This window comes from Pinus tabuliformis, chromosome 3_1 (assembly GCF_031772625.1).
Source record: "Pinus tabuliformis cultivar Carrire ecotype Pingquan chromosome 3_1, CPIR1, whole genome shotgun sequence".
NCBI classification, from domain to species: domain Eukaryota; kingdom Viridiplantae; phylum Streptophyta; class Pinopsida; order Pinales; family Pinaceae; genus Pinus; species Pinus tabuliformis.
The window spans coordinates 172,476,650-172,548,738 of NC_142301.1; the positions used below are offsets into that span (position 1 = coordinate 172,476,650).

The 72,089-nt window shown below is 37.2% G+C and overlaps 2 protein-coding genes across 2 annotated transcripts; both read left to right on the forward strand.

Moving 5' to 3' along the window:
* The first annotated feature begins 9,208 nt into the window (after positions 1–9,208).
* On the forward strand, positions 9,209–40,090 carry LOC149186352 (endoplasmic reticulum oxidoreductin-1-like). Its single transcript, XM_089410977.1, has 9 exons — positions 9,209–9,670; positions 11,752–11,883; positions 35,253–35,508; positions 35,702–35,812; positions 36,522–36,640; positions 36,925–37,029; positions 37,207–37,409; positions 39,170–39,293; positions 39,416–40,090. Exons 1-9 carry the CDS (start codon positions 9,503–9,505, stop codon positions 39,569–39,571), a joined length of 1,374 nt encoding a protein of 457 aa, XP_089267103.1. The 5' UTR covers positions 9,209–9,502; the 3' UTR covers positions 39,572–40,090.
* Positions 40,091–63,438: 23,348 nt separating this feature from the next.
* Positions 63,439–67,063, forward strand: LOC149186353 (cell division control protein 45 homolog). The gene is made up of 2 exons (XM_089412603.1): positions 63,439–64,565; positions 66,267–67,063. Exons 1-2 carry the CDS (start codon positions 63,439–63,441, stop codon positions 66,970–66,972), a joined length of 1,833 nt encoding a protein of 610 aa, XP_089268729.1. The 3' UTR covers positions 66,973–67,063.
* The last annotated feature ends 5,026 nt before the right edge of the window (positions 67,064–72,089 follow it).

Sequence of the window (72,089 nt, forward strand, 5' to 3'; positions counted from 1 at the left end):
AACCTGACCTTGACCTCTACCAGTCCATCCTCCTCCTTGGCCCTGTCCTCATCCCTGATATCCTCCAGCGCTCCTTCAACGCCATGCTCTGGAGGCCGAGTTTCCTCCTGCATTCGGTAGGTAGGTGTTCTTTCCATCATCAGCTCATAGCTGCGACAATGGCGCTCATCGTGAACCACTGATTTGCAAAAGTCGTAGAACAACTATTGTGGTGTTTGAATGAAATTTTGAAGCAAATGACAATTATCTGTTGCGTGTTTTCCAGCCACCTGACAAATAGCACGACCCCCATGCTCGGTCCTGTTGGAGCTTCTGGTCTCAGGGGAATTGGTCCCCCTCCTGTGATATAGTTCGCAAATACGGGACAATGGTCTTTATCATGCCCCTGGCTCTTACATTTCAGACACCAGACTTCCGCGCGCACCTCTAGCTTAGCCTCCTTATCTTTCTTCAAGCTCTGCAATTCTAAGCATAGGCTTTGTAACTGAGAATGGATTTGTTGTACCCCCAAGGTTGCATCTTGAATAGGCGTCGCATGTTGAAAAATGGAAACAAGAAATGCTAAAATTAGAAGTGCTAAAAAGAGCACTGCTATAAATAGCAGTTTGGTTATCAGTGCAGGATTGAGCAACAGGGAATGAAAAATGGAAGTGCTAAAAATAGTATTCTATTTTTAGCAGTTCAAGATGGATTCCTAATTTTAGTCAGTCCTTGGACTAAAATAGGAAGTAAAATTCGAATTTGAACTTAACAATTGTTTGCAAAATAATTAATTAATTCACCATGAGTTAATTAGTTGTGAAAAATCAAACATGAAGTCTATGTGAGGACATGCAACAATTTCTCTATTAATTGAGGAATTTATCCATCAATTAAAGAGATAAGGATGAGTTCTAATTTGAGTAGTAATGAGTTGGCTCAGTTAACTGAGTCAAGTCCAGTTATAATTGATTTAAACAATTTGTTTAAATTAATGTGAGTTCAGTTAGTTAATGCATGCTTGCATATCACTGCTGTTCTTTAGATAACTGAATATTCTCTCATGAATAACTCATGCATGTTAGTTCAGACAGAGACCCAGTTGAGATCAAAGAAGGGATAGTGTACTATCAGTTGGATGAATATTTTTCCTATAAAGGAAGCTCATCCATGATGAGGATTTATCTCCTTAAGGACTGCGTAGTTGGATTAGAGGTTAGTGAGTGTGTGAAGAGGCCAATTCACACAAGTGGTTGCATTGGACACCAATCAAAATTGCCCAAAGAAATAGGAGGCTTGGAGGACAGACCATAGGTTAGATAGAGGTTTTTGACTGTCTATGAGTAGCAGAGGTATTGCAGAGAGAGCAGGATAGCTTTTGAGCTGATTCTTTTTGTAATACTAGTAATATTTCCACTTGTATGATAATATAGAGATGGGGTTTTAGGCTGGTGGTTTCCCTTGGTTATATCTTATGTGTTATGTGTGATTGATTTCTCCATATCAGTTATATGTGTTCTTATTGATGTTGCTCAAATTGATTAAGCTTCCGCTAAATTGTTTGTAGAAGTAGATCAAGTGTTTTGCTTTAGTATATTGCATTATCAAGTGATCTACAGGTGGGAATTTCTACATGGTATCAGAGCTAGTTGATTTGTAGAAAAATTCTACATGGTATCAAAGCACAGGTGATCAAGGAAGAACAGTATACAAGAAGGGAGAAGTTGAAGTTTGTGATTCCTGAATATAGAAATCGAGTTCTTATCACATCTCTATTTCACCTATGGTGTTCTATGGTTTGAGACTCGAATATGCCCTTGATGGCAGTTCGAATTATATATCCTGGAAGGATCACATGGACGCAGTACTAGAGGATAATAGTCTAAAGGACTTCATTGATCAAGAAGTCCTCAAGCCGATTGGTGCTGCTGAATTGGCTAAATGGAAAAAATGTGTGGCTAGAGCAAGGAGAATCCTTCTGGAGGGAGTTCGAGATCACATAGTCTCGAGTCTCCATGGGAAGGAGACACCGTTTTCAATGTGGAAAACATTGAAAGATCTATATCAGAATAACAGTGATCAGAGGAAGTTGGCACTGAAAGACAAGCTTCGAAAGATCAAGTGTGAAAAGGGCAACACGATCTCTACGTATCTGAACAAGCTCACCACATGCAGGGATGAGCTTGGAAGTGTAGGGATCACAACAGCTGATGATGACATGGTGAGTCTTGCACTCCTCGGTCTTCCTAAGAGCTGGCATAGCTACTAGGACTTGGTTAATGGAAGAGAGAAACTGCCAGATTGGGAACGACTTTGGTCGGATTTGATGCAGGAGGAGATAAGAAGAAGCACCAGAGATGGTTCTTCATCCATGGAGGATGAAGAAAACTGTGCCTTAGCGAGTAAGGCGAAGAAGGGGAAGGAGAAGGTTTCTCATTCTGAATCCAGTTCTTCCCATGGTGGGAAGAAGTTTGACAAATCGAAAGTGCGATGCTTTCATTGTCATGAGGTGGGCCATTTTGCTACAAATTGTCCACTGAGGAAATCCAAGAAGGGATCCGTGGAAGGATCAGAAGGTGAGGCACTGGCCTCATAGTTCGAGTTGGATTTCACACTGTTCGTATGCATGTTTTCATCCATGGTGGGAAGTGGTTGGTTTCTTGACAGTGGAGCTTCTTTCCACATGACTGGCGACAAGAGTTTGTTCAGTACTTTGGAGGAGAAAGATCTCCAGATACTCATAGCGATGGGTAATGATGAAAAGTATAGTGTCTCAGGTGTAGGCATGGTTATTTTTCAGAGGGATCATGGAGCTCACCTTACCTTGACCGATGTCAAGTATGTACCAAGACTGAAGAGAAACTTGGTGTCAATCGCGATGCTAGAAGACAGAGGCTATGATGTAGTCTTCAGTAAGGGAAAGGTTTTCCTTAGACACATCATCACTAGACAGGTGAAGCAGATCGGTTCACGGGTCAAGAACCTGTATGCTCTTGAGGTTCAAGATGCATGCAAAGCCTTAAGTAGCAAGGCAACTGATGGAGACTTGGTGGTTGAGAGGGAGAGTATATTACCTCTCAACATGCAGCGCCAGAAGAAGTCTCAGATGATTGTGGAGGAGCCACGATTGGTGTAGCAGCTTCAGGAGGTTGTGGAGCAGCCACAACAGGGGAAGTTGAGTGGAGATCGAGTAGAGACATCTACTCATGCAGAGACCTCCAGTAGGGGGAAACTTCGAGCCAAGTGGGCAGAGGGATCACATGCAGCCATACCTCCAGGTAGGAGGTGGGGCGATGTGGAGTGATCGTCCCAAGGAGGAGGGGTAGTATCCTTGAGGTACCCAACCTCTTTGATTTGACTTTGCTATAGGAGCCCCGATGAGGAGTAGCAGGACTGATTGATTGGGTAGAGATAGATGCAGATGGAGCAACAGAGAGAACTACAGTGCAAGATTCCCAAGACTGTGTAGAGCTAGCAGGCTGCAACAATGCGAGAGGCACAAGAGTGTTGCACCAGTGAAGGATGTCACAGAGAGGTTTTCAATGGTGCGAGATGTATGGAGGGAGAAACAGAGCAATCCTAAGGTGGGGCAAAAGTGAAGCTATAAACCACTTGCGGTGCTGACCATCTGTGAGCTGCATATTAGCTTCTCGAATCACACACTTCAGCCTTTGATCTAAATCCCAAGGTGTCTCATCAACCCTCATCGTGATCTCCTTAAATCCAACTACTGACTGCAAGTCAAACTTAGGCTTACTAAAATCTTTGTTTAAAGCAGCCTTAGTCTCTGCTAGCGTTGCCACAGGATGATCAAAACAATACTTAATATACCATGTCAGCGCGCAATCCTACAGAGCAGTAACTAACTGCGCCTTCTTTATGTTGTCATCAGTAATCTGTTGCACTGTCCACACAACATTCGCAACAAACCAGAACTGATTTGTGTCTTCACTCCCTATACCTTTGAAAATCGACAATTTCATTGTGTTCGACATGTTGAACGGCGTGGTGGTGTGAGAAAAGGTGTATGTGGTGGAGGTGGAGGTGGAGGTGGAGTGGATGGATGACATGTCAATGGAAAACCTTGTCTTATCAGCTGGACAACACTCCGCAGCGAGGACTGTACCACTCCCTCGCCGTCACTTGAAGGAGGTCTAATCAATGAGCTATATTCAGGACCTGATCTCTCTTGATCTTTGAAGAGTTTTCCACTTCGCATAGCTCCAAACATCAAGGCAATGGCATAACCCATTTTTCACACAAGAGCATCTTAATCTAGGTATTCAAAGATCTTAGATACTTACCTCGTGGTCCCTTGAAGAAGTGCCGCTCTGCTTCGCTGTAGCTAACTAAGGTATCAATAGTGAATTCTGTAACAAATCCTCCTATAATTCGATTAAGCCAATGGTCGACAACCCGCGCGATTTTGTCTTCTGAGGCTTCTAATTGTCGTACCAACTCTAGAGTCCACACTGTTGGACCGTCAAGCTTTCACATCCCTTGGTCGTCTGCCAACTTAGCTAACCATTCGTATAATTCGATCAGGAAGGTGCAGAAGGAAATTTTATGTATTTCCGTATACAAATATTTGTCCAACCAATGTTTCTTTGATAGGCGCGGGTTCCTATTTTCCTGCATCGCAAATTCGTGAATCTTTCTGTCCAACCACTTCTCAATTTCCTTCTTGGTCGATTCTAGTGATGCGAAATCACACATCTCCTTTAAGCAGATCTCGGTCCCAGCGATGGAACCATTTGTTGGCTTAGGGGGTCCTGACCAAGGTTTAGAGTTAATTGTGCCAACCAACAAATCCCTACACTACTGGCCCTTTCAGAAACAACTCGCTTAATGCAGGCTGCAGTCTCACCTGAAGCAATATGGGGGGATGCAAGAACCAAGTTTTTGCATCCAAAGACAAGTGTGATGTCTTTTAGTGCCCTAGATCTACCTTTGCACAGATCTATAAGCCCCTAGGGCCCGGTACTGCAACTCTACTAAAACAACCTTCAAACCTTCGTGAAGATCCATGATCGGTCTTTACGGACCCTTAACGGTTTGTTTATCTACTTACGCGCATCAGAGAACAACTCTATACTAGGGTTCATGTCGATAAGCTTGTGTTATTAATAAACATTAAGTAATTCATCAAGGTCTTCGCATAATTATATAAACATGCTTGTGTACATCATCTAACAGTTATTCAATGGAATCACACATCATTAGATCGATGTTTCATAAACATAGTATTCATCAACAACATAAGTCATAAATAGAAGTAAACAACAATGCACAATATTTCTCCAGAAATAAATTCTTTATTGATTTCCAGTTCAGAATACAGACTCAAAACTTCCATATGCACTTAGCTACAGGGGTCTGCGCACTTAGCTGCGGACTCTATCTAGGCCTCTGCGCACTCAACTGCAGAGCCTTTCTCTTCTATCTAACCCACTTCTCTACGCTATCTTCTATTGACCCCTTCTACATGATCTCTGCCTTAGACTCTCTAAGACACACCTATTGATCTCAATGTCGACTCAACTTTACATAAACAAGGGGTTAAAACCCCTTTTACTCCTAATCATTTACGTGCTCCGCATCCACAAATCGCAGAGAATTTACATCTTTTACACAAATTTACATCGAAACTTGGGGTTTCAACCCCAAAATTGACCTAGGGGACCCCATCCCAACAACTGTCCTTTTTTTTTTGAAGTTTCGCTTGTTTGGGAAAGTGAACAAAACTCGTTTATGGAGTCATACGGAGTTCGTTTCGCGCGAAACAAGTTGCACTAGATTTAGGATGACGAGAACTACGCGGTTGTCCAGGTTCCATACCAATCCGAAAACTTTGGAATTTGAGCTATTTTTTGAGCCCCTTATCACAAGGAGACAAGACCAAGATGTCAGGGGGAGAGGGGAATAAGTGGTTGACCAAGTGAGAGAAGCCACGTGAGGAGGGAAAAGGGTTAGATGGTAGGAAGTAAGACAAAGATGGGGTTTAGAGGAGGCAAAAGCATACAATATATCACAAAGGGGGAGAGCTAGAAGAAGAAGGGAAAATTCAAGGCCAACTAAAGGGATGAATCAAAGCACACATGAGTATATAGGAAATAAGCGAAGAGCACCCAACATAAAAAGGTTGGCTACATGAAATTTAGTGATATGGACAAGCACACAAATGAAAACCATGTCATAGAAGCAATGCAAACCAAAAACAACAAATGTGCCCACCGAGGAGGTCCAATGCCCGAAAGAATTATCCATAGTCCTGCAGTGAGAATCGTCTTTAGAAGTCGTTGCATGAACTACAATTTGAAGAGAAGGAAACAACAATGCCAAACCAGTATGCCAGGAAACCAATTGCTAGGTCCCCTGAGTCTCCAGCTAGGGGGAGTGGACTTGCCAATTATGGAACAACAATTGAGATTTTAGAGCGAATGAACTGGGCTTGGCCAAGGCTCACATAAGTAGGCCCACCAGTGCCCGTGGAATGAATTGCTCAAGTGACTGGAGGAGGTTGTAGAGAGAGAGAGAGAGAGCCGAAAACCACACAATTTAAATGAGAGTAATGACACTAGGAGGAGAGGTGTGAGTGACATTAGGAAGCGAGTAAATTTCACACAATCTAAGATGTGACAGACCTGTCGAGGGAACCATGATTCAATGTTGGTGGTGTAATCCATTATGGGTTCAAGTGGCCAATGAACAGATCAATGAGGTAGCCTCGAGTGAGAAGTCATTAAAACACAATTATGGGGGCGTGCTACCACGTCCCCTAGCCACTTGGCTTGGTGGGGCAGTGGCAACCCCCCTTTTACAATATAGTCACTAGTCACCCCATCCACTAATAATATAACTAAACATTAAATCAATATATAAAATTTTCTTACACATATACTCAATCATATAATATTTATCATAAGTTATAGTACTCATTTTCAACATTATATACAAAATAAAGTGAAAAACTATAGTCTTAATATTTCCATTTTACATACAATTTACCTCTAGCCACTTTATTTGGCATATAATTAAAAGAATTAAAATATGTATAAAAAGAAAACTCACACTTACCTATTTCATTTCACATAAAATATACTAAATTGAAATGTCTAACACATTAATATTAATACTCAACATCTAAGATATATAATTGCGCCGAAAGACGCTCTCGAATGCAATATGGAAGAGATGTTGTAATGTCCTATCTTGTAAAACATTTTGACTTGGTCAAATAAAAATAAAAGTAAAAAATTAATAATTGCTCCCAATATGGAAGAGATGTTATGTAAACATTTGCAGTTGAGAATCCATGGTTTTTTCCATGATATGCTGATCCTATAGTTTTTCCCATGGTATTCTTCTCTTATATAGCCTATTTAAAAGTGTAAAATTCCTTTTTTCCTTGTGATCTCATGCTCAATGTTTCTGCTATGAATTCGTAGCAGGGGAGAGTGTTTACACAATCCACACTAGGATGGGTATTAGAGTCTATTCTACTTCTTCCTGACCATCAACCCTTGCCAGAGTTACGATTGCAGAACCCTGTTCAACTCCTCGATCTTCTATTTTAACAACGAGTGGATCAGTACCAAGGTGGATTGTGCTATCGGCTTCAATGTTCACCTTTTTCTACGATTTTTAACGAGCTCAATATTATAGGGTTTGGTTGAATATGGACGATTGTTTTTTTGGGCAAATTGATTGTTTTAGGAATTTTTGTGGAGTTTGATACTTTCTATCATAATTAAGGTTTTTGTTGTTGAAGATCAAGGTTTTCTTTCTCCAACGCCATGGCAATATGTTGCCCATATGCGTACAACAATATACATATAAAGAAGAAAATGAATGACCCTCAAGGAATTGTATCCAATCACATGACAATCAATTCAACCCTAAGTTTAGAAGGCTTCAACATGGAAGCATTATATTCTTCGATACTAATGCCACGACAATTAAGTATTCAACCTCATCCAAGACCACCTTGTGCTCTTCTCAGTAAAATTTCTTGAATATGAACTCAAATGTAAACAAAATGATGGATTTGTTAAAGTGCATATCACCCGCATAATCTCCAATATAGTCTCTATCGTGAAACTTTGCTCACCCATATGTCTAGCATCTATGCCTATAACAATGAAGAAAAAAAGACGATTCTTGACACAAGATTGCTGATAGGTTGCATAAACCCTAGCCACCAGGATTCATAATGGATCTCAACACTGATCTGTCATATATTTGAAAGGCCAGGATCATAATGGTGGAAAACAACATGTACAAATAATGTAAAAAGTATTTTTAAAATACAATTATATATATATATATATATATATATATATATATATATATATATATATAATCATAAAAAATAATTAATATATAAATAATCATTAAATTTTTTTTTTGACAATTTTTGACATAAGGTTGTTGATAAGTTGCATAAACCCTAGCCATCGCTATTTGTAATGGATCTCAACACTGATCTGTCATATATTTAAAAAGCCAAAATTATAATAGTGGAAAACAACATGTCCAAATAATGTAAAAATCTTTTATATATATATATATATATATATATACTATAAAAAAATAATTAATATATAAATTATCATTAAATTATTCTTTTGTAATTTTTTTATATATACATTGTAATTCTTGTTATATATAGATGTGTGTCTCAATCTAGTGTGAGAATATCTTGTCATGTCCTCTTAGATATGTTGACTTGTTCAAATTAGATAAAAAAGACATTGCAATATTTGACTTGTTCAAATTACATAAAAATAAAATTAAAAGATATTCTTTTTTAATTATAATTATTAATTAATCAATTAAACTAATCTATCTAAATTCATCTTTATTCCGAATCTACCAAATCCAAATCTTGAAAGGTATTAAATCTCTTTTCACTCTAACAAAGTTAATCTCTCTTATACCAAGCTCCAAGAGATATCAAATCTCTTTTCACTAATAGATTTGCATTTCAAGAAATTTGATCATTCTAGGAGATTGGTAGAGAGATTGGAATCTACCAAGCCCCTAGATATATCAAATCTTTTTTCGCCCTAAAAACTTTACATCTCAATAAATTTGATCACTCTGGAACTCACTCTGGAACTCAGTAAATCAACTGTGGTTAAAATTTAGTAAATCAGGGTGGATTCGGTTTATTTTCATTTTAAAAAAAATTGAGGCTGCGCCACAAAGACTCAGCTCAACTGTATCCACCAAAAGTTTCCACTTTGGTGACGGCGCAGGTTCGAATTTTAACCTGACAAATTAGAAGAGAACAATTTATCGCGCCAAACTTCGAAATACTTCACGCTATGACAGCAAATGACGGTGTCCGAAGCAGGTACGCGGTTTCGACACGCAAGCCACCGGTTTCTTCCTTCGGTCGGTTTGCTATCTCCCGGCTCTGTAAGAACTATAAATTCAATCAAGCGGTCTTACAGTTCGATCTAGCAGGGAATCTCAATAAAATTTCACACGAACTGAAAATTAGGGCACTGTGTTGGATATGGCGGGCGAACTAGAGGAGCATAGGCGACGTAGAAGTAGATTTTGGGGATGGAAAACGTGGACATTTATAACCTTGACTGCTATTTTAGCGGTTTCTGTGGCCGCATGTGGACGGCAGCAGCGAATTTCTCTCTTTGGCTTCTCCTCCAAAGAGTGCAAATGCACGGTAAACTATCGATAAACCCTTATTTAGCCCTAATTGGTTTTCCATTTTAAAGTTTCTGCTATGTTTGAAAATAATTTTTTGAGATGTATATTGCCGAGATTGCTTGAACTGAATGGCCCATAAGCTAAGGCTCCATTTTCACGGGGAAGATACCGATCTGTGGGCTTTAGTCAGTAAATCTTGAGACCACTTTTAGCGTTTTATGAATAATAATATTAACAAGGTTCCATCTCGCAGCAAATATTAATGTAAAACACTATTGGTTGGGTATAGCTATGATCTAGATGACCAGGATAACAAGGGAAATACTCCGTATGCTAAATCCAAATGAGGCGCATGGCTCCCAGGTTTAATAATGATGCTGATTATTATTTGCCCGCAACTCTTTCTTTGGCGTCATAGAAATACTGAATACGCCAAATACAGATGAGGCCCACAACTGTCAATTATATGTACGGCGATCATTTGCAATGCAACTCCTCCTTAGAAATCAGAGAAATGGTGAATATGCCAAATATCAAATGAGATGTACAATTCCCCAGTATAATAATGACACTAATTTGCACTACACCCTTTTCTCAGAAGGAGTATTTTCCAACAACCTGAAATTTAATAATATTAAATAATTATGTGTACTCATATATATTTATTTCAGTTTCATTCGTCATTCCTTACGGCGTCGAATTTTAGGCCAAGCAACTTATTTTTCCTAAGTAAAACTTCGTGGGATTCCTCCTTCCCTGGAATATTCCAACCGATATTTGGATGGAGTGTCACTTGACTGCCAGCGACAATGGTGGCTGATAACCTTGAGTGACTCAACTGGATTATAACCTGTGACCCTCGGGAGGAGCTCGCAACCATTGACAACTGCCTTGAGAGGAGGGTTCAACCGATTAAGCTAACCCTTGGTTCTAGTGTTATTTTCCTAACCCCAGCAACTTGGTTAATTATTTCTTAGCCTGAATAAAAAACATGGCTGAGATTTAAACTCTCAAATAAAATATTATAGTGGAAGCAAATTAAAACACCAATCTCATGCACCTTGCACACATAATTTCTGCCCTTCAAAGTCTGTTGTTTCATTAATTAAAATCTACAGCATACAAAGGCTCCATTCCTGACCTGCTGTTTCATTAATTAAAGTCTACCGCATACAAAGGCTCCATTTCTAATCTGCTGTTTCATTAATTAAAGTCTACAGCATATAATGGCTCCATTCCTGGGATAGCAGCCCTTTGAGGAAGAATACCAATATAAAAAGAACCTGAAATTGATCCTGCTGATCAAACCCTTGATCTGTTCTACAATCTGTTGGATGCTTTGGATTGTTCCCTTGTCGCCCTTTGCACTATTTCTTGAACTCTGCACACTTGGATGAAAATATTTCTTCAACCAATTCACTGAGATACCACCATCTTACTGTGTCTTGTGCTCAATGATGTGTCTTCTCCCTTAGCCTAGCCTTCCTTTTATAAGTTTGAGTTATTGAGCAATCCACTACCCTAATCTCTGAAGTGGTTGATGGTTGAGATTATATTTCAATATCACATGAGATCAACAGTTGAGATTCTTCTATTTTACTAATGCAAATAATCTCTGCATTTCATTAAATTAACTTACTTTATTTTATAAAAATCAATTACTTCAATAATTGAAGTAATTGCCAAGGTTAAGAGTCAATTAGGCGACTTCCACATACCTATACACCTAGGCCTCACCAGAAGTATCTGTCCAATGCTACAAACATCCACAGGTAGTTGAGTGACTTTCACATATACGAGCCATCCCTTATATTGTCCACTTTATTTTTTGCGGATAGTATATAAAAATGCTTCCTCTATGTTGAAAGAAACTGTTTTGTTTCTTTGTCAATATTTAATTTTTTGTTGTTGAAAAATTTTGATTCCCTTTGTCCAGTGGTTTAGGTTAGAAGATGTTAATTCAGGGTTTGAATGTAGGAAATACAATTTTATGTTTCTCTTTCATTTTTGTCTCCATATGATTGCTCACTTTTATGCACTTCATTAAAATTTCGTGCTAAATGCAATTTAATGCATTTTTTGCTCCTGTTCTTTCAGAGTCCACACAAACTTACTGGAATTGTGGAAGATTGTTGCTGTGATTACAAGACAGTAGATACTCTCAACGACCAGGTGCTGCATCCTCTTCTGCAGGACCTTGTGACAACCCCTTTCTTTCGGTATTTTAAGGTGAGTAGCGCTGGAGTATATGGTCATAGAGCTGTCTAGTTATAGAACTGTTTATTGTTCAATTTAACCTGGACACAGAAAATGCTGAAATTTAGAGACATCTTGGGGGTTTACCTTGAAGATTAAAAATCTATTCTATATCTATAGATGTACTATATATGCTTTGATACCATGTTAAATTTGTTAACTCAAAACATATAATTATATTACAGAATACTTGATAAGGTAAAATATTGTATGGCGGAGTTTGTTGAGATTGACAAGTGTGACGGAGATAGGATTGAATGGATCCATCAGCAAACCCTATGACCTGCAATAAACTACAGATAGAGTGGTGCTGAATAAATGCTTGAACAAGTGCACTACAGCTATGGTAGAGGTGTGCAATATAGAGATATGCCAAACACAAGTGTAACATCAAGCTTAAGATGGGGGTGCCCATAGGCTAAAGGAATCAACCATTAATGAATCCATCAATGTCATCAGAACCAGACTGGTGATTGAACCTGTTGACTGCAAAAACTGGAACCGGTAAAAAATCAGAAACAAAAACTGGTCAACCAACAAATACATAAAATATATAAATTTTAAAATAAAATATATGTTCATGTACATCCATGTGAATTCAATAATTAGACACAAATATGCAAAGGTTTTTCATGTATATAGCAGGTCAGAGTGTGTATAACCAAAATAGCACCAAGTGCAGTCCACATCACCAAAATACATAAAACAAAAATGATATTTTGGGGGGTTTTGACTTCTGGGGACTGCTGCAGGGGTCAAGGGAGCAGCAACTCCCTTCCAGCCTCCCTGTGTTGAGGATGGATTGAGGTCAGAGCCTTTATTCTTATTTTTTGGTCTCCCTTGTGGCCTCTCTTCACGACGGCAGGGTGTTGAGGGTAGAGCCATATATATATATTTCCTGTAAGTTCTAAGTTCATTTCACACAATTTTCACTGACTCCACATAACATTAGCAAGTCAATCCTCAGTCCACAATAGCTAAATAAATGGCATTTAAAAACATTGGATTTATTATTTTTTGAGCTTTTTAGTGGGGTTTAGTGGCCCTATGCGCTGGTTGTACAATGCCGTATGGAATTAGCTGGTTCAGGGAATTAAGGCTTGGCCCTTTCTGGGTTGAGGGCGTGATTTAGACTAGAAACCTTTTGAACATGTTGGACCAACTGGCTTTTGCAAAACTAGTTTTGTTTTGGTAATATTGGAATTAATATGATGTTACAAATGAATCATGAGGTGTGTATTTATACACAACTTATGAGGTGTGGCGCCTTCCCTCATAAGGGGATTATGAGCCCACATAGATGCCTAGGTTGGTCTTCGCTAGCTAGAATAATTTAAAAGATTTTTGACCAGGTCGAAATGATAAACTTAGTAATACAATAATGATGGAATTTAGCCATAAGTAAATAATAAGTGAATATTACGATCATTTCAACAACCGTGCCTCAATCTAAGCACAGGGTCAAGGACAAAGATGATGAAGTGCAAAAGGAGTGGGCATACCCAATTTGATAGAGAGAAACTGTTGCTGTAATAATAGTGTGTTTTTGACCTGACTAAATACAAATGTCGATGTTGAAAATGTTAGAGAGAAAGGGTTCCTTGATTTGTGCCTTAATCAAAGGAACCACAATGAGTTTCTCCTTGAACATGCACGAGTTCCTATGAGTTAGGAGCTAATTCCTAAAAAGTAGGATGAGTTTCTAAAATTTAGGGCAAAGGCAATTGACTAGTGCTAATTAGTGGAAGGTCGAGTTTATTGTCTTCTAGTGCGAGTAATTTTGGGTAAAGGATGAGTTGATTGAGTCAGATTTCTAAATTATAGGAAGGACGAGTTAACACAAGTAGTTAGCTTTTGTTAACTAGTCAATCAACGGTTCAACTTTCCTCAAATAGAACTTGCTAGTAATAGCCTAATCAAAGAGCATAAGGAGGAACGAAGGCACAATTTGGTCATTGTCTTGTGAGCATGAGTTGGTGAGACAAGGCACTAGAGAGCATAGGTTGATGCTTGTGTGTTGAGGTTTTGTGCGAGTTCATAGAAGGCAGATTTCCCTTGCTCTTGCGCTAGGAATTCAGAGCAAAGATCAAGCAAGGGAAGAGGGCATCATGATCAACATTTCTTCCAAGAGTTTCAAGCTTAGATCAAGCAGGAAAGACAAGTGTGTCTTTTAGATTGAAACAGTTGTATTTGTAAGAGATCAATAAAATTCTCAAACAAGTAGAGGGTTTTCCCATTTGGGTTCCCTAGAAAAAATTGTGTTTTGATTTGTGTGATTGTGTTTATTTCTGTTGTTATTCTGCTGCAAATTAAGTAGAGAAAATCTATGTCCTAATGAAAAGAAACTAGCTTTCAGATTGTTCGTTAGAGCAATTGTAGATTTTCATGGATTTTCTACATGGTATTAGAGTAGTGAACAGAATCTAGACCAACACATGGAGAATGCAGTCCTAAAGTTTTTTTAGGCAGCAGAGTACTGTTTATAAATGACGTTGTGAACAATGTTTCTCATGGGTGAGTATGTAGTGGGTAGATGTACTTATCTGTTGTGAGAAGCCAACCTTGTTGAAGACCTCAAGTACAATGTTCATGGAAGGAGTCATGGGCTGTTAGGAGGCAGATTCAAATGGGATCCCTAGTTTAGCTGATGAAAGGAGCCATATGGTTGATAAGAGGGTAGTTCTAGAAGTCTCCAAGAGCAGTGATGATGGAGCAGCCATATTAGTGCTAGTGGGCAGTTTGTTGAAGACCCTAAGAGTTGACGATCTTGGAGGAGCAGGAGAGCAGTGAGTGGGCAGATTTGTTTGAGATAGGTGCAGCCTTGAGCAACAAGGCAGGGAGAGCTCAAAGTAGAGAAGTGGTGGTCGAGCAAGAGTAGGATAGGGTTCTCAAGATGGAGCCTCAACCATTGTCTCAGTTTGGGTCTCAGTGAGTTGGCAGTTGGGTTGACTAGCAGGATGATGAGGAGCATAGCCCAGGGCGAGTGGAGGCAACCTCTTTGTTAGAGACTTCCATTTTAGAGAAAGTTTGAGCCAAGTGGGCAGAGGATTTGGTTAAGGGAGATCAAAAGAGAGTTGAGTCTCCCAACATCAAGAAGCAGACACACAGGTACACAGGGTACATGGCACTTATGACTAAAGAGGTGGACTTGCAGAGCATGGTGGGAAAGAACAAGTCTTCAAAGCAGGTTTCATAGAAGAAAGAAGGGAAGCCTTCTAGTTCAGAGGGAGCAGTTGCAACAACGAATAACATGGTAATGTTGGAGACAGATCCAGGTTGACGAGGTTCTTCTACAAACACCTTCCTTGCTAAGAGGGAGTGTTGAAAATGTTAGCGAGAAAGGGTTCTTTGATTTGTGCCTTAATCAAAGGAACAACAATGAATTTCTCCTTGAGCACGCACAAGTTCCTATGAGTTAGGAGCTAATTCCTAAAAATTAGGACAAGTTCCTAAAATTTAGGGTGAATACCTAAAAGTTAGGAATGCGAAAAGTAGTTGACTAGTGCTAATTAGTGGAAAGTCTAAGTTCATTATCTTATAGTGCGAGTTATTTTGGGTAAAGGATGATTTGATTGAGTCAAGCTCCTAAATTATAGGAAGGACGAATTAACACACCAAGTGAGCTTTTGTTAACTAGTCAATCAACAATTTGACTTTCCTTAAATAGAACTTGCCAATCATAGCCTAATCACAGTGCTTATAAGGAGGAACGAATGCACAATCTGATCATTGTCTTGTGAGCACAAATTGGCGAGACAAGGCAGTAGAGAGCACAGGTTGGTGCTTGTGTGTTCAGGCTTGTGCGAGTTGGTAGAAGGTATATATCCCTTGCTCTTGTGCTAGGAATTCGAAGCAAAGATCAAGCAAGGGAAGAGGGCAGCATGATCAACATTTCTTGCAAGAGCTTCAAGCATAGATCAAGCAGGAAAGACAAGTGTCTTTCAGATTGAAACAATTGTATTTATAAGAGATCAATTGCTTAGTTTCTATCAATAGAAGTCTCAAATAAGCGGAGGGTTTAAGTAGTTGGGCTCCCTAGAAAAAATTGTGTTTTGAATTGTGTGATTGTGTTTATTTATGTTCCTATTCTGCAGCAAATTAAGTAGAGAAAATCTTTGTTGTTATGAAAATAAATTAGCTTTTAGATTGTTCATTAGAGCAGTTGCAGATTTTTGTGGATTTTCTACATGGTATTAGAGCAATGAACATAATCTAGACCAACACAAGAAAAATGCAGTCCTAAAGTTTTTTTTAGGTAGCAAAGTGTTGTTTACAAACGAAGTTCTGAACATTCTTTCTCATGGGCAAGTATGTAGTGGGTAGATGTACTTATCTGCTGTGAGAAGCCAACCTTGTTTAAGACCTCAAGTATAGTGTTCATGGAAGGAGTCATGGGCGGTTAGGAGGAAGATTTGAATGGGAGCCCTAGTTCAGTTGATGTTAGGAGCCATATGGTTGATAGGAGAGTAGTTCTAGAAGTCTCTAAGAGCAGTGATGATGGAGCAGCCATATCAATGCTAGTGGGCAGTTTGTTGAAGACCGTAAGGCTGATGATCTTGGAGGAGCTGGAGAGCAACCAGTGGGCAGATTTGTTTGAGACAGGTGCAACCTTGAGCAACAAGGCATGGAGAGCTCATATTAGAGAAGTGGTGGTTGAGCGAGAGTAGGATAAAGTTCTCAATATGGAGCATCGGTAAGTATCTCAATTTGGGTCAAAGCTTGTTGGCAGTGGGGCTGACTAGTAGGATGATGAGGAGCATAGCCCAGGGCGAGTGGAGGCAACTACTCAGTTACAAACTTCCAGTGTAGGGAGAGTTCGACCTAAGTGGATAGAGGATTTGGTTAAGGGAGATCAAAAAAGAGTTGAGTCTCCCAACATTAAGAAGCAGACACACATGTACATAGGATACATGGCACTTATGACTAAAGAGGTAGACTTGTAGAGCATGGTGGGAAAGAACATGTTTTCAAAGTAGGTTTTGCAGAAGAAAGCATGGAAGCTTTCTAGTTTAGAGGGAGCAGTTGCAGCAGTGAAGAACATGGTAATGTTGGAGACAGATCCAGGTGGGCAAGGTTCTTCTAGAAACACGTTCCTTGCTAAGAGGGAGTGTTGAAAATGTTAGTGAGAAAGGGTTCCTTGATTTGTGCCTTAACCAAAGGAACCACAATGAGTTTCTCCTTGAGCATGCACGAGTTCCTGAGTTAGGAGCTATTTTCCTAAAATGTAGGACAAGTTCTTAAAATTTAGGGCAATTTCCCAAAAATTAGGAATGCAAGAAGCAGTTGACTAGTGCTAATTAATGGAAGACTGAGTTTATTGTCTTCTAGTGCGAGTTATTTTGGGTAAAGGACGAGTTGATTGAGTCAGGCTCCTAAATTATAGGAAGACAAGTTAACAAAACCAGTTAGCTTTTGTTAACTAGTCAAATAGAACTTGCTAGTAATAGCCTAATTGAAGTGCTTATAAGGAGGAACGAAGGCACAATTTGATCTTGTGAGCACGAGTTGGCGAGACAAGGCAGTAGAGAGCACATGTTGGTGCTTGTGTGTTGAGGCTCGTGCGAGTTGGTGGTAGGCAAATTTCCCTTGCTCTTGCACTAGGAATTCAGAGCAGAGATCAAGCAAGGGAATAGGGTAGCATGATCAACAATTCTTGCAAGAGTTTCAAGCTTAGATCAAGCAGGAAAGACAAGCGTGTCTTTCAGATTGAAACAATTGTATTTGTAAGAGATCAATTGCTTAGTTTCTATTAATAAAATTCTCAAACAAGTAGAGGGTTTTCCTAGTTGGGTGTTGAAGAAAGTATAACTAGGTTCCATATTTACAAATGTAATTTTGATCTTTGTACATGTCAAGAAAAATAAATATTATTTTTGTAAATTATAAGAATGAGTTTCTTGCTCATTCCATAGGTCTAGGAAAGTCAAAGAGACAAAGACATGTGTAAAGAGCTCTTCTTGAGCATATATGTAATGTATATGAGTCAACCTAGTGTCTAGATCAACCCTCCAAGACAAGCACAATTCTCTTGATGAAGGCAGCAAGAAAAACGTTGAAGAAAGCAGTTATCAAATTAAAGGATGTCATGTAGGCTTGCATTGAAGACAACTCTTCACTGGCTCAGGTCGGCTAAATATGGAGCGCAAACCACTAGATATACCCAGCTAGGGTATCTGCAAAAGACAAGGAAGAAACTTAGACTTGTCTGAGATTTTTGGGAATCTATCACAGGGTAATACACATGAATACAGGGGTTTGAAATACGCATGACAGGAGGACGTAATCTTGGGTATCTCTGAAGTAATTACAGTCTTGGTGTAATAATGATTTCAGTGCAAGATACAATCTCGACATACCCGTGAATGGAGAGATACAATCTCGACATACTTAAGAGTTATGTGACAGTTCAGCCAAAGTCTCAGGATAACTATAAGGAAGAAATCTCAGCGATGAAACAGAGACATACCTTGTCTCGGCATTATTTCTGAATGCATAAATATGATCACTGTAATCACTATCTCGGCATAGCTGTAGTCACTGTCTCATTGTCTCGGCATGTTTGAGGAGGATCACACAAAAGCACACATGATCTCGACATACATAGGGGAGCATATACTCTCAACATAATTATGATGATAAAGATCTCGTTGACCCTATAGTAATGCTCCCTGTCTTGACATTCAAGCAATCATGTAAACACAGTCACGATCCTAATGAAGGCAGAGCTACAAGATCATGATCTCAGTACAACACTCATGGATGTATACATATATCAATATGAAGACCTTGTTGATGAAGACGTCGGTGAAGATGCAGCTATGATGTTGCAGCAATAATGAAGATCTCAGTGATGTAGTGATGATCTAAGTAGTGACAAAGAAGAGGATTGGTGTCTTGGTCTTGGAGTGGCTTAGAAGGTCAAGGGTCATGGTCTTGGTATTCGTCAATTGGAATCTCTATAAGAAGGATTTTTTGCGGGTTTTCCTCTCCAAGAGGGAGAGGTTTTGGCCCTGGCAAATAGCCAACATCGTGTGTTCTTGTCTCCTTGTTTTGGTAGCTATTTGATGAACTAAGAAGACACACTATAATAAGAACAAGTGAAGACTATGCTAAGAAGAAAAGTTAAAACACCTCACAAATAGTTATCAAGCTAAGAAGAATCACATTAATTCTAATTGCCCTAGATTATTCAACATGGTATCAGAGCTAAGGTGTTGAAATCAAAGAAATGGCAGCAAAAGAGACATACAAGGATCAGTCTTCAAGAAGGGCATTAAAACAAGTTTAAGGGTTTTGTCAAGATTAAAGGATCAAGTCTACAACAATTGTCTACAAAGCAAGACCTCATCTTGGAACAGGTTGACACCATGGAAGCAACCCTGATCCACACTCAAAAGAAGGCATATTGAAAGCAAGAAGGCACTGCCATCTCGAAGGTTATGAAATCAAGCAAGGATCATCTCCTTGCCCTAGAAGAAGACCATTTGAGGAAGCAACAAATCATCAAAAGGGAGCAACCTTTTCTACTAAGGAAAGGCTTTCTCAATTGAAAGAAGAGAAAATCATCAAAAGGGAGCGACCTTTTCTACTAAGGAAAGGCTTTCTCACTTGAAAGAAGATCATCCAAGAAGAAGCCCTCATACATCTTCTTCAACCATCATTAACATGATCAAGGTGAAGATTTCATCTTCACATGACAAGTAAGTATCTTTTCAATTTATAAATTTGGTTAAATGACTTCATGAATTACAAGGACATCTATAAGTTGATGGGTCATCAAGATTCTTTGCATGAAGGAGGAGGATAGTCATAATCCTCTAAGAAGCTGAAGTCATTAAACATATCATTAGATATCCTCTGAATTTATGGAAAGGGATGCTTATGAAAGATCCCCTCACATAGCAATATTGGAGACATCAAAGTGATGTAGATGATAAACTCATTCTCTAAAGATGCAATGAAGAAGGTCACATGAAATTTGATCTACATGAAAGTAAAGGGTATCAAAGGATGTAGGATATCTTCCATACACAAGACCTAGAAAGGAAGATAACCATAATGCACTAACAAATAATCAACAAATATCCATAAGATAAGAAGGTTACCTCATTCGACAACTTATGGTCTTTATGCTAAATAGATAAAGACAAGCTGATGGCAAAAGTTTAAGGACTAAATCATGTGCAGAAAGGAAATGGAAGTTTGGTCCTCAAACAAGGCAGACTAGGTAAAGCTAAAATTATGGAAGCTCATATCACTGTACAAATGGAGGAAGCTGAAGAAAAGGGCCATGGAAATAGGGAGTAACAAATCTCTCATGAGTAAGATGGTATCCCTCACAAAAGGGTCCTTTCATAAGCTTCTGCTATAAGATATGACAATGATGATAAGATGCATCGTGGCATCATGGAAGCATTAGAAACAATAACTCGTGACATCTCCATGGGAATCATGGAGGACAAAGTCTAGCTAATGGATTCAATGCATTATTTGCAGCTAATCGTATTACTGCCTCTATAAGGGAAAAAGCTTGTACACATCCCACTTCAATTAGCAGGCTTGGTGGGAAATCGTACATCTAGAAGAGATCTTATCAATAAATATGTAGAAGCCTGTCCAATGCCCGTAATAGAAGTATTAACTATTATTGAGGATATTCGATGAAACAATTGTATTTGTAAGAGATCAATTGCTTAGTTTCTATTAATAAAATTCTCAAACAAGCAGAGGGTTTTCCCAGTTGGGTGTTGAAGAAAGTATAACTAGGTTCGGTATTTGCAAATGTAATTTTGATCTTTGTACTTGTCAAGAAAAAGAATTATTATTTTTGTAAATTATAAGAATGAGTTTCTTGCTCATTCCATAGGTCGAGGAAAGTCAAAGAGACAAAGACATGTGTAAAGAGCTCTTCTTGAGCATATATGTAATGTATATGAGTCACCTTAGTGTCTAGATCAACCCTCCAAGACAAGCACAATCCTCTTGATGAAGGCAACAAGCAAAACGATGAAGAAAGCAGTTATCGAATTAAAGGATGTCATGTAGACTTGCATTGAAGACACAACTCTTCACTGGCTCAGGTCGGCTAAATATGGAGGGCAAACCACGATATATACCCAACTAGGGTATCCGCAAAAGACAAGGAAGAAACTCAGACTTGTCTGAGATTTTCGGGACTCTATCACAAGGTAATATGCATGAATACAGGTGTCTGAAATACGCATGACAGGAGGATGCAATCTTGGGTATCTCTGAAGTAATTACAGTCTTGGTGTAATAATGATTTCAGTGCAAGATAAAATCTCGACATACCTGTGAATGGAGAGATACAATCTCGACATACTTAAGAGTTACGTGAGAGTTTAGTTAAAGTCTCAGGATAACTATATAAGGAAGAAATCTCAGCGATGAAACAGAGACATTCCTTGTCTCGGAATTATTTTTGAATGCATAAATATGATCACTGTAATCACTATCTCGGCATGTTTGAGGAGGATCACACATAAGCACACATGATCTCGACACACATAGGGGTGCATATACTCTCAACATAATTATGATGATAAAGATCTCGTTGACCCTATAGTAATGCTCCCTGTCTTGACATTCAAGCAATCATGTAAACACAATCACGATCCTAATGAAGGCGGAGCTGCAAGATCATGATCTTAGTACAACGCTCATGGATGTATACATATATCAATATGAAAACCTTGTTGATGAAGAAGTTGGTGAAGATGCAACTATGATGTTGCAGCAATAATGAAGATCTCAGTGATGTGGTGATGATCTAAGCAGTGACAAAGAAGAGGATTGGTGTCTTGGTCTTGGAGTGGCTTAGAAGGTCAAGAGTCATGGTCTTGGCATTCGTCAATTGGAATCTCTATAAGAAGAATTTTTTGCGGGTTTTCCTCTCCAAGAGGGAGAGGTTTTGGCCCTGGCAGATAGCCAACATCGTGTGTTGTTGTCTCCTTGTTTTGGTAGCTATTTGATGAACTAAGAATACACACTATTATAAGAACAAGTGAAGACTATGCTAAGAAGACAAGTTAAAACACCTCACAAATAGTTATCAAGCTAAGAAGAATCACATTAATTCTAATTGACCTAGATTATTCAACATGGTATCAGAGCTAAGGTGCTGAAATCAAAGAAAGGGCAGCAAAAGAGACGTACAACGATCAATCTTCAAGAAGGGCATTAAAACAAGTTTAAGGGTTTTGTCAAGATTAAAGGATCAAGTCTACAATAATTGTTCTACAAAGCAAGACCTCATCTTGGAACAGGTTGACACCATGGAAGCAACCCTGGTCCACACTAAAAAAGAAGCTATATTGAAAGCAAGAAGGCACTGCCATCTCCAAGGTTATGAAATCAAGCAAGGATCATCTCCTTGCCCTAGAAGAAGACCATCCGAGGAAGCAACAAATCATCAAAAGGGAGCAACCTTTCCTACTAAGGAAAGGCTTTCTCACTTGAAAGAAGAGAAAATCATCAAAAGGGAGCAACCTTTTCTACTAAGGAAAGGTTTTCTCACTTGAAAGAAGATCATCCAAGAAGAAGCCCTCATACATCTTCTTCAACCCTCATCAACATGATCGAGGTGAAGATTTCATCTTCACATGACAAGTAAGTATCTTTTCAATTTATAAATTTGGTTAAATGATTTCATGAATTGCAAGGACATCTATAAGTTGATGAGTCATCAAGATTTTTTGCATGAAGGAGGAGGATAGTCATAATCCTCTAAGAAGCCGAGGTCATTAAACATGTCAATAGGTATCCTCTAAATTTATGGAAAGGGATGCTTATGATCCCCTCACATAGCAATATTGGAGAGATCAAAGAGATGTATATGATAAACTCATTCTCTAAAGATGCATTGAAGAAGGTCACATGAAATTTGATCTACATGAAAGTAAAGGGTATCAAAGGATGTATGATATCTTCCATCTACAAGACCTAGAAAGGAAGATAACCATAATGCACTAACAAATAATCAAGGTAACAAATATCCATAAGATAAGAAGGTTACCTCATTCGACAACTTATGGTCTTTATGCTAAATAGATAAAGACAAGTTGATGGCAAAAGTATTAAGGACTAAATCATGTGCAGAAATGAAATGGAAGTTTGGTCCTCAAACAAGGCAGAATAGGTATAGCTAAAATTATGGAAGCTCATATCACCGTACAGATGGAGGAAGCTGAAGAAAAGGGCCATGGAAAGAGGGAGTAACAAATCTCTCATGAGTAAGATGGTATCCCTCACAAAAGGGTCCTATCATAAGCTTCTGCTATAAGATATGACAATGATGATAAGATGCATCGTGGCATCATGGAAGCATTAGAAACAAGAACTCGTGACATCTCCATGGGAATCATGAAGGACAAAGTCCATGATAGACAAAACATGAAGGATATAGGTCTTAGAAACCTTAGTGGACATTGTAGGAAAGGAAGAAGTCATCTAGGACAAGGCTCATCATACATCAAGTCAAAAAGGAAACATTTGCCAGTTGGGGATATACCAGATCCTCAAAATTCTCTGATGGAATCCTCATCGTAGGATTCACTAATCTAGAGAGGAAGCAAGTGTTTCAACAGGAACTCCAACTCATGGAATCCATGAGACGATGATGTGATGACACGAAGCAGATCAAGGGATTGAAGATCTCGTCAATCAAGGAAGCTGCTGGAAGAATCCTCGATGTCCTGACAATAAACATAAGGTATGTATGCTTGTGTTTAATATTATATCTTGAGAAGCATGATCAAGAGAAAAAGGATCTCCTCCTCTGAAAGGATGCAAGAAGACATAAGACACACTAGATGAAATCAACATAATATGTCCTCATATGAAGTATGAGGTGGCTGATCACAACTAAGAAACTCTGATTAAAAGACACCTGGGAATGGAATGTGTAAGGAAGGAAGAGATCGTAAGATATGCAACCCAGATGAAGGCAATCAACATCCAAAATATCAAGAAGACTTGGCTAGAAAATATCTCGGAAATATATGAAGACTCTGATGATGTAGACCCTTGACAATGGATATCCTTGGGAGATGTGTCAATTGAATGCAGGATGCTGATACCTACAGAAAGATGTCATGATGAAGAGTCACCTAGTAAGGTACGATTTAATGATATATTTGATTTCTTGAATAATATCTGGATGTGTTCATGCAGGGCTACTTACAAGTACAACTAGCATTCATGTGATGAATGGAAGAAGCATGACGAGAAAGAAGTAGTCATACGACGAAGGTTCCAGATATGAAGAAGGCCACTTTCCATGAAGAAAGGAATGACATGACGAACTAAGGAGGAAAGTGATCGATGACTGTTGCCCTACAAGAAAGAAACTCAACTGATTTTCATGACATCAAGGAGAAAAGTTGATTAAGCTGCTGAAGGATCCACGAAGAAGAAGTTGCTGATGTATAGAAGAGTCCCTAGCTAAAAGGAAGCTTTGACAGGGTCCCTGATCAAGAGGGAGCTTGTATTAGATCACCCCTGATTAAAAGGAAGTGACAGTTTTGTTTTTCTATCTCATGTGTCACCCACTAGACTAGGACTAACAACCGTAAGTCTAGGTGAACGCCATGAATGGAAATGTAGACACAACATTCTTGTCTTAACTTGGAAGATAGAATGGAGGATTGGCTAATCATCTGGCATTTGATGCTCTTTGAGGATGTGTAGGGCATCCAAGATAAGAGTAGGCAAGATGACTGATATTCTTTGAGGGCTAGGAACCCAAGATAAGAGTAGTCGTAGAAGGTCATACTTAGTGAACACCCAGGTGGGTATGTACCTTGAGAGAATGATAAAGGTGTCTATAAACCATTAGTCTCGCCAACCTTGTGCTATGATCTTATGAGAGATAAAGCTATTAGTCAAGGCCTTGCTATAAACAATGTTGGTTACTATGATGCGATACAAATGGGTTACCAATCTGATTCTTCTTATGAGAAATTCTTCAGATTGAGAATGACCAAGTACCATTATAAATACCTCCCTAGGTAAGAGGGAGTGTTGAAGAAAGTATAACTAAGTTCGGTATTTACAAATGTAATTTTGATCTTTGTACTTGTCAAGAAAAAGAAATATTATTTTTGTAAATTATAAGAATGAGTTTCTTGCTCATTCCATAGGTCTAGGAAAGTCAAAGAGTCAAAGACATGTGTAAAGAGCTCTTCTTGAGCATATATGTAATGTATATGAGTCAACCTAGTGTCTAGATCAACCCTCCAAGACAAGCACAATCCTCTTGATGAAGGCAACAAGCAAAACGATGAAGAAGCAGTTATCGAATTAAAGGATGTCATGTCGGCTTGCATTGAAGACACAACTCTTCATTGGCTCAGGTCGGCTAAATATGGAGGGAAAACCACTATATATACCCAACTGGGGTATCCGCAAAAGACAAGGAAGAAACTCAGACTTGTCTGAGATTTTCAGGACTCTATCACAGGGTAATACGCATGAATACAGGGGTCTGAAATACGCATGACAGGAGGACGCAATCTTGGGTATCTCTGAAGTAATTACAGTCTTGGTGTAATAATGATTTCAGTGCAAGATACAATCTCGACATACCTGTGAATGGAGAGATACAATCTCGACATACTTAAGAGTTACGTGACAGTTCAGTCAAAGTCTCGGGATAACTATAAGGAAGAAATCTCGGTGATCAAACAGAGACATACCCTGTCTCGACATTATTTCTGAACGCATAAATATGATCACTGTAATCACTATCTTAGCATAACTATGTCTTGACATTATTTCTGAACGCATAAATATGATCACTGTAATCACTATCTTGGCATAACTATAGTCACTGTCTCATTGTCTCGGCATGTTTGAGGAGGATCACGCAGAAGCACACATGATCTCGGCATACGTAGAGGAGCATATACTCTCAGCATAATTATGATGATAAAGATCTCGTTGACCCTATAGTAATGCTCCCTGTCTTGACATTCAAGCAATCATGTAAACACAGTCACGATCCTAATGAAGGCAGAGCTGCAAGATCATGATCTCAGTACAACACTCATGGATGTATACATATATCAATATGAAGATCTTGTTGATGAAGACCTCAGTGAAGATGCAACTATGATGTTGCAGCAGTAATGAAGATCTCAGTGATGCAGTGATGATCTCAGCAGTGACAAAGAAGAGGATTGGTGTCTTGGTCTTGGAGTGGCTTAGAAGGTCAAGGGTCATGGTCTTGGTATTCGTCAATTGGAATCTCTATAAGAAGAATTTTGTGCGGGTTTTCCTCTCCAAGAGGGAGAGGTTTTGGCCCTGGCAGATAGCCAACATCGTGTGTTCTTGTCTCCTTGTTTTGGTAGCTATTTGATGAACTAAGAAGACACACTATAATAATAACAAGTGAAGACTATGCTAAGAAGAAAAGTTAAAACACCTCACAAATAGTTATCAAGCTAAGAAGAACCACATTAATTCTAATTGCCCTAGATTCTTCAACATTGGGTTCCCTAGAAAAAAATTGTGTTTTGAATTGTGTGATTGTTTTTATTTTATTCCTATTCCTTTGCAAATTAAGTAGAGAAAATGTGTGTCCTAATGAAAAGGGACTAGCTTTCAGATTGTTCATTTGAGAAGTTGCAGATTTTTGTGGATTTTCTACAGGGTTTATGAATACCCAAGCATCGTCAACATAGAATTGCTCAACTCCAAAAGAAATGGCAGCATTAAACTATTGATCCCTTAATCTAAGCACGGGGTCGTAGAGAAAGATGATGAAGTACAAAAGGAGAGGGCATACCCAACTCAATAGAGAGACAACCATATTTGTAATAAGAGAGAGAGAGTGGGCTTGTGATAACCCAACTCAATACAAATGTGGAAGGGTTTATGAATATCTGGTCATCATCAACATAGAACTATTGAACTCTTGAAGAAATTCCTTATGTTCCACAAGACTTTGGGACAAGGGATGTGGGTGTAGGGCTAAGTTACTAGAAAAGCTGCGCCCAACTCCCAAAAAATTCCATTCGGTGTTTTGGATACGAAAACGCGTACGAAACGGCTTGGAAATGACGTGGAAACGTTTTTGCCACGTTTCACTTTTCGGAAACAACCAGCCTGAGATTGGAAACATTTCGAAGGAGTTTCAAGAAAATTTGATCCATTTCTACAAAATTTTGATACGTTTCTAGAAATTTTGGATACGTTTCCAGAAAATATGGATACGTTTCTAAGTTTCTAAGTTTGCAGTTTTCCAGTTTTCCAATGTTCTAGGCACTTTATTGCAATATATTCTAGGTTTGTTTGTCTAGAGCATGTAGATGCAATTGAATTCTTTGCAGACCTTATATCGACTGATTACAGAGCATCTGAAAGTGAACATTTATCTTGAAAACGGATTCATGACATGATAGAGGTATTTGCCAACAAGTTTTCAACAATGCCAGATCTAAAGGATGGAAACCTGGAATTTGGAATGGAAACTCATAAGGTATCTATGAAATCAAGAAGGAAAGTTGTTACCCACAAAGTTGGCTAGTGGAAGCAGTTTCTTTGCATTAGGTTAAATTTCTCAGCATTTATTTACTACTATCATACTTCACAATACTTAATTGCTTAAATCGTGGCATCTTGATTCTTGGTCATATGATCTTAGGTTGTAAATAAATAAATCCAGCTTCTTTCTATGAATTTCAAAGCATCTCTTGTTGTAGCTACTGGAATACAGTCCAATTTATAATGTGTAGACGTTGTTATTTACAATGATTAAATTTACATTATATTCGGTGATACTAAACAATATTTCTATGTCATGACTCCTTTAGAGTCTAGACCAAGATACTGTGCAACATACTATTTACAAAGTCAAATTCACTATGTTGCCTTTGTGTTAGTGTTGTCAAATTCATTAGAAAAATATATAATTTCATGAAGTATGATGTGACTCTGAAAACAATCTCATATTCCTTTAAACTGTGAGTGGGTATTGACATTTTAATCAAAGGTGCCAACTTGAATGTTATAATAATCATTGATGATGATGATGACAATGTTTATACTGAATTGATGATGATGATTTGTTTATGTTGAATTCATGATGATGATTATGTATTTTTAAATATAGAATCTAGATTCTAAAGACTAAAAGATGAATGATAATATGAAATTTTTATTTTATATACACATCATCATCATAAACATTGCCATCATCATCATCAATGATTATTATAACATTCAAGTTAGCACCTTTGATTAAAATGTCAATACCTACTCACAATTTAAACAAATATGAGATTATATATATATATATATTGTTTCCTTGCCGGTGTCCAATTTTTTTTAAATTTTCCATATCCGTTTCAAACCCCGTATCCATATCCGCTCCCGTATCTGTTAGTGCAACTTAGGTGTAGGGAGATGCACAAGGGGGATGTGTGGGAGTACCCTCAAATTTTAGGGATATTTAAGGGGGATGTCAGGGTTATATAATATTTTTTTAGTACACACACATATATGCTTTCAATAATGAAAGCATAAATACATTGATCCATATTCATCATTTTAGAATCCACATTGATTTAAAAATTAAATTTATCATTCATCATTCTTGTTGGACACCTAATCCTCTAAGGGTTGGTGTGGAATGTGAACAGTCACCGGAGTCCAAGAGACCACTTGGTATATGAAGACCAAGGGTCACAAGGAATTGTATTTATATGTGAATATTGTTAATAGAATGAAACTCACGATTTATCCTACTCTTGCCGATTTATCATACTTTTGCTGTCCACATTCCATGTGAGTTTAACATGGTATCAGAGCGGGCGAATTTTGGCCCTGCTCCAATTTGAACCACTGGTTTTGTGGTCTTTCTATTTGCATTCTCGACATAGCAAAAAACGACGAGTCTCCTCATACTCAGCATAAACCTGGGGAAGCCAACAAGAAACGAATGATCGTGAAAGTTATTGTTGGTGACTCTGTCCTCTCAGCTCCCACACCTTGAGCCTGGGTGCTCAGCGCTTCCATCCACACCTAATTAAAGGTTGTCAGATCTGCCCCTTTATCTATCTGCTAGTGTTTTTGTGGCAGTCTTCTCATATCAAATCTTTCTGCTCAGTAGTAACTCTTATGTGCCTATTGCAGCTGCTCTGAGGAGCGCCAACAACCTATTACATATCTATCTAAAACCTTTTTTCGTGAAGGTTTAGGGGGAAAGAAACGCTCTCTGCCATTGCAGAAGTGTTGCTCTGCCATTCTGGACACTACCTTGTCTATTCTTATCTGGTCTATAACACGATTTATCCTTGGCTAGCATTGTATGCATAACGCATCAACGTTCCCTTCACCATAAGTTATTCCTCTCTGCTCAGAATCGCCCCTGTTTGATAGATGTGCTCTGAAAAACGACTATCATCGGTATGCCTCAAAATTCCTCAAAATGCCTCTGCCATCCTGAGCTAGTCCGAGCTAAGTTTAGAAATAGGCCAATATAACTCCTTTGACATCTCTCTTTCCTAACTGCACTCTGGTTGTGTACAGTGCTGAAAAGCATTAAGATATGTTTCTCTACCCTGTAGCTCCTTTGCTCTATTGAATTCTTTCTAGCAGCCCAACCAATTACAAATATGTAATGCTCTCTCTGCATACCCAACATCTTGGTGTGTTCAACCATATATGTTTTGCCACATTGTGTGGGTCGATTCAATTTTTCTGTGTGAAATTTCAATCAGTTTGTGCGATGGATGACTCTCCTTGAGATTTGAAGGTCGTGCACTGGAATATTTTTAACACTGGTCTGACCTGTCGGATATGAAATACAGAACTGAGGAGAGACCTCCTTTTGCCACCCTCTCTTTCTGCTGCTTATGCTTCTCAGTGCTTGCTCATTGGATACATTATTGCAGCAATTGTTGAAATACTTTGATAAAAATAATAGTAGATGGCAAATTCGGAAAAGGATTTCCAGGAGACGTCGAAAGGACTAATCCAATCAGCTCACCGCAACAAGCATGACGGCGCAGAAGATATTGTTGAATCTTTCTTGAATCCCAATCAAGATAAGAGGTTAAGGAAGTTTTCCATATTTTTCAAAAGTCACACAGGATTTCCAGGTTCAATTACGACACATAGTTTAATGAACAGATTCAGTGTTGGACAAGAAAAAGGAGCAAATACGCTTCTTCAGTTTGTATATTATTATTTTCTTCCAAATTGAGTGATAGTGATAGGGTCATGCAGTTGCAGTTGGTCTATGTATCAAAGGTGAATGCATCCTAATGAGTTAAGGTTGTTGAAAGATTACAACATAATGCATTGATATTAATTGACGCTGCCCCAGGTTCGTGATGCAACAATTTGGAATCTGGCTGTTTGGTTCTTTACTAGTAGTACTGGATTACAAAGGGAAGACTTTACTTTTGTAATGGATAGTGCCCATGCCCACGAAGGAAGTAAAGAGAAGATGCTTTTGCAGATGAGTATTGCGAGGGGTCAGTTTTATGGGAAAATCGAAAAAAGAAATAAAAAATGGGTATGACGCCCAACATTTCAGTCAAGAGCTCATGTCCAAACCTGTCATAAAATTCGTCTCTGTTGAGGGCGTGGAGGAGGCGATATTTGAGATGTGATTCCCATAACCACACGACTATACACATTTTCTGGTAGAATAATATCATTCCCAGTTATACTGTTACCTTGATTTCCATTCAATGTGAAGGAGGAGACTGAATTCTTATTGTTGTCGCTTCCTTTTTAGTGGAAATCCCCTTCCAAGTATATGCGTTGAACCAATAAGCTATGTGAAACTACGTACACAGTTCTGGTACAGTTTTATTCACCACGACCATTGAGTGCATATTTTGGCATATGAAGAAGAGAATCTCAATGAAGGTCAATCCATTGTATTAGTATGCAAATTTTGTTGGATGTAGTGTTGAATAGTTTGAATGCAACCATGTGATGCATATGGTTCAATGCTTGAATGTTGAGTGGGATGATGCTTATGGAACTATAAAAGGAAGCAACAAATTCAAGTCACTTGCTCCAGTTGTGAAGATTATTACAACGAATAATTGAAGGTTCATAGTTGTGATCAGTTTTAAGTGTAATTTTGACAATGGATAAAATAACTGGAATTGGTGAAGTATTAGAGTTCTTAAAAACTTTGAGACATTCCTTTGATCATGATACAATAAGAATCAACAAAGCTTCTCTTGTTGACATTAGAACTTGTTTGCACAATGCACAAGAAAAAATTGAGTTTTGCAGCTTGAGACACAACTACAACAAGAAGAGCTACAAAATAATAGACATCATTTTGAACCTATTTTTGTTCAGAACATTGAGACAGATTCCCATCAGCAACAAGAAATTGCAGATGCAGTACCCATTTCAAGAGCAGTTTTGTATAAAGATGTAGATATTCAGGTTCCACTTCCCAAGCCCATTATCAGACCTTGTGAACTTCTCCATAACAAGCACAAAACTGGTCTTGGATATGACAAGGATGTGTCCTTTCATATTCCAGATTACTCAAAGTCCATCCAGTTTCAGAGTGCTGGATTTCTTTATGACAATTCATCCTCAGCTGTTCCAGATTCTACTCCTCTTCCACAACAACAACATAATGTTAAATGGCAACATTGTGACTGAGTTGGCCATACGAAAGATCACTGTTTTGATCTTCATCCATGTGAGCACTGTCATAAAACCATTCATTCTTCAAACAAATGCTTCAAAAACAAGCTTCTTGCAAGAACAAAGATTCATCTTGGATGGATCGCTTCTTGGCAATGGGCTTCAACAACCAAGAAGATATTTCAGTCATATATCATAATCTCTTCTAGAATATTAAAAGGTCTTGCAGTTGAGTTTTCTCCATCTTCTCACCTTGTATCTGACAGGGGGGGAAGTGATGGTCATCTACAAGCTTCAAAGCCACATCAAGCGAGCTTGAGCCACAACCTGCCATACCAGATTCAGAGTTGTAGCTAGAGATAGAGATGCCCCTGAGCATGCCTTTGGTTGGTGGTTAGCCTTAAACCATCTATGCACGGTGAGACATCCCTTTTTAGGTTGAGGTTCTCCCTTTTTATGTAGGTTGCAGACTCCCTTTTCCAGGTTGAAGGTCTCCCTCTTCAAAGCATTAGGAGCACTTCCTCTGGCAGAAGACTTCAGCTTCATGCCAAATTTGGAAGAGTTCTGGGAATTGCATTAAGCATTCCAATGTTGGTGGTCATCCTTAAACGATTTCCTTATAAAACATTTAAGAGAACACATTTAGCCTAGTGTTGCCATGCATTTTTGCACCTTTTGTATTACAACTCTCTTCTTGGACTCATACATACCCCTTCGAATTAAGGGGGGGAATGTTGGACACCTAATCCTCTAAGGGTTGGTGTGGAATGTGAACAGTCACCGGAGTCCAAGAGACCACTTGGTATATGAAGACCAAGGGTCACAAGGAATTGTATTTATATGTGAATATTGTTAATAGAATGAAACTCACGATTATCCTACTCATGCTGTCCACGTTCCATGTGTGTTTAACAATTCTAGATTCTAAATTGATTTAAAATTTAAATTCATCATTCTAAAATTTAATTAGTACTAAGCAAAATAGAATATAGTAGATACTGAAGTTTGAAGATTGGAATAGTAAATTGATATAACTCAAACTCAAAAATAGTAAAGAGTGACGAGTCAAAGAATCAGTCTAAGGTCATTGATATCTAGAGTCAAGACTCGAAAGTTAAAACTGAAAATTAAAAATGGACAATGAGCATTGAAGGAGCACCACGAGGGAGGAGAGGCAATAGTCAACTGGTAAGTCAGATAGCACTGCGCAGTAAGTCGAGTAGAGGTAAGCTTGCTAAATCAAATGAGTTGGGGATTGCAAATTAGTTTAGGTTTTGATATTTGTTATGTATTTTTCTTTTTAGTTTTAAGGTTTTTGATCTAAATTTTGTTTTTTATAATTTATATATATATTTTTTAAATTTCAAGGGTTACGTGTCCACCCTGAAGAGGGGTGCTTCTAGGCTTGGTGTTGTTGATTAAATGTTAGTTCTAGACCTTCATACATGATAGAATCCAATGGAAACATTGCAATGCCCCCAATCTTGAGAACTGTTAAGTCTCTGGATTTTGAGTGGGATCTAAAATTCCACTTTCTCCATATGAAATCCAATGAGGTCAGAACCACTCTCAAACATCTCGAGTCAATTAATAGTAATGTTAAAAATTTAAGTAAAATGATGAAAATGAAAGATAAAGGAGAATGTCACTTTTATTCTTAACATTACCATTAATTACATAGTATTAGTAGGACCAGGGTTCAATATTAAGCTTCCCCACTCAGAAATTATTGTTTTCAAGCAAAATTAATGAGGGACACCTAGCCCTTTATGAAGGAAGGGGGTGCCCACAAGCACCCCTTTTGGGGAAAAACATCCCCCACATTGGGGAAATGTTTCCCCTTATGTCTCCCCAAAAGGGGGACATGGAAAACGTTTCCCTAGGCATCCCCCTGTCCTAGGAGTGTGAGAAGCGTGGGGTGCGTGCACCCCACCTTGGGGGACACGTTTCCATGGAACAATGTTTACAAAGACAGACATACTGATTCAGTGACTAGAAAAGCAAAATGAACACGACCATGGCCAGAACCAACTTGCACAAACTAAAATGTGAGATTGGAAGATGAACAACCCCCAAGGCATAGTGAGGAAATATAACATGTAGAATATATGCAACAGAAACAAGACTAAGGATCTCTGGCTTGTAATCCCAATGTGCCCTTTCTGGAAGTGGGAAGCGCCTTGCACAAACTAAAATGTGAGACTGGAAGATGAACAACCCCCAAGGCATAGTGAGGAAATATAACATGTAGAATATATGCAACAGAAACAAGACTTAGGATGTCTGGCTTGTAATCCCAATGTGCCCTTTCTAGAAGTGGGAAGCGCGGGGCGCGTGCACCCCACCTTGGGGGACACGTCTCCGTGGAACAATGTTTACGAAGATCGACATACTGATTCAGTGACTAGAAAAGCAAAATGAACATGACCATGGCCAGAACCAACTTGCGCAAACCAAAATGTGAGATTGGAAGATGAACAACCCCCAATGCATCGTGAGGAAATATAGCATGTAGAATATATCCAAGAGGAACAAGACTGAAAATCGCCAGCTTGTAATCCTAATGTGCCCTTTCTGGAACAATATCTTTTACAATTTCCAAATGCACATCAATACTGATTCAACAACTAGTATTGCTTCGGTTTTGACTGAAATTTGACTGCTGAACAAGATGGATGATGCTGGTATAGTTAATTTCAACTTCACTAGCAAGATTTAGCATGACTGAAACCAACTCACTCAAACCAAATCATGAGACTGGAATTTGAACTACCCCCGAGGCCCAGTGAAGTAATATAACATGTAGAATGTGCAACAGAAACAAGACTGAGGGCAGTCAACTTGCAATCCTAAGGTGCCCTCTCTACAATGATGTTTGCTACAATTTCCAAATGCACATCAATACCTATCCAAAGAACTACTTTTGAGTAAAACTGGACCATTTTGACCAAAGTGGATGATGCGATCTGGTGCCTCAACTCTACTTGATGTGACAGGTGAATATGACCAACAAACCATTAATGTAATTCATTGTCAACTTAGTAGTATTAATAAGATGTAATAGGTTCTTTTCCCACTTGCAATTGCTCTGGTGATTAGTGCAGTATGCCTCGTTTTGATGGTCTAGATGAGAGGCCATATTGTTTATTGTTCTTTCTTCAATTATGAAGATCTATGTGCTCTTGGGCAGATTGACAGAGGGCTAACTAGAGGACCGACAAGCAGCAACTGAAAGTGCCAGCAAATTCTGGCATCTAATAACAGACATCCTAAATTATATGCACACACTACAACAAAATTAACAGCAGACCTTTCAATTAGGTCTGATTTACCCTTTTCATCTGATTTGATTATATCGGAGGAAAAGCCCATGAAGGCTCTGGACTTCTCTTTAAACTGGGAGGAGCTAATTGTGCAATGTGCCCAAGCCATCTTACATATTTAATATCACTGTTCTGTAAGAGAAATCATATTTAGAATGCCAGTGTTTTCTGTTTTGCATAGATTTTAATTTTTTAATATTTTTACTAATATCTTGGTTATGCATTCCTAGTTTGGTTGCTTTTGTATTGTCAATGAGAATAAATTACTGTACGGATATAATCATTTATAGATATTTATTTATGGTTAAATTTTACCATGAGATGCTTTACAGCTCTTGTAATCACTGTTTCTATATTGATTACTGTATTTAGGTAAAATTATGGTGTGATTGCCCATTCTGGCCTGATGATGGGATGTGCCGTCTCAGAGATTGTAGTGTCTGTGAGTGTCCAGAACATGAGTTTCCTGAGACTTTTAAAGGACCAAGTGGACAGCTTCCTGTTGATGACTTAAAATGCCAAGAAGGAAAACCTCAAGCTATGGTTGACCGAACTCTAGATAAAAAGGCTTTCAGCGGCTGGATGGAAACCGACAATCCCTGGACATATGATGATGAGACGGACAACTGTGAGTATTGGTTTCCTTTTTAGGAGTCTGGAGGTGATGATATATGTAAATAAAGCATTCTAGAAATAATTTGACAGCAGCAAAATATTCCCAATTTGGCAATAACGGAATATTATTAACAATTACTAGGACGTTTTGGCAACATAGAGATACCTTCGTAATAATAATCTTTTTGTTTGTTCTTTTTATGTAGCGGAAATGACATATGTGAATCTTCTACTAAATCCTGAACGTTACACTGGATACGTGGGGCCATCAGCTAGAAGGATATGGGATACGATATACAAAAAGCATTGTCTGAACGGTGAGTTTATAGTTACACAACTATATGACGTATAGTTTTATATGACAGCATACATTGCTTCCCTCAAAGATGTCAAGTATTGGTTTCCCATAATTCAATTGGATTTTGAGGAGGGCTTATATTGTTTTCACCCCCACATTCGTGACTTTTGTCTATCTAGCAGATGTGCGCAATATTCCAGTATTCCTGTCTACCTAGCAGATGTGCATAATATTCCAGATATTCCTATTAACATTTAGCAGAACCTTCAAGTTTATTTATCTCAGTGGTTAGCTCGACTAATTGAGTGTTGTAAATTATAAGCATGAGGTCACATGGTCAAGTCCCTGGTTGGTTGTCTCTATGAATTGTGGGCTTCAGTTGATGTCCCCATCAGGTTAGGTTGCGAAAACTGCAACTGTTCAGTTTACCCTGAGTACCAACCATCCTTATAATGAGACAAAGTGCCTGCTGGGCTTCCCTGTGATGTACATTCCATAAAAAAAATAAGAATTTTTGTGTTTCTTTAGATACAGCTTATCTGCTTCACATAAAATAATAGATAATGACACCTGGGCATCTTGGAGGGTGCTATACTCTAATGACAATATGTGATATCACCAATTCATAAGGAATTTTATGTTATTGTTGAGTTGTAATATTCCTCAATGATTGTGTTATTGGTATTTCTGATTTCTCCTTGTTTGTTCTATATCTATGTATGTTATAGATTTACCAGGGGATGCTTCTACAGAGAGGCGGGTTTTCTACAAGCTTATTTCAGGAATGCATTCTTCCATTTCAGCTCATATTGCTAAAGAATATCTACTAGACGAAGGAAAAAATTTAGTAAGTTCTCCCAACTGATCCTTTGTTTGGGTTGGTTATTTTCCTTTTCAAACATACACTAGATGGAGAGAATTTTGTAAGTTCTCCCAACCGATCCGCTCTTTTGGGTTTGCGTTTCTTTGTTATGTCGAAGATACATTCAGAAAGTTATTCTGTCGTATTTTCTGAAGCTTGAACGTATGTGCTATTACTCTCTGCTGTGTTTTATATTTCTGAGAATAGAAAGATATCTTGGCATATGGTCTCATTCTCTATTGTGGTTGATTGTGATGATCTTTTTTAAGTGGGGACCGAATCCACCTCTGCTCTATGAACGGGTGTTGAAACATCCTGACCGTGTCAGAAACTTGTACTTCACGTTTCTTTTTGTGCTTCGAGCAGTGACAAAGGTAATGAATTACTTATTATTACTTTCAAGTTCCATTACACTGCGATAAATTGCTGATATCCTTTGCATGAGTCGGCTTATTATCATTAGGCCAATTTCGTGGTAATTTTAAGCCCTAGTTTTTCAGATACGTGGAAGTGGTGACTAATATCTAGATGGATGCGACCCTCTTCTGCAGGCAGGAGACTATCTCTCTCAAGCAGAGTACAATACTATGAATTCATTAGAAGACCAAAATACATTGCCATTGGTTAAGGAGCTTGTATACAACAAGCGGTTGCAATCAGCTTGTCCAATTCCTTTTGATGAGGCCAAGCTATGGAAGGGTGAAAATGGAAATGAGTTGAAAAGTCAAATTCAGTTGCAGTTCAGAAATATCAGGTTTGTATTAAATGACAAATTTAATGGAAGTCCTAGAGACTATAGAGTCTATGGATTATAATAGTGTATAGAGTCTGGATTATAATAGTGTATAAAATTGCATTGATTGCATCGAGAGGCACTCTACAGTTTAGTATGGGCAGATGTTGTAGTGACTAATTAGATTAGATGTTGTAATGAAGTGTCAAATAAAAAAATTATAATAATATATAACATAATGTTGGCTCAATTTAAAAGTAATAAAATTAATAATAAAAATTTAAAAGTAATAAATGTAATAATACAAATAATAAGTTGATTGATTCCATTTAATTTGTTATGTTGTACTTTTGTTTTTATTAATAACAATTACAAACAATTTTTTCAGTAAAAGTAAAAATTCATAATATGTATATAACCAAAAAATTAAATAATTATAATTCTTATTTGTAAAGTAAAAGTAAAAGCAAAAATTCATAATATGTATATAACCAAAAAAATTAAATAATTATAATTAATATTTGTAAATTCATAATATGTATATACCAAAAAAAAATTAAATAATTATAATTCATATTTGTAACCATGATACCTGAGAACTTTATATTTAAATTTAATAAAAATACAACTAGAAATAAAAATATTTATTTATATATAAAAATGTGAAATACATATAAAATATAAATAGTAATTGTAAATTAAGTTCCATTTTACTACATAAATTAAAATAATAATGGTTCATATTCATAACCATGATATTTCATAACTTTATCTTTAAACTTAATTAGTAAAGATATCAAAACTTAATACTTACAGTAAGTTAAATAATCAATTTGACTTTTTGACTGTCTTTTGGTCAAATCTAGCCGTTGATCTAGATAGCTGTTGGAGGCCCTGCTCAGACTATTTAACTTGCAAAGCTGGATCTGTTTCTTCAACTTGTCCTGACGATGAGCCACACTTGTTGGCTCGAAACGCGTCGACAAAGATCTCTTTCTCGACAAAGATCTCTTTCTATATGTGATTTACGCCGAAGCTCTTCTTACAAGCTCTTTCTTTTTCGAATAAGAATGTTTATATATACATAAACACACTAAAAAATAAGAATATATATATATATATATATATATATAATATAAACACACTAAAAAATAAGAATCTACATATATATATAAACACACTAATATATATATATATATATTTTTTTTTTTCTTAAATTTTTTTAATGTGTGTTTATAATATATATATATATATATATATATATATATATATATCATTTTTTTAAACATGTCAAAGAATTATCAGGGTTTAAAAAAATAAAAAATAAGAATATTTTGTCAAGGTATTGTCAGGGTTTAAAAAAATTAAAAAATAAGAATATTTTAATATAGAGATGTGAAATTTACTTGAGAAGGTATTATCAGGGTTTTAAAAAAAATAAAAAATAAGAATATATTGTCAAGGTATTATCAGGGTTTAAAAAAACAAAAATTAGAATATTTTTATATAGAGATGTGAAATTTACATACATTATCCATTTTAATTTGAGATCTGCGAAGTGCTGAGAGAAATGGAAAATCTTTTCAGGTGCAAAAGTTTTGCACTCTCAAGAGAGCTGATCCTTCTCAGGGCTTGGTAAATTGAGTGCTTGGTAGATCTGGAGTTAAGATAGATTTATGCTGGTTTGAAAAAGATAGATGATCTCTATCTGATAACTATGTAATCAATTCAATTACATCACAAGTCATAAATCATTCTTGTTTGTTGTATGTGCTATACAGTGCTTTGATGGACTGTGTTGGATGTGAAAAATGTCGGCTGTGGGGGAAGCTTCAAATCCTTGGTCTTGGAACAGCTATGAAAATACTTTTCTCAGTGGATGGCAATGACTTGATAAACCAATCGGTAGGAATGGTTTTTCTAGAAGTGGGAGCTCCCACTTGCAGTTGTTTCACATCATACATTTCGTGATCATGCATTATTGCTATTTAGTAACATGCTGTTTATTTTATGTTGTTGTATAACAGGCACAGCTGCAGTTACAAAGAAATGAAGTGATTGCATTAATAAATCTTCTCAGTAGATTATCAGAGTCAGTTAAAATACTGGACGATTTAGCCCCTGTAACTAAGGATGCTATAAAGGACGGACAAATTGCAGCCTCCAGTCTTCAGAGTCTATAGAGAGCATCTTTTCCTTCATTTTGCCTCTGAAGGATTATTTGGAGATACCTGTCCTGAGCAAATAGGATGGTGTATGCTTTGATCAGCTTTGGTCTAGCGATACCGCCCTTTAATCTTTTTGACGTGGGATGTTACAATCATTGAAATGTACATTAACTAATGAATGGTGTATGATTTTATCAACTTTGGTCTAGTTATACCGCCCTTGTCTCTTTTTGACGTGGGATGTTAAAATCATTGAAATGGTGTATGATTTTATCAACTTTGGTCTAGTTATACCGCCCTTGTCTCTTTTTGACGTGGGATGTTAAAATCATTGAAATGTACATTAATTTTAAACAGTAGTTCATTTGGCATTGGCCCATGGATGTGACATTGAAATGTACATTGACATCTTAGAACTGTGGTCCATTGACCCATGGTTGTAACATTAAAATGTACATCAACGTTTTAAAACTGTAGTGCATTGCTTTATGTATGTAGGGAGCACTGATATGAGGAGAAGTAAGGTTTGAATCTTATGGATGCCTTCCCTGCCAAATGATTAACTTTAATGAGACTTCTTAGAACTGTAATTTTATAATTCAGACGCAAAGTTGCTGAGAACTGTTTAGATACAGTGTTTTGGAGTGGGTGAAAGCGTTCAAATTTGATTCATCATTATCTGGAATGACAAACGGCATCTATTTAATGTTCAGGAATCAATAATTATACTCGATTCTCTTATCATAATGATTTTCTTTGATTACTTTGTAAAAGGGTACATTTTTTAACACGGGTGATAATCAGATTGTGAAGGGAGCTTTGAACTGTAAGTATAAATTATGGCATATTTTTCCTTTTCCTTTTGCCCTTTCCATCTTTGCTTCGAAAAACACTGCATCCATGGGCTATTAGCACTGGCCATAGGCCGTCAAGATTTTTGGGACTCAGCCTAGTCTAACTTTGGAGCATGCCTACTGGGAATTGAACCTGCTCTTTTTCCCTTTCGTTAGCGAGAGAGAACACATCACATCATTTTCATTTTCTCTTTTCCCATGTTTCTTTGAATCGTTCTATTTATTCTTCTTAGGTTGAAAATTGTAGGTAGAAAGGCTGAAAGGAAATGAAAGGAGATTTAGTTTTCCTTTGGTAGTAGATCCAGAGCCATGTTCTTTTGGACTTTTCCAAGATTAAAGCCTCCATTGCAATTACACGACGCACGTTAGTTAACAGAGAACATGATATTTCAGTTTTACCAAACTGAAAAGAAACTTACGGAGCTTTGCGGCATAGAAGTAAATATTCAAACTTACAAGTTGTATTAGTACATTGTCATACCTAATGCATCTGTGAAATGAGCATCACACTTAACGAGTTTGTGAAATGAGTATCACAGCTAGTGATTGTTAGGAAATAGAGAGCATGATATTTGCCCACTGAGAAAACATGCAACGTGGAAGTCAATATGGAAAATCAACGTAGAAGTCAATATGGAAAATCAACGTAGAAGTCAGTATGCAAAATTACGAATTGGAAATCCCTACATTATAAAACCAAATGCGTCTGTTAAATGAGTGTAACCTCACTGTGCACCTTTTAAATTGTTAGTCATTTCTTTTAGTTCTCCATATATTAATTGGAAATCCCTACATCATAAAACCAAATGCGTCTGTTAAATGAGTGTAACCTCACTGTGCACCTTTTAAATTATTAGTCCTTTCTTTTAGTTCTCCATATATTAATTGTAGTATGATTGAGATTAAGACTATCAATAAATATAGAGAAGCGTGCAAAAGATCAGAAATGGGACCAGATGAGATAGAGGCTACATTTAGTAGAATATGTGATATAATGGTAATTGTAATATGTTTGAGATTAATACTATCAATACATAGAGAGAAGCATCTAAAAGATTAGAGATATCAATACATAGAGAGAAGCATCTAAAAGATTAGAGATAAGCATCTAAAAGATTAGAGATGGGATAATAGGAGGGGCTACATTTAATATGTGATATAATGGGAAACTATATATTAATGGCAATATGTTTGAGATTAAGATTATTGTGACTATAATGGGAACCTATATATTAATGACAATATGTTTGAGATTAAGATTATTAATAAATAGAGAAGCATCTAAAAGATTAGAGACGGGATGATAGGAGGGTTATATTTAATATCTGATATAATGGTTGTATGACATATTTATAAATATAGAAAGACATGTAAAGAATTAATTATGGGAGAACAAGTTGAGAAAAAGAGTACATTGAATATTTGATATTAACCTCTAGGTATCAATAAAGAGAGTTATACAAAGAATTAACGAATGGACAAGAAGAGATGGAATTTGCATTTAAGATTTTATTTGTGTACATAGAAAGGCATGTAAAGAATTAATGATGGGAGAATGGGATGAGATAATGACTACATCGAATATTTGATATTTACCTATGAGGTATCAAAAAATAGAGAGCTATGCAAAGAATTAATGATAGGACAAGATGAGATGGAATTTGTATTTAAGATTTTATTTGTGGTGCATTTTGTTAAAATCTTTGATTCTCAATGAATTCATTTATGATTAGATGGCTATTATAATTTGACATGTCTAGTTTGCATGAATTTAAGGTTTCGAAATTGAATGTTTCTTTATAGACTGGGAGTTATAGAAACTTAACAAAGAATAATGTTTTGCCACTAAATGTTGGCCTAGCAAGGTAGTGATCTCTAACCTAATGTAGCGCTGCTTAATAATATTGACCTCTCTACACTTTAGTGATCAATTTGTGCCATATCCAAGATGGCCTGAGGTTACAGATAATAGCTTCTCTAGTGAGAATTGCTCTTTCTATTGCATGAACTTTGAACATGTCTAGTACATAGCCTGCCATGGATAGGGGGTTTTGACAATAAACTACTTCATATGGTGTCATTTTGGTAGTAGCATGTTATGATCGAGATTGGATCAATATATTGTTTGTCATCTTCTTTAGCTTTTAGAGTGGAAAAAAGTGGAGGAATCAATTCAGAATACGATTTTTACCTACCCAACCTAGTTTGGGAAATTGGGGTTCGAAACTTTTTGGAAACAATTCGAGGCATTAAATAACATTTTTTGGGGGTAAAACTTTGCCGTTTTAGTGCAACACATTTTTTTCTTTCTTATTCTACACACTGACATTTCCAATGGTGCAAGAATCACTTCAATCAGAGTTTGTATGCAAAAGTTATGCCACTTGGAATTTCACCTTCTTGTTTTGACCACCATAATTCGAAAGAACGCCATGTCAGCGCCCATTACTCATGGAAAAGGGCTAGCCACATGGTCATGATGAAGAAGACTCTATTTGAGTCAATATTATAATTTTAGTTAAGAGTTGGAGAAGTCAAACTTAATGACTAGTAGGCTATCAGGTTGTGTTATAACTTGACCATTAGGAGGAAAACAAGTTTTGTTCTTTTCGAGTAAATTTTGTTTCACATATAAGCAAAGTAGCCGAGAGGGATAGGGAGAGAGCACACACAGAAAATTTGTGCACTATATTAGTCCACATTTCACATGCCTTACTTTATTGTACTTGCATCCATTTTCTATTCAAAGAAAGAGAGTATAGTGACCTCACCTTCTAGTTGAGTTTTATTTTGAAAGGGTTTCCCATGATATATCTTGTGTCAATTGTGCTTTGTGGTTATTTATTTCATTGTTCTATATTTCATGTATAATTATAATTTGCATGCATGCACAATAAACAATAATTAATAGATCCAGAAATCTAAGGAGAAATAAACCCTCATAGTATATATTTCAGTTTTTCTAACATATATTTTAATAGAAGCGTTGTGATGAATTGTTTAGTGGAATATACATGACAATTTATAGACCATGATATGTGGCATTTTACCTCCATTCAACAAGAGGAAGGCATTGTGCTCATTGGTATGATTTTTCAAAAGTAAAACATTTTAAATATGTTTCTAAGCACTTGTTGACCACTTCTATTTGCTTGTCTATTTGGGGATGATATATACTGTTCATATTTAGTTGTGTGCCTTGAAGTTTAAATAGCTCTTTCCAAAATTTGTTGGTGAACGTGGGGTCTCGATAAAAAACAATGGAAGCGGGTATACCATGTAGCCTAAAGATCTAATCCATGAAGGCCTAGATAATAAAGGATTGAAAGGATTAGCAAGGGCACATATATGAACAAATTTTGAAAGATGATATACTACCACCATAATTTGTTCCCTGCTTTTGGAAGTCCCACAGTAAAATCCATTGAAATGTCTTTCCAAATTTGTTTTGGGAGTGGTATAGGTTGTAATTCCCCTTGTAACTTTACTCTTTGTCCCTTGTTTCGCTGACAAGCCTCACAAGATGCTACAAAGTCCTAGATATCTGTTTTCATGCCTTCAAAAAATAATGAATGCTCATTTCTCTTATAGGTTTTATGAAAGCCAGAGTGACATGATTTTGGTGATGAGTGTAGATATTCTAAAACATGGTGTTTGAGGGATGAATCTTTTGCCAAAACAATGCACGATTTATACTGCTATGTATTTGTTGCATATTTTTTAGGAGATTTGGGAGTTGTTTGAAGTTGTTGGATGAGCTACCTTAAAAGATTGTTTGCTAGTTGTTCCCCGTGGGCTTCCTCATGCCATCTTGGACTTGGTTACGATAAGGCGAGGAGCGACACATCCTATTCACATTGTTTGGAATAGGCATCGACCACAACATTTGTTTACCCTTCCTCATAATCATATCCCAACATCTCGGTGATCCATTTATGTTTCTCTGGTGAAGACAATCATTGCTCAAGGAAATACATCAGACTGTGATGGTTAATCTTAATTTAAAAATGCCTCCCTATGAGATATGGATGCTAGGTTTCCACCACATGAAGGATAGCCATCATTTCTTTATCATATGTGGATTTTTCAAAATTTTGGTCACACAATTGCTTACTAGTGAATGCCAATGGGTGTTTTTGTATCAATGTTTCTCCTAGACCTCCTCTTGAAGCGTCACATTCCAATTTTTGTTTTTGTTTTTGTTAACTGAGTATTGAAGTAGTGCACATGACTTTCTTTAAAACAATGAATGCTCGTGTGGATTTCTCACTCCAGACAAAAGTATTCCTTTTAAGGAGTGAAGTTAGGGGAATTACAATTTTGCCATAATCTTTGCATAGCCTCCACTTTCTTGGGATCAACTCATACACTGCGTTGACTTACAATGTGGTCCAATATTCAACTTTAGGAGCCCCAAAAGCACACTTGAAGTACTTGATGAATAATTGGTTACTTTCAAGGGTTGCAAGCACTTATCAACATGCTCTATGTGTGATGCACATGTTTTACTATAGATCAAGATATCATCAAAGAAGACCAACACAAACTTGTATAGGAAGATTTTGAAAATCTTGTTCATGAGGCTTTGGAAAGTGGATGGAGCATTATAAATATTGAAAGGCATCACTAGAAACTCATAATGACCTTCATGTGTTCTTAAAGTTATCTTCAAGATGTATGCCTATTTTGTCATGATTTGTTGGTATTTTGAACGTAGATCAAGCTTAGTGAAAAAATTTGCTCCATGAAGTTCATTAAGGAGATTATCAATAAATGGGATGGGAAATTTGTCCTTGATTGTCAACTTAATGAGAGCCCTAAAATTAGGGCACATGTTCCAAGTGCCTTCCTTCTTTAACACCATGACTACTGATGATGAGTAAGGGATTGTATTGGGATGTATGATTCCTGCCTCAAATAGTTCCTGAATGACATTTTTCTATTTTATTCTTTTGTGCAAAAGTGTGTTGATAAGAACATACATTTGGTGGTTGACTTCTTGGAATTAGGGGAATTCATGTTCATGCTCTCCTTGAGAAGGGGGTAAACCCTTTGGTGTCTGAAAGACATGATAATGTTTGTTAAGGACCAACTACAAATTTGTGTGGATTTTTTTTATTCGCAAGTTGTTGTGGATATTTCATTGGATAGTTTGTCACAACATATATGATAAAACTATATTTAAAAATATGAAATCTACATTATTGGGATTTATTTCTTTTTAGATTTATGGATTTATAGAATATTGTTTATTACATATGCATGCAAATTAAAATTTATGTAGAAAAGAGAGAACAATGAAACAAAAACTCACGAACCACATTTGACACAAGATATATCTTGGGAAACCCTTTTGGGAGAGAACCCAACTAGAAGGTGAGGCTGCTTTGCTCTCCTTCTTTGAATAGAAAATTGGATGAGTACAAAGTATGGCATGTGGTTCGTGGAAACTATAGTGCACAAATACTCTCTGTGTGCTATCTCCCTATACCTCTCGGTTACTTTTCTTGTCTATGGAACAAGTGCACTCGAAAAAATGGAACCCCTTTTCCTCCTAGTGGCCCAGTTATAACACAACCCGATAGCCTCCTAGTGGTTAGGTTTGACTCTCGCAAATCCTAACCGTAGTCACGGTATGTACTCTTTTAGAGTCTTCTTCTTCATTATTACGTGGCTAGCCCCTTTTCTATGAGTTATGGGGTTTAACGTGGAATCCTCTCAAATTATGGTGGTGAAAACAGGGAGATCAACTTCCGAGTGACATAACTTTTGCATATAGACTTCAATTGAGATGATTCTTACACCGTTGGAAAGGTATTTGTGTGTATGATACGAAAACAATATTTTTCTCAAAAAAAAATAAAAATTACCCCCCATAAAACGTCGTTTGATGCCTCAACATTCTCCTAGAAGGTTTTAGACCCAAATTTCCCACACTGGGACCTGCTGGTAAAAATGGTCTTATGGGTTGATTCCTCCACTTTTTCGACTCTGAAAGCATCAAGATGGATGAAAAGCACTTAGGAGATAGTGCTAGAGTGACCTTTCTTTAATAACTTCATACGAGGAGAGTTGACTATTTTAAGGGAGCTTGCCTATAGCCCTTGAAGGCTGTGTACATGTCCCTCTTTACTAAAAATTATGTATAATTCTTTGAAATCCATTGTGATTGGTCCCAATGTGTGTAGCCATTCCCCCCCCAATACTATATCACAACCACCCATGTAGATGGCAAATTGATGGGTTTTGAGTTAATAGTTTCCCATTTGGAGTTTTACATTTTCACATCTTCCCCAACGTTTCATCATACCTCCATTAACGATAATGATTTGAAATTTTTGCATTGGGTGTAAAAAAAAAGGTTTCTTTTGCAACTTTTTTATGAATGAAATTGTGAGTATTGCCACTGTTAACTAGGCCTATAACTTTAGGACTATAACCTTCCGATGCTTGATGTAGCCCTTCCATGTTTGTGGAGTTGAAATTTTTGATGATGCATGCAAGGAGATTAGGGGTTCTTCGAAAGGAAATGATGGTTCAATATTTGGTTGATTTTGAGTGTCGATGTCTTCAACTTGTAGTGCCAATTTCTCTTAAGTGGTTATGTTTTCCATTAGGCCTTGAGTATTCATATAAATTTGGAACAATTTATGTTCTTTACACCTATGACATGGAACACATTTTTCATCACAATTGTAACCACACTTTCGCACAGTGGTCCTTCACCAAGCAATGCGGGTCATACAGATTGAAACTTCTGGTGCCGAAGGTGAATCTTTTGAACTCCTTGATCTCGGCCTCAACAGGCTTGAGATTCCGTATGTCATACAAACTGATTCTAAATTAAGGAAGAGCAAAACAAGGTGCCTTCTTCTTCCTGTGCAGTATTGCTGACAACCCTATCGAGATGTGATATGACACTTCTTGCATGATGAGCTTGTCCATGGAAAATTTCGGTAAAACATGCAGAGCCTTCTCTGCACTGTACATCCGTATGAATGTGCCAAGGGGTGAGCCATACCAATCTACTATGTCGATCAACGCCTCCATCGCTGCTTGCGACATGTAAGGTGGATCCTGCTCAAATATAATTTTGTACACCGGGGTGACAAAGTGGTCTGACAACTGCGTGATAAGTCCGTAGAAGCTACATTCAGAGAACAATTTGCAATAAATGTGCACACATGTTTCCGAAGGTGTCCATTCCCAACTCAAGCCTGGGAACCGTTGACGAGCACAAACTGCATCCAAAATGTAAGTGGAAATGTATATCTTCGCTGGCTGACCCTTGGGAGGATGCCAGGTTTTTGTCACATGTTCCTTCAATCTGAGAGCCAACATGTCGGACCAATTGCAAGGTATTCCTTCGCTGGCCAGTTGGTCCAACGCAATCACCCAACTCTGCAGGAAGGTCTTTGTGCTCTCTTGGACATATAAGCAACATGCAAAGATGACCAAGTACTGATATGCCTTCTGCAGTATCTTCGTCTTGTAAACCTGGCTGGGTGTTGTCCTGAACTTGGTTGGCTCTTTCGCCCAGCTCTTCAAGATATCTCTTGAGTTTGCACTACTGCTGGGTTTGCTGAAGGGTTTCTCCATTGTGATCATCGGCTATGGCAAGTGATACATCTCCTGAAAGTCCTCCGCCTTGAAGGTAGAAAGATATGTTCCACTGGAATTTCTCAACATCATTGTCTCGTGATCAGTGTGTGAGACAATCCAGTGGATCATATTTGTGCATGGAAACGCGAGATACCTGCATGCAATCTGGTACAAGCTAGACTTGTGAATGTTGACATAAACCCTACGGTCTTCCAGATTTTCCTCAAATGTGCCCGAGAATATATCATTGATGTCCTGCCATTTCATCTTGATATCCTTCTCTATGAACAATTTGGTGTCTTCGTACATGGGCAAGCTCATAGACACTTGTTCAACTACATCTCCAGTTGCACTTTCAACGGTGTCCTTTGACCCTACTCTCTTGGAGGCCATCGAACTTGAACTGTTGGGAGGCGGACAAACACCTACGATACCTGGAGGGATAGAAACACTCATGGCAAGCAATCTGTCAGTTTAAAACCAAAACAACTTTGAGGACTGACATGCAACATACCCGGGTGACTGACTGGGAAGATTGCGCAATTTTCACTGGGAGGCTGGGAGACTGACTACCAAAACTCCACAAGACACAGTTCGGGCTGTTAGGAGGCTGGTTAACTGCTGGAACTGCGCAATGCTAAGTCCAGCCTGGCCTGCTGAGGACTGAAACTGCACAATGTGTAGTTTTAGTCAACAATGACATGCAAACCCACAAACTGCATTGCGTAATTTCTGGGGCCAGCAGGGCACTGCCTCCCAGAATTGCGCAATGCACGCCTGGAGGTTAGTGTTGGCCAGATTTGTACATTTTCTAGGAGGAAGGTAGAGCCTTCACTCTCATAAATGCGTATTGCTAGCCGGGCAAGGCGAGGTTTGGGCCAAGGCAGCTGAGACCCGCCGACAGGCGACTGAAAACATGAAAAGTTTGAATGCATAGAGAGACTGAGTGTAAGAAAGAGTGAATGATAATGCATTCAAACAGTGAGTGCAATATTCAGAAAATGGGAAAGCAAGCATGTGTGTGAAGCGAGTCGCCACAATGACGACCGTCAGTGCAAAAACAATGTCATGCATGCGAGAATAATGAGATGCAATGAAAAACTTAAAACAACGCTTCTACAAGCTAACATGCATTAAAACGAAAACAAGCATTCAAAAATACCAAGCAAACAACATTCACACAAAGTGAAATACAAAAAGCGACAAAAAAGCAGCAAATGACATGAAACGCAAACTTACTTGGAAAAAACTGAGCTAACTGTGTCGAAGACTCCTAGATGTGATGTGGGATGTAAGAGCTCCAAGATCGATGTGAGGAACGATCTCTACAACATCAAATAAATAAGTTTGATAAGGATGGGGCTTATGATGTGGATGCCACAAATCTAGGAAAAAGCGACACTTGGAGGGAAGTTTCTAAAACAATCTTTGCATGTAACCTCTAGCTGCTAAAAACAGATCCCTAAAATCTAGGGATGTTTTTTTGATTTTTTGTTTTTTTGGGAAAAGCAACCCATGCATGCAAATCAGGATTGCTCAATTCTGGAGGGTACTCGTCAACCTGAAAGCACATGTAACTGTCTGCAAGCCTGGGGATGAGATTTGCGCCGTTTCTGGGCTGAGAAAGACTAACTGTCCCTCATGCATTGCGTAATTTCTGGATTGAAGCCCTGGTTGTTAGTCAGAATTGCGCAATTTATGAGCTGAAGCCAGTGTCGGGCTGCATTACACAATTTTCAGAGGGAAGGCTGCGTGGATGGATTGCGCATTTCTGGAGCCCAGCAGGCAACCCAACTTGATTGCACAATTTCTGGAGGGAAGGCTGGTTCCCCTCCAGGATTGCGCAATTTTTTGAGTGAGCATCTTAGCCAAAAAATTGTCTAAGTCCGGAATGATAGCCTGTGGTGGGAGACAAACAAGTTGACATGCATAGGTTGGCAAGCCACTGAAACTTCGCTGAAGCCTATGTACTTGGACAGTACAAGACATGCTGCTACGGATGGCTGGTAGGGAGGCTCCAAAACGAGGCCAAGGAAAAATTTTGGAAGGTGGTTGTAGCCACTACAACAGTATCTTATAAGCTTGTACCGTGATCTAAAAGGGTACATAAGAAGGAAGACGATATCCTGCCAGTTGACTCCAATCAAAGAAAGGGAATAAACTACTTGGAGAGGGTGCCATCAAAATGGGAGGACTTCCCTCTTGCGTTACGAGAATAGGAGGATCCCCCCCTGTACCGTGGGAATAGGAGGATCTCCCCCATGTACCGTGGGAACAGGAGGATTGCCCCCTAATTCTTTGGAATCTGAAGAAACCAGAAGAACTTGAGCAGTATAAACTTCACTCTCTATAGGATAGATACGATCAAATGAAAGTGGAATCAGGTCAACCATTTTTTCGACCAATGGTTGGTCGGAAATAGACTCATGAGATTCATTTTTAGAAAGAGTGGGATTGACCGAAGTTGAGTTTTGATCAATCACTTGATCAACTAGTGGAGGATCAAGGGAAAGCTTTCGATAACCAGTCAGAAGACGAGGTTGAGAAGTGGTAAGGTTATCCAACACTTTGGAGGCTTCATCCATACAAGGACAAAGGTGAATAGGATGATTTCCTTCACATAACTTACAGGGAAATTTGACTTTTCCATTTTTCCCATTGGCTTTACAGTCACTAGTTGAAGGTTTGTCACCAGCATGATCTCTAGAGGCTGATGGCAAAGGTTGTTTTGAGCCAATGGACCATACTTCTAATACCTTGGGAATACCAAGGAAATCTTGAAGAAGGTGGTCACCCTTACAAAGCTTGCAAGGGAATTTCACTTTATGGGGTTGATTGGAATATTTCTCAACATCAATTTCATCTGTAGCAATGGATGCTTGGTTGACCCTTTTCTTATTTTTCTTCTTCTTCTTATCCACTTGGTTACTAGCTTGCATGTATTCACCAAATGAAGAGGAAGAAGAGGCTGAAGAATGAACAAGTGAAGAAGGAAACGAGTCAACTTTAGGCTCAACCAGAGGTTGACACTGTTCAGATGGAGGAGAGCTTGGTTGAGGAGCAATTTGGACATTCAAAACCATAGGGGTCGAAAATAAACAAACCAACAGATCAATGGTAAATCTAAGAAAAGACAACGTTGCCATACAGGGAGCACCAACATTTCCAAAAGAAGGAAAAGGACTAGGATTCCCAACAGAGGGGTTTCCTTGGTTGGTAGACTTAGGAACTGTTGCCATTAGTCTCAACCTAAGATCTACTAAGGAGTATTTCCACATGAAGGATATTATTCCACAGTCAATTAATTGATTTTAGAACTTAACAAAAATAAATAAAAAATGGGTAACTAGGCATAGAGGTTTACCAAGCAACCGTGAATTGCAATATACACCTTGGCAAACCAAAGAATTAACGTACGACAACCAATCTCCTCGAATGTTGTGTTTGGTGTATCACGATATACAAGGTGGCACACTCGGTTATCTATGGATGGATAGAAACCTATTGGGGACTCCCAAAATATACGCGACAATACGTGGGAGTGCAGTTCATAGTAGTGCTATCTAATGCGTAACTGTTCGATGAGAGCGTTCCCATATACTTACCATGCTTGGAGCGCCTCCGATATACCCGAAAGTACTGGAGAACGGTCCTATACACTTTTGTATGTGGAACAAGATTTCACTCCCGGGATACAACGCTGGCGAATAACGACAACTCCTACGTTTAACGACGCCAGAACACATCTCTAGCCTAGACCTCTAAATGTTTTTCGTTAATGACAAATGATCCTTAGGTTAATTGAGGTAAATTTTAAGTTGATCTTCAATTAAGTTTTGGTTTTAAGGCTCAAAACAATGTCACCTGAACACCTATGATGCAACTATCATGAGAAAATGATTCTTTCCATTTCGATGAAAGCTAATCTAGTAAGGGAAGAGATTCAAACAATGATGCAACAACGAAGAATGCAACAAACAAAGCTTTCCTAACTAGATCTTTCACTTTCATTTTCCAAATACAACCACCAAAAGCGAAATGATTTCAATTTTTCTTTCAATGAATGAGAATGCACTCGATGCACTTTTAGCTTTCAATCACTAAACAATATAACCTATGTCCAATGATAAATCTCAAAAAATGACTTTTCAATGCAATGTGATCTAATGCACTTTATGAAAAGTAAATTATGAGATGAAAACTAAATGAATGCAAAATCAATTTCTTTATGGTCTCAAAAGAACTAATAATGCTCAAACAACAACAAATCAATATTCCTTCCAAACATACAAGCAACAAACAACAATTTTAATTGACTCAAAGAATCAAAGACTCAACCAAAATTTACTTTCACCACTTCAAACAATGGGAGGGACTTTTGCACACCACAAAGGAACTAACACAAATCAAAGAAAATTCAATACACACAAAGTAGGAGGATGACCTCAAAGATCAAGACACACTAGGATTTTAAGCAAAAACCCTAAAAATTCTCAATTTTAAGGATCAAAACTACTTTACAAAGCAAAATCCGCATTGACAGGGTCATCCGCTACTTTACATAGCAAAACCCATGCTGGTAGCACTACTTTACACAAAAAAATCCATGTTGGACGAGAAAATGGAACAATGCAGGCAGACAATGGAAGACAAGGTTTCCAGCGCGACTGTATTGGGAAAAATTAGGGTTGTCAGCGCGACCGTAACTGATAAGAATGCGTTGAGCAGGGAAATTTTAGGAAAAACAAGTAGATCTTGAGCAAAACCCCAGACCTGATACCCTAAATGACCAACTACTCAGAGTACAGACTTAAAGGCAATCAAAACCAATGATCATTGAAAGGTGGCCAAACTAATAAAAAAGGCCAAATGCAAAAGGAGGGTTGAAAGGGTTATAGGCTCCCTAGTATAGTCACCAATTTGTTATCTAGGAAATCCCTTCTATGGATAGAAGCGATCCCTCTAGTCCAATGAGTGGATCTAGTAACAACCGAAACAAATACATGAAAAACTCTCCTAGTTTAAATCAGAATGACATGGGAGAGGAAAGATGACCTACCTCATTCCTATATGGTTGCTTTTCGTTGTTGTTATTGATCTCTTCACTTCCAAGCTCTATCCGCACTATCTTGTTGCGAACAAATACCTGCCAGAGAGATCAAACAAAGACAACAACGGAAAAACATAGCATATGCATTCTAATGTAAACCATATGAAAGATCAAGGAGCATCATACTGACCAGATAGCCATTTACACGCTTATGGAAAGTAAACATGCATTGTATTAATAATAAACACAAGAGGGAAGCATACAACCACTACCTTGATGTTGGAAGCCTCCTTCAGGATGGGTTTCCAAGTCCAAGCAAAGACTTCTCAAGCTCTCCTTTCTCCTTCACAAATGGCAGCAATTGGGCACAATTTAGCAGCAGCATGACCAATCTAGTCTGACCAACCATTTGAGGGTGTATGGGAATGCATTTATAGGGAAGGAGAGGGAGTTAGGGATCCACTAAAGGGGGAATAATGTCCACATCTTAAGGCAAAGATCCCTAATGGTAGGATCAAGGACTCAAAATGGGATAACTTGACCATATCCTTACTCAACAATAACCAACTCGTCGTTCTCGAGGCTTCTAGTAAGAGAAGCTTCTGCTCCATTTTTGGAGAAACTGCCTGAAGAGGATCAACGCGGATTTTCCTATCCAAAGTCACGCTGCCAGCGCTAGTCACTAGTTAGACCAAAGGGTACCAACACGGGTTTGCCTGCTAAAAGTAGCATTGGGCTTGCAAATAGGGTTTTTTGACAAGCTCTTCCATAATTACTTCAAGGCATTTATTCTTCTTTTCTTCAGGGATGCTCTGATCAATGTTTTTCATGGTGAATTCATTAACAACTTTTGTCACTTTGCGAAATTTTGGGCAAAGTTCGACAACTCAGGGTATGAGACAGGGAGTGCGACAAATTACTGTATAACAAATCTTTTGTGCATGGGTGGGAAGCAGGTGCCATTAGAAATTTTGTGTTTATTAAGGATTGGTCTTAGGGCCTTGACCTTCTTTGGGGAGGGGGAAATAAAGTCCTTCATCTCTAAAGAAATTTTATGGGACATGATTTTTTTTTCAAACCACTAAAAAATTCCACTAGGAAGTATCTTTGTCCTTGATTGCAATATGAAAACTACTATGAATTTTTTCACACAATAGATTGATCTTATGCATTTGACCAAAAATGAAGTTTTTAGGGTCTTCACCCTTGAGCTAGTCCTGAAAATACCATACAAACCCAATTTATTGGCCTCTCTTTGGGATATGTGCATCATTAGAAGATTTTATGTACCTAGCATGGGTTTTTAGGACCTCAACTATGGTTAATGAAAAATCAAAACTAGTCTCTACTGCTCATAATATTTGGCCTCTATAAGATATGGGCACTATTAGAAAATTTCAAAATAATTGGGTTAAGGTCATATAGATTAAGCCTAACATTTAAGGACATTTAAGGACACTCTCATGATAACAAGTGAATAGTGTTAGTACTGACTTTTCCAACTTGGGATTTCACATTGTTAAAGTCCCTATAGAGAATCCAATTGACCTTTAACAAGTTTTCAACCAATGAATCCTAGTGTGAGGCACATCCCTTCACCACAATAAGTGAGTAAATATTTGCAAGGGAAAGAACCTTGCCTCATATTTAAGGAGTCCCACACCACTTAGTTAAATGGTTTGATACCTTCATCAATTACACATGCTACAAAGTTGGGTGTGATAAGAGTGGCTACCCACCTGAAATTTATTCATGCAAGGTTTGAAATTTATTGTGCCAAACCATATATGACTCAAGGTTGATCTTAAGGTAACACTACTAACCTTTACTTCTTATAGACAAGGATGTTTAAATCTAAAATCAATGTACAAATTATTCTCACCATGATCTTCTTATGTGGCCCTATAAGGCTCCTTACATTCCAAGATGCAACTTTCAAGGGTAACCTTCTATGATAACTTCTGTTTCCTCCACATCATTACCATTAAGCAACTGGTAGGAGTTATATGATAGCATGTTTTTCTTCTTTAGCATTTGAATAACCCATTGGTCATTAGTATTTGTATTTGGTATCCTTTATTCTTCGTTTGAATCCACATTGTGTTTCCCATCAAGCCTTAGAGGTAGTCATTATGCCCATCAACTACTACCACCACAAAACATAACATCCCAAGAAAATACATTTGCGCTTTGCACATAATTAAATGTCTAGCTTGGAGGTTGTTAGCCTTGTATTAGTTGATTCCTTAGCTTAGGTGTTAGGAAGCCATGACACTTTTTCCTTTCTTAAAAACTTGAGTCCATTTACTATCTTCACTAAAGGTTAAAGTCTTTCAGGTCCATAAAGTTGAGGTTGGAGGGTTGAGGTGGGAGGGGGAGGAGTAGGGAGAGAGTGGGTGTGGGAATGGCATGTGGGGCGAGAGGAGTATGCCAAAGGAGTCAATGTTAGTAAATGGAGGGAAATGCCTACTATTATGGCAAGGGCTTTGACAATGAAAGCAAGTATTGAACATGTTGATATAGCAGACAAATTGGTGTTAAACCTAGAGTCAACTTTGACAAAAAGTACCCCTCCCACGTTATGTAAATTAAGCCAATGTCCTCTAGATCAATGAATTAGCAAATATTATTAGCACATATAATAAGTTTGAAATGGTGGCTAGTTATCATGGGCATGACACTTAATCCTACAGAATATGGAACTCCTTCTTTTATTAACCTCAACATTCATTACTACTACTTCCTCCATCCCTAGAGCTACCTATAATGGAAGGCAATGATTCTCTCAAAGGGAAACATTAGTCATAGTGGTAAAGGGAGGGCTATAGCATGGGTGATGCCTTAATGTAACTTTTAATACTAAAATGATGATTTTGAAGAAGTGAATTATGATAGATGTAAAGTTATTCTAACTTATTTAAGATTGTTTCCACATTAAAGCAAGCTTAGGTTAGCCCATTTATAATTGCTTATAAGAATATATAGGCATAAAGAAACATGACAAAGATCATGTGAGTAAGAGGAGGGCAACAATAACTAGAAAAACAACAAAGTGTGGCTATGACAACATTGCTATTGTAACAATTAAAACAAAAAATACAAAATAACCCATAAACTAAAATTAAATATAAAATAAATGAAATGAAGAAAATATACCTGAAAGAAAAAAAACCCTAAGCAAATAATATTTAAAAATAGATAAAGAACAAAGAAAGTAAAAAATGAATTGCACCCAAAAAAACTAAGATAAAAATCCTAAGCATCTTATAACTCTAAATAAAAAATACACTAAAAAACAATAAAAAAATTAAAAAAAAGAGTAACTAGGCAAATATACCTAAAAGCATATAAAATAAAAGTTGTAAATGTCATATATATAAAATCACAATTGTAAAAATACCTCATAAACTTGGCAAACCTTAACAAAACATCAAATAATAAAAATAAATAAACAATATTTTTTTCTTAACAAAACATCAAATAATAAAAATAAATAAACAATATTTTTTTATAAAACAATAAAGATGACATAATCATTTACTTCTTAAAAATCTTCTTTTATTTATAAAAAAAAATTCATATAATATAACCCATCCATTAATAAATTAAAACTCCATAAATAATAAAAATAAAATATACAAAACAAAATTATAACTCCATTTAAGATAAATATTAAATGTGAAAGTGATATAACCTATGCTTGATAAATTAAAACTCCATAAATAATAAAAATAAAATATACAAAACAAAATTATAACTCCATTTAAGATAAATATTAAATGTGAGAGTGATATTCACTGTACATTAAAATGTAAACACAATGCAATAAAAAATCTAAAATTCCATAATCAAGATATGTGAATTAAGAATATGTAAATTAGATGTATATTTGAGTTTATGTTGTGGTAGATTTCATTTTATTAAAAATTTAAATATATAATATAGTTAAGTTTAACCTATCAAATAGTTTAAGTTATAATATAATCAATTTTAAATAGACAAATTGTTAACCATTATTATCATTATTTTTTTCTCTTACTTTTTGATAATATATTGACAATTCCTATTAATAATTAAGGTGTTTTGCAGAAAAGTGCCTGCTTCTAAATCTATTAAGATGGATTGGATTAATAGTTAAATAAAAACGATTTTTGGGAAAAAAAAACATAAAATAATTAAAAAGAAAAGAAAATATAACATATCATAATAAAATGTAAAATAGAAAAAAAGAAAATATGAAATATAACGATGAAATAATGAATAACTAATATCACATAAATCAAATATTCAGTTAACACTTATTACTTTTAAATCAAATATTTTAATAAATATTTTTTTTCAATATTTCTTTTGAATCAAATTTTACTATTTCTAAATATTTTTTCCTGATTTCATTTTCGTGGATTATTATAACATATTATAACAAAGGATTTCTGTCTAATTTCTCTGTGTAATATATCCTACAAAATAATATAAAAAATTATCGCAGACAGGATAAAAGGAACTTTATCTCAATTCTTAACAAAGAACCAACATGCCTTCTTACAGGGGAGGAACATCTTAGATGCGGTTGCTACAACTCAGGAAGCTCTTTTTGCCAGCCGGGGGAAAAAATGTGATGCTGTCCTTCTAAAAATTGATCTCTGTAAAGCCTATGATTGCATGGATTGGGCATTCATAAGATGTCTGCTAGCAAAGGTTGGATTAAGAGCAAACATGATCAACTGGATCATGGCTTGCGTTGAACAGGTAAATTATGTTGTCATTATCAATGGGATGCCATCGGCTTTCTTCCTAGCATCGAGAGGCCTTCGACAGGGCTGCCCTCTGTCTCCTCTTTTATTCATATTGGCCATGAATTCTCTCAGTCTTCATATAAACAAGGCTGTTGATGAAAACATATGCTCCCCCTTGAAATTATGCAGGAACATTTCTATCTCTCACAATCTTTTCGTCGATGATGTTATTTTTTTTGGCATTTTATGCAGACTAACTTGGATGTGTTATCATGATATTCTTCAAAATTTCCAAAGGGCGTCCGACCTTCAGATAAATAGTTCGAAGTCGGTTATTTATCACAGCGACATTAATCAGGAAGAGCTGGATTGGTTAATTAAACTGTTTGGTTATGAAGTGCAATCCATCAGTATGGGAATCAAGTACCTGGGTTATAGATTAAAAACAAATTGTTACTCAAGATCAGATTGGCTGTGGATACCTGAGAGATACTTCAAGAAGATTTCAGCGTGGGAGTTCAGAAGCCTTTCTTTGGCTGGGAGAGTTGTATTGGCCCAATCGGTTTTAAATCAGCTGGCTGTTTACTGGGCTCATCTGTTTTTTCTCCCTGCAAGCATCATCCAATCAATGAACAGACTCACCGCCAATTTTATCTGGGGTGGACAGGCAGGGAAAAGAAAGTATCACCTCTCGAAGCTCTCATATATATCTGTTCCAAAATGCATGGGTGGCTGGGGTCTGTTAGACTTGAGATCATTTGGAAAGGCCCTCCTTTGCAAGACGTTATGGAGAGGGATTTTCGAGGAAGGTATTTGGAGCAATATTATTCAGGAAAAGTATCTGGGCAGTAAGAGTTTATCCTTTTGGTTCAGAAGAGGTAGCATAGGTATCTCTCACGGATCTCCGATCTAGTTGAGCCTGCGTAAAATTGGAAATATGTCCCTGAAGAATTTATTTTGGCGTTTTCAATCAGGGAAACGGATTCTGGTTGGAAAAGACAATTTTCTATGCGGCAAAGAGGAGATTTGCGTCCCTGGTCCCCTATTGAAGTTCATACATAGGAAAGGTATCTTTTTCTGGGATGGGCTGATTGAGAGATGGCATGGCTCAATCCCAATCTGGCGTGAAGCTGAGAGTCTGCAAATGCCGGAAGACATCGCCAGCTCGTGGAAGCAAATCTTAACAATTCTCAGAAATGGTGGCATTTTTCGCTCTGCAGAGCACGACTGTCTCATATGGCAGAACTCTCATGGAATGGATTCCATCAGGGTAAAGGATATATACCGAATTTTGATTAGTGATAGACAACATCCAAGTGACTGCTCCTTCCCGAGCATTTTCTGGAAAGCTGGGTGTCAATTAAAAATGGTCTTATTTTCATGGCTATCTTTCCATAATAAAAATCTTACGTGGGAGAATTTAAAAAAGCGTGGTTGGCAGGGTCCTGGTATATGTCCCATTTGCAGATCGGCCGAGGAAGACAATTTTCATTTATTTCTAAATTGCAAGGGCTCCCGACAAATATGGCTGCTCCTGGAGAATCAATATGGGTTTCAATTCATGTCTCAGATGTCGATCACGGATGCTTTTACATGGTATAGTAAACAAAATGCCAAATGGAGATCTATCTTTATCATTAGTTTCTGGTGTATTTGGAGGTGGCGGAATAATTTCATTTTCAATGACAAAAAAACTCCGATGATGGAAATTTTCTCCTCCATATGTGATCTCTATGAGGAAATTCCAATCTCCTCTCCCATGCAGAGGGAGCTACATGATATAAATATCCTTCTGGTGTCATCATCTCTGCCTAGAGCGTTTTTTGACGGTGCTGAACAGAATGGGGTTTGTGGCTGTGGTTTCCATATTCTAGCAGACGAAGACAGTGTTTTCTCTGCACACTGGAATGGGGGGAGGGGTTCAAATATGATGGCTGAGGCAGTGGCACTCGTAGGCCTCATGAGTTTCTGCCTTTTCTTAAATATTCAAGATGTCTCTATTTATGGTGACTCAAAAGTTTTGGTGGATTATATAGCTGGGAAAATCTCCATCTCCAAGCCTCATCTGGGGGGCTGGCTCGATCGGATCAGTTTCTTTTGGTCCTCCTTAAAAGATGGCTTAGTTAACTTCATCCGCAGGGAACAAAATCAAATGGCAGATTCCTTATCAAAAAAAGGTCTTCAAGCTGCTCCGGGTTCGTGGCATCTTCAGGTTTCCTCTGATGGAAAATGTTATTCCATTCAGGACTTTTTCCCTCCCAATTTCTAGATTTTCTTGCAAAGTACTCTATGATTTTCTTCTGTGCTAGAAGGTGCTAGTTGTTATGAACTATATGCTATGTGATTTTGTTTTGAACAGGCTTACTTCAGACTGCAGATTATGTTTCTGAACAGGCTTCCTCCGGATTGCTCTGAGTTTTCTCTTTGTCTATACAGGCGAAGTCCTTTTATACCGATCCGGCTTATGTATAGGGTCTCTCTTTGATGATTACTATTTTTGATCTAGTCTCTCTGGCCTGATCTTTTAATCAGGATATAGCTTCTCTGATGTTACAGATTCTCTATCTTTGGAACATATACTATCTCCTCGCTGAATGTATATTTGGACTCTTTTATATTTCTTATATAAAAAAATTATGCTTTTTCTGCTCTGAAAAAAACTATATATCCAAATATTTTTTTTTTCTTCTGAAAAAAATATATACTATGAAATTTATCAAAATCACGAAACATGATGCAAATATAGTATCAAATGTTTTCTAACATATAATATAGAAAGTATAAACCTGAGAAGTTGTCAACCTTGACAGGATCAACAGCGGGCAACAAAGATTTCAAACGGCTTTTATTGCTAGAAAATTTCATCATATTTCATGAACATCATTGCTAAATCTATACCTCTCTAATGGTAGTAACTGGGCAATTGACATGCAAATAACAATGTGGAACATTTGAATACACTATTCTGTTGGCAGGAAAAGAACGCGAAAATAGGCAATGAGATCCAATTGAAGTAGCTTGATACTCATACTATCAAGAGATTGTTAGATTAGAATGAAGCTCTGCTATTTTGTTTATTTTTTCGAGTTTACTTAATATAATTAAAAAAAATAATGTAAAAATTGTCAAATATATTTTGGTATTTTCATGTGAAAATTTAAATAATAACTATTTTGCATCTTTAAATATATATGTATTTAATATAATAAAAATTATTTTACAAATTATTAAATAACAAGTGAAAAATAATACAAGTCAGAATATATTAATTATATTTATCAACAACAAACAAATAATGCTCATCAAAATATATTAATAATATTTACTACTAGCAATTGTCCCAAATGGTACAAAGAGAGGTCGACAAGATTATTAAATTGGAATTGTTGAAATTTTCAAGTAGAGTTAATTGGTTTGTGGAAAACCTTGTTTTCTTGGACTAGATCATTGTGCAATTACTTTTCTTTGGATGTTTTGTTTATATCTATATTACAAGGAACACATTGAATGTCTTATTTCATTTTAGAGTAAGTTAATTACCCAAAATCAAGAAACCTCTATAGATGGCCAAACATATATGAAGCTTGCTAGTGACCAATGCAATAACCACCATGACTATCCTCTACCAATATATTTCATTGAAAACCATAATTGTATATTGCATTTAGAAAATCAAAACATAATATTAGAAAACATGTTGATATATTGCCATTAAAAAGTTAATTCCATTAGAAGCCATGATATTATTATTATATTTTATAATGAATAATATACATATATAGAATGATACTACATTGAAAACCATAATCGTATATTGCCATTAGAAAGCCAAAATATAATATTCTAAACCATGCTAAATATGACATTACAAACCTTAAATATCAAAGGGAGAACTTAGAAGTTGGAAATTAAATGACCACAGCCATTCCGAAGATCATGTCTATAGAGACGTTAAAAAACCATGGTCAATGCCAAATTAGGAGGCCGGAAGGCAAAAACAAAAATAAAAAAATACCAAATTGTTGCTAACATTACATGTAGCCATGTAGCAAGAATAAAAGAAGCACTTCTTCCCCATGGATGCCTTCCTGATTGTGATCTCACGCTCAAAAAATATACCAAATCGTTGCTAACATTACATGTAGCCATGTAGCAAGAATAAAAGAAGCACTTCTTCCCCATGGATGCCTTCCTGATTGTGATCTCACGCTCGCCTGAAGATGACCATGCCTGAAGACGACTATCTAAACATGAACATGCATGCTCTCCTAAAGACAACCATGCTTGAAGACGACCATCTAAACATGAACACGCAAGCTTGAAAGGAGGAACAACACAACGGACACTATTCAAATCAGTTAATGAAGTATTATAAATTCTTGAAAATTTTGGAAGAGTTTATAATGATGGTTTTGATCTTGTTGAACACTGATTCATAGCACATGCTATTGCGTTAATAATATTTGACTAAATTAAATGTCACACGACAAGAATCAATCATTATCTGCATGCATAATGAAACACCATGGCAAATTATGCAATGCGGTCAAAAATGAAAATCATGCAGTTTTCAATAAAAAAATTGTTTTATATTGTCTGCATACAAGAAGGGTTTATCTGGCAAATATTTGTGGACATTATTTATTTGTATTGCAGGTGCTCATCGCAAGTTAGCAAGTTAGCCTTATGTTGGACTGCGAATTCAGCCCAAGCCCATTGTCATTAATAAAATCAATGCTTTATTCAGATATCTATTCTTAAATGAAAACAATTTCACTCTTCACCATATTAAAAGATGCCAACCGACACAACAGAAAACATAAAATGTTGATCGGGGACAGAATTCGAAACCCTAGATAGAAAATGGCACAGCCGAAACCTCAACTACGCAGACAGGTTACTAACAGAATCGAACCTTCAACCTTAGGGACGAAAATCTTTCAAGTTCAACCATCTGATAACTGTAAAAAGTATATTACAAAAGATTTTGCGCACATCTTGAAATGGATTTAAATATCAAGTTATACCCCCACTGAGGTTATAAAGTTACTTTTCTCAAACCTTAACAATACAATGATTGCGTATTCAAGGAATAGTATTTAATAAATCCAATCTCTAGCTAGTTAATAATATAATTATGCTATATTATTTTCAAATAAAAATGTTATGTTCCTTTAAATTGCTTTTAACTAGGTTGGAAGATAGAAGATTGTTGTCACTACTTTCCTTATTTTAAAAAATTTGGTTAAAGGAAACATTAAAGGCTTTTTATTGATTCATTAATGCATGAGATGTATATATTCATCCTTAAATTTAAACAAGTACATTATCCATGTACATTATCCCTGAGTAAGCATATAAATATATAGCCCAGCTGATTAATGGATCAATGACCCAATATATATTAATTATCCCAATATTGGGCTTAAAAAAATAATAAATTATTATTTTTTAAATTAAATCCAAATTAAATGATTGATTAATATGAAGGGATTTGATATGACCAACCTATGTCGGTTCGGGTTGTACCTGTTGGAAACCCAACGTATTTATGCAATGCAAAGCGTGTTTATGCAATGCAAAGCGTTTCAATGAACGAGAGAGCAACCAGGGGTCCTTGTCTATAATAAGGAGGGAGCCATGGTAAGGCAAATCAATGCAGCTGGATTTTATAAGAGCCTTAAGGCCGCTGCCCGTGCTGCTGTGTCTTACCCTCTGCATATATTCCCATCAACCACTGATGCTGATTCCCTCTTTGCACTCAACATTTTAACTTCTATTTGTGCAAATGATGGTCTGAGATATTCCGGCTATCCAGTTTCCTCTCTGCAAGATATTTTTGAATTGGCAGGCAATAAACTGAGCTCCCAAGATGAACCCCTGGCTGTTCTCCTCATAAACTGGGGAGCCTGCAAGGACCTGAAGGGTTTTCTGAAATTGGGTCCCAAGGTTCATGTATTTGTAATAGACAGTCATAGACCAATCCATTTACACAACCTCCATGATGATAACAAGAATGTAACTGTGCTTTATACTAAAGAAGATGAGAACCATTCAGACTTGGCTTATGATTTTGATGTCTCTGCTCTGGCAAATGCCACTGGCCCCGAGGATTTTGATGGTGATGAAGCTGTTGAGAGCTCTGAGAGTGATTCAGATGAAGAAAGTGATCATGGTGGTGAAGATCAGAGAAGAAACAAGAGGAGGAGATTGGATGAAAGTGAGGAGGAGAAAAAGGATGAAAGTGAGGAGGAGAAAAAACGAGAGAAGGAGATGGTTAAGGCCATGAAAGCTCTGAAGAAATTAAGATCAGAATATTACAGATTGGGTACTTACCATGGCAGGCCCTCTGGGATGTTAATGTTTGACATGGCCTATGCAAATCACATGAACACTAATGAGCTTCTTTGGTTAGCATGCGCTTCTCTGGCTGATCAGTTCGTCCATGAGAGAATCACAAGTGAGAGATATCTTGCAGGTGTCATGGAGCTTGAACAGCTGGTGAACAGTGCAGGGCACTTGGAGATGGTGACCTCTGTGAAACTCAAGGATGGGACCAGGGTCAGAACTCCTGATCACTGCAGAATATCATATGGGGAGGAGCCAAAGCTGATGCTTTTGAGAGAGTGGAGTCTCTATGATTCCCTAGTATGTTCTTCTTATATTGCCACCAAGCTGAAGACGTGCAGTGAGAGTGGGATTAAGAGGATAAATTTGTTGGCAGCGCAGATGGGCATTCCCCTAACACAATGCCAGCAGAAATTCAGGTTTGTTAAGTCCTGACCTATGTTCATTTAAATTTTGGTCAAAGCATTTTTTTTTGGGAAGTTTTGATAGGCGGTATGTTTAGTTGGTGATATGTTAAGAAAAATGTTAATAATTGTCATTTATGTTAATATTTGATAGGTTTATGTTTATATATAAATAACAATATTGGTTAAATTTGAAATAATATAAATTAACATAAAATTTATAAATTAGAAGAGATTAGTTTTATTATTGTTGTATTTATATGTAGTTAATTTCAATATAATAAGATGGTATATATTTTAATGATTTTTTTTTTTAAATGGTTTATTTTATATTTATAAAATTTTCAAAATATTTATCATATTAATAATAATTTTATTTTTTTAATAGAAAAATTATGATGATCGTAAAAAGCATTTCTCACTCATTTTTTAATATAAAAATAAAAGTTTAAAAATTCTAATTAATTTTTTTTTATAAATATTAATAAATATCATAATTATAATTAGTAAACATTAGTTGGTTTTAAATATCGACTAAATTCTAATAATGTGATTAATTTGAAAGACATTTATCTACCATATAGATCACAAAAATCTCATTAAAAATAAAATAATTTTTAGTTTTTTTGCTAGAAACATTTATATATAATTTTCTAACATTATAATATTTCTAAATTTAACTATTACAATTTTTTTCATATTTAAAAAAAAATATTATTATATTTTTTATTTAAAATTTTATTATAATTAAAAACATAATTTTATTATTATTTTTAATTAATTAATTAATTTATCTTTCTTAATATAACCCTTTTCATTTTTAACATTTCCTGACTAAGATAATTACATTGTAATTTTTTTCTTTTTCTTTTTCTTTCCAAGTAACACAATATGAATTTATTTATTTTAAAATGTGTTGTTATCAATATTCGGAAAGACCCAATTACACCAAATTATAGTGTACATGAATCATCATTATTGTATTTAAATAATTCTTATTTTATTTTGAATGTTATTAAAACATATATTAATTAAATAATAAAATTTCAATTTTAATAATATTAATTAAATTGATTTAAAATATTTTAAGTTTTTGTTTTTTTTTTTTTCCTTCCGAGTAGGTGTGATTTTTTGAAGTTTTGATATATTTTTCGTTGGAATTTTATTAAAAATTTTGTATTTAAATTTTGATTTGTGTTGTTTAAACTGTTTTTTGATTATATATAAAGATTCAATACCCTCAAAAACCCTAAGGGCATTTCCATGATAAAGAGTTCACATGTCAAACTTGTGATTTCAATAAATCCCTACCAAATTCTATACAAATTAGAGGGAAAAATAAACCAATTTTTTTTTCCTTTCCAAAAAATCACACTTAAAAACAACTTAAAAACAATTTCCAAAAAATCACACTTAAAAACAACTTAAAAAACTTAAAAACAATTGATTTTCACCAATAACACTATATTATAACATATCAATTTCATAAAATACCTCTTTAATTCATAGCATATTAATTTCATAAAATACCTCTTTAATTATACTAGAGCACTCCGAGGGTAGAGAAGATAAATATTTTCTGTTTAATATCACCCATTCATATTTTGCTTATATAGGGTTTAGGATCTCTCAGGGTAGAGAAGATAAATATTTTCCGTTTGTTATTTATTTAGTTTATTTTATTCATGTCAATATGTAATGGCAGCAGAATTTCAGGTATATGAGCATGGATTCCAAAAGGAGACTTAAAGAAGAGTTAGGGAAGTTCGGTCCAGACTATGGACTCACAGAACTCTACTACAGAAGCTTTCAGAGGCACCATGGCTACACATCTCAGGTTTCTGCGACTGATTTTGTCTATGGAATCACCGCTTTGATGGAGTCGTGGACAGAATTCTCTCAGGATTCAGTGGCGGAGCAGTTCTGGAATGCGTCCGAGGCGCTTGTCTTGAACAACGTGGAAGAATTAGATAAGGGGCTGCGGACGGCCATTAATGTGCAGAAGTCGATTTTCAAGCAGGGCAGTCTGGCCATGACGAAGAGGGGGTTCATGAAAAGCACAAGGGCGTTCAGGTGGGTGAAGGTGGAGGAGACGGCGGACGCGCGGAGGTTGTGTTATCCTCAGGCTCTGGTCAGGTTCTGCTATTTTCTGATGGATGCGATGAGGGAGAAAGGTGCGGGGACTAAGCCTGTGGTCTGCGCATGTGTGGTGCCCACTGCGATTGATAAGGTGTTGGTGGTGGGAGTTGCCCAGCGACCCCATTTGGGTTCACGCCATGGAAACCAGTTTGGGGCCGCGTTTCGTGCAGCGTCGGAGGAGATTGGAATGGAATGCTCGCAGTTTGGATTCGATGAGTCGTGGATGACAATGGGCGTGCAGAGCCTCAACGCTTTCATGCAATTAATAGCAAGCAAGTTTTAAGTTTTAACTAGTAGCAGTGCAATAGATTTATCTTATTGTATGTATTTAATATGAGTTTAGATGGATAATTTTATTTTATTTATGAGTTGAGTTGAGAGATCAAATTTTGTCACTTGTATATAATGTGTTATTTTTCATTATCTAAATTGTATTTTTGAATGTTAAATAGAGTATTAAATTTGATTATAATTTTTTATTTTATTTTTATATATAGATATATATAAAGTCATATCGACATATAAATTAATTAATATAGATCTTCAAATAGTTTATTTAAATCTTTTATTGAAATATTTTTGAAAAATATAAAATTTAAACTTTTGATTCACACATTTTTTTATTTCTTTTTACTTTATAGCATATTCATTTTTTAATTATAGCTTACACTATTTTTCTATTTAAAACATAATTTTTAATTTTAATTTTTATTTTAAAGGGGCAAGGACAAACTTACACATCCCTTGTATTGGGTTATAAAATGAGTCTCTAACCTCAATAAATCTCTAGGCTCAATAAATCTTTCAACTCAATAAATTATATATCTAAAACAATATATACAAAATTATATTGTGAGGAATAAACCACCCAAAAATGTAAAAATAAAGTTAACTCTAATTATATTATTTATTTTATTTTTCATATTTATTAACCTTCCCCACATGTTTGTTAAGAGTTATGGTAAAATACCAATCCAAAACATTGTTAAGAGCTATGATAAAATACTAATCCAGAACATAGAATAGCTATATTTAAAAATAGGTAAAAACATCATTATAAAAACGCCAGTTCACAAAATGTTGACATTCACCCCCAAAGAGGTCGCATTTTTTTCTTAATATTGTTATTTATTTCATTAAAGATCAAATTATGCCAAATAATTTTCAATTATAACTTTCCCCACACGTCTCTTAAAAAGTATGATTAAGTACCAATCCAGAACATAAAATAGTCATAACTAAAAGTATACAAAAACATAACCATTATAAGCACATCTATTCACAAAATGTTGACATTCACCCTAAAGAGGTCACCAATTTTTTTTGAAATCAATAAATTTCCTACGGATTGAAATTACCTAGGAGGCTAACCAGCATAACCTTGGGTTTTATCTTTAGTTCCTCTCATTGCTCCATCTAGTGTAGCGTTGTCCCTGAACTCTGTTTTACTCCTCGTTTGAGGACTCCACTGGGGTTGGGGCTTTAGCGCTGGATCCGAGCATCTCGCTTCTCCTCATGTCTTGCACACTTTGCTCTATCCTACTCAGTGCCAGGTTGTTTCGATATGTTTGAATCTGAATTGCTGCTATCTCCCTGAGGAGATATGCTATGTCGGGTTCCTTCACTTTGGTTTCCTCCCGTGCCTCCCGTCCTTTGTTTATTGCCCGTTCTTTGTTGAGAGTCATGGCTTGAGCCCACTACATTCTTCATGACCCAGTATTATTGGATCTTTTGTCTGAATAGAGTGTGGCGGCCACGGTTGTTCCCCAGGTTTTGTACCATGTCTTCCCATTCTTCTGTGGGAATATCTTGGTTGGTGATACTGTCATTTAGTTCTTTTTCCCATCCCGCTATTTGTGCTCTGATCTCAGGTGGATTACTTGCCATGTACGCAACGATAAGGGTCTTCATATGCTCCTGTCCCGTTTTTCTTCCTCGCTTGCGTTGGTCTCTGTTGGAGGTTCCCACCCCCTTGATAGTCCGTTTCCTTGTTTTGCCTGCTCTTCTATTGCTCTTCTTAGCCACTTCTTTTTCCTCTCTTGCCATTCTTGCATTGTCTCGGTTGTAGTTTTCTTCGCCTAGTTCGCTTTCTTCTGTGTGCTTTCTTGCCTCCACACTGTACTGGATGTAGATTATAATTAAACCTAAAACAATACCATAAGAAGTATTAGTAGTCTGAAGGTATACTTCCCATTCTATCTTGTATTTAAGTGTTCCAGGTTTGGTCTCTCGCTCAAGTCCTGACAGCTTGAGTTTGCCTTTCATCTCCCTCAAATTCCCCCCTGACAGTTCTTGGGTTAGCATTTTGCGGCCTCTCAATTCTTCTTCTCTCAGATTCATCTCTCCCTTTCTACTCTCACTCAGATGGTTTACCTCAGAAGACCTACCGAGGAGTCTACAAAGGGAGACCATGTCCTTGTTCTGAATTGCACGAGGTTTCTTCATTCCGTTCTTGCACCTCTCTATTGTCTTCGCTCTAATTGAGCCCCTGGTTATCCTCTCAGTTTTATTCTGGATATTCCAGTTAGGTTTCTCAATGGCCCAGATGTCCCTTGTCTTAGCTACTGTGGCCTCTAGGGTAGTTTCCTCTCTATACTAGCTACCTAAATTATCCCCTCCGTGCCTCAGGAGCCACCTGGCTGGAGCTATATTCCTTCTGCCTTCTCCCTTACCAAGTTCTCTCTTCTCTCCTTGACCTCCCTCCTTCCCTCTCTGCACTTTCTTCAAAGGCGTTTCTTTATCTTTTGCTTCTCTCTCCCTTTCATCCTCGTTCCTGACCCAGATAGTGTTCCAGGAAACCCTGGTTCCAACTCTTTCTGAGTCTTGACTTTCCCAGGTCTCTTTCCCTAGTACCACTGAAATTGGCATTACTGTAATTCTGATGTTAAGGATATAGGAATACATACCGTCGACTTGAGTTGACGCAGCTGCATCCACTGGCTTGTGTCCTCGTCCTGCGTCCACCACCTTTCGCTGCTCTTACCCTCGCTCTCTCTTTCTACATGCAACCATCTTCTTTCTCTCTTACCTTTTGTTTTAAATCACTATCCCTGCTGCCTTTCGTCACACCTCCCACCTGTCCTCCTAATTTTCTCGCCGCCCTTTTCCTCATTCCTACTCCTCGGAATGATGGCCCTCTGGCGCTTCCAGCTTTGTCCCTCATTAACTCCCTCGTGCCTTTGGCTGCTCCTGCCGTGGGTTCTTCTCTATACTTTTGCAATTTGTTGGCATCAATTTGCCCGCTTTCTCGCTGGTCCCCATGCCTTCCTCTCTGCCTTCCCTTCCCAAACACACCTGTTTTATTTCGAGTCTTTCTCCCATCCTTGCCCTGTCCTTCTACCTGCCCTTCCTGTTGTCCTCTTCCCCCACATCCCGATGTGTTATTTGTCCTTGCGCTCGAGTGGATGATCCTTGACATATCTACTTCCCATTGCCGCTGGCCCACCTCCTCTTCTCTGTCACACCCTGATCGAGGTTTTTTTGTTTGTAAATTTGAATTATAGAGTATATATAGTTTAAATTTCTCAACGTGTCAGATTCATTTCAAGTTGAGATGCACTATATAATTTAACATGAGAAAATTATCATATTAATTAGATTTAAAATTAGATTTAAAAAAAATCAATTCAATTTTTTTTTTTTTTTTTTTTTTTTCCCATTAGGAAAAAGTCGTAATTTCTATTAAAAAAGGGAGAAATTACATTTTGCAGATGCATGTTGCATATTCATATGTGGCCTTTGGCCAGCCAGAGTTCATCAAAATATACCTGAGAGTTCTAGATCTCCTCGCAGGGAGTCTCTATGATATATATACAAAATTTTAAATATCAAAATAACTTGCTCCACGCAGGGAGCACTGTAACAATCATAATAAACAGTAGCATATGTAACCATATTTCAAAAAAAGATAACCAAAATCATGTCAATTGTTATGAATGGGTTGGTGACCCATTCATGTTATGATCTATATAGGGCCGGTGGTAATATTGATGGATGGATCCATCGATCTGTTCGTGTATCTGCCATTGTTCTATATGGCTGTTCGTTGCTTCTTTTGACAGTTTGTCCGCTTCCTCGTTCTGCTCCCTGTAGATGTGACGACAGGCAAAAGATTCAAAAGAAGTGATCAGTCTTTTGGCTTCGTCAAGGATATTTCTCAAAGAATAAGTATAACAATGAGTTGTAGAATTTATCCAATTGCAAACAATCCGAGAGTCGCCAAATAGTTGGAGATGTCTGCACTGTTTCTGTATTGCAAAGTATATAATATGTTTGGCTGTGCTGAGTTCAGAGAAGTTATTTGTGCCCATATGGTATTTGATCTGAATCTTAAAGCAATGGGATTCGTTCAGGTATAAGATAGCACCCCCACCGCAGCCGTTGTTCTGGGCAGAGCCATCGAAGAAGGCCCAAGGCTTTGATCGATCGATGATGGGGGGAGCAATAGCTCGGGTAGGTCTGTGCTTCTCCGTCGAAGGAAGTAAATTGAAATCGGCAATGGTGTGGCTCAGGATGGATGGCCAGTTTGGGGGTCGATTATCGAAGATGATGCGATTACGTGCAATCCAAATGGCCCAGCAGACGAGAAGGGGTAAGTTTGTGAGTTTGCCCGCGTGGTCTCTGGTCCAGGTGCTCCAGGCTTCCTTGCAGGTGGAGCCATTCCAATCCTTGTGATCGGGTATATGAGCAGATATGCTGTGCCAGAACGTTTGAGTGACTGAGCAGCGGATGAAGAGATGATCAGTGCTCTCTTCTTCGCAGCAGCATAGGTGGCATCTGAAGGGGCCGTGGAAAGATCTCTTCAAGAGATTTGATCCCGTGGGGATTTTGTCATGTATGATATTCCACATTAGTAAGCGGCATCGGGGTGCAGCCTGAAGCTTCTAGATTAGGTTCCCATATGGGAGGATGTCCGGGGGCTTATACGGTTCCATAAGCTTCAGATATTCCTCTTTAGGAGTGTAATGTCCATGTTTAGTGATGGCCCATATGAGTTCGTCGGGTCCTTCAGATAATCTGGTGTTGGCCTGAGTGAGGGCCTCGGTGAAAGCGTTCCATTCTGGATGCCACTGTATCGGAATGTCCAAGGCCGCTGGTGAGTGCCAGGCCTGATATAGAAAAACAATATTAGCATTGTCCCCTATATGGTTGATGTGAGTTATTCCCCTGTCATGTAGGTGTCTAATAAGATCATCAGAGAGCTTGTGTTGGTTGCCGCATCCTACCCAGGGATCAATTCCTATTCTCACGTCCTGTCCACTCTTGATGCGCCAAGTGATACCTTCTCTGAGAAGTCGAAGAGAGAGTAAAACGGACTTCCATATGTTTGAGGTGTTGGGGCCAGGGCATTGATGTTGTCGGAACCAATCCATGAGATGGAGGGGTCTGATATACTTGGCT

Excerpts from the sequence above, each read along its gene's own strand:
- LOC149186352 (XM_089410977.1), top strand. The coding sequence starts at position 9,503 with ATGGCGGGCGAACTAGAGGAGCATAGGCGACGTAGAAGTAGATTTTGG. Across the intron at positions 11,884-35,252 it reads CTTTCTTTCGGTATTTTAAG|GTAAAATTATGGTGTGATTG; the intron begins GTGAGTAGCGCT and ends TACTGTATTTAG. Across the intron at positions 37,410-39,169 it reads TTGCAGTTCAGAAATATCAG|TGCTTTGATGGACTGTGTTG; the intron begins GTTTGTATTAAA and ends TGTGCTATACAG.
- LOC149186353 (XM_089412603.1), top strand. The coding sequence starts at position 63,439 with ATGGTAAGGCAAATCAATGCAGCTGGATTTTATAAGAGCCTTAAGGCC. Across the intron at positions 64,566-66,266 it reads CAATGCCAGCAGAAATTCAG|GTATATGAGCATGGATTCCA; the intron begins GTTTGTTAAGTC and ends GCAGAATTTCAG.